Genomic DNA, 71,221 nt, shown 5'->3' with positions numbered 1-71,221 from the left:
TTTGAGAAAAATTAGAAGGAGAATGATTTTTGCAACGCTTTCCTTGCACTGAGGTGCCAGTAACTAGTAAACTATGGTGCCTATGGTCCAGCCAAAAGCCCGGTTTCTTATTCCTGAGGGAACTGCTAAGAGCCAAAGGCTGTCTCTCTGGTTAGACTTTCTTGAATATGAATTTATTTTTATTTGATGTGTATGCAGTTGAGCACGCTATCTGCAAAGAAGTATACTAATAATTTTATATATATAATATTTTTAAATATTATGCATTATCACAGTATATAATAATATGTGTTATTATATTAATAATTAGGTAATAGTTATAAGGGGACATGACTAGAAGGGTCCCAATTCAAGGATGCAATATATGAATCAGTGGTTAATTAAAGTGCTTCTGATGTAATTGGATGATATAATGGGAGAGTAGTTTAAAAATGTTTTTGTCTACTCATTGCTATCTACTTATTTACCTGGAAACCAAATGATTTACCAACCAGCAGTAACAGTGTGATTGCTTATACAGTACCCTCATGCTCAGCTGACATGTCTGTAGGCTGAATTGTTCAGTACATCCCAAATCATAGGGAAGTCAGAGGGATTAAATGAATGTTTTAAGTTCAACCTCTTGTGTGATTGCAGGCAAGGGCAAGGAAGCCAAATTGCAGTGTGAGTACTAAAGGTGTTGTGTGGGTTTTAAATGCACTCCAAAGCCATATTTTCTATTTTATGGCTATATGAGGACTAAGCTGGTGGCCCACAGGTTTTAGATGTTGATAAATTCAGCCAGCAAACAATGCTTTATATATGAAAACCCCTCTTGTGTGGTCATAGATATTAATAAGTAGATCAGAGTTTTACTTGGCGTGGCTTAAAGTTCAGGCCTAACATGTCCGTAGCTAAAACAGTGTGTAATGTGATATTAGGAGGGGGGAAAAAAAGTTTTTGAAAGAGATTAAATTTCAGTGAGATTTAAAATACTTCATCCAATGATATTAAGTGATTTAGGCACCAAAGGCTTTGGAATACTCTTCAGCGTGCTTTAACCTTGGGCGATGCATGTAGACGGTAGTGTTTGTATAAGAAAATATTGTATGGGGTTGAAATTAATCCCCCTTTAGAAGTATGGTTGTAAAGACTTACTCTGATAGTGGAAGTTCAATAATATCCAAACATGAATAACATGCAATTATGCTTCTGCTGGATTATTTGATTTGAAGGACTATCATAAAATTACAGTTCAGCACCTGTCATTACAGAGAGTGAGCTGTAATAATAAAAAGACAATAGAAGTTTTGGGTACAGCAGAAATATGGCAAATTCTGGCAGACAGTGTGATTTGTAGAAGATGGACACATCACGAGAGGCTTGTGTCCTTTGTCTGAGTAAGTGCTGCCTATCTCTACCAATCTGCTCAAATTCCTACGTGTTAAAAAAAAATAGAAGCAATTTCATTACTGCCTGTGATTCTAAGTAAATCACATACAGATGGCATTGAAATTATGATTATTCAAAATACCCGTAATGCCTCAATGGGGACCTGTGCAAGGGGTTGAACTTTAAAACCAACAGAAAATGTTGAATGTGGGGGAGAACCATGCTGCTTTTGAGTAGGAAGAGGAAGGGAACCTGCACAAAGGTTGTTGGTTCAAGGTTTCCTTATGTCTTCGCCCGCAGAGGTGATCCCCATCTCTCTCGGTATAGTCACCGTTTTTGCATAACCCAGCCCTTGTCCAGGCACAGCCATAGTGACTCCAAACTGTTAATTATATTTTTCACACCCAGTAAAATGTAGCTAAGCTTCCCTCCGTTCCCTCCAGCACTGCAGATCCGGTCTCTCATCCTTCGTGCTCCCCACACCACCTCACCCTGGTTACACAAGTCAGCCAGCAAGCCAAGAGAAACCTCTGAGCTCTCTGGCTGTAACAACAGTTGGTGGGAGCCAGGTTTTTGCTGTATCACCCCTCCGAGGGATCGGGCAGGCGGGGAAAGGGCCGGGGTTGGGGCTCACAGGAGCTGCACAGTTCCCGGAGCTGAGGGATGCCCTCTCCCCAAACCCTCCTGTCGGAGCAGGCTGCGTTGGCAGCCTTTGCAGCACGAGGCCACAGGAGCGTGCTCCAAGTAGGATCTGTCATTTGGGATCTCGGTGGTGTGGATCATGGAACGTGAAAGGGGAGTAGTGAGGGGTTTGGATGTGTGTGTAATACTTGCTCACCAGCCTGGGTCTGGTTTGTCTCTTTTTAGCTGGTTTGTATCCCCAGGTTTTCTGTCGTGCTCCAAGTCTCTATTAACAAGTGTTTGTTTATGTGTAGTACTCGCTCTAGGCCGCTATTTGTCTAGCAAAGCATAATACACAACATCTAAACAGAGAGAGTAATGTGGGCTAATTAGTTCCTGATTCAGGGAACAAAAGATAAATTCCTAACTAAGTTTCCCTAAGGCTGAATAACTCTTCCCACCTACTTTCCCTCTTCTTGGCTCCTCCCCGTGTACAATAAAATGGCCACCCATGAAGCGTGCAGCTCATTTGAAAACATAATGGGCTCAATCTGGGTTTGGAGAAGTGCTAAGAGATGATCTTCAGGCCATGCTGAGGAGAATTTTGCTGGACACTATGGTAACACCACCTCTAAATGGGAACACTCTAGTGACACAGGCCAACTTGGCCACTGTCCGCTGGGAGATGGTGCTTTGCTTGTCCTGTTTGCCGAGTCGGAGTGTTTGGGCTGGCATGTTCTCAGAGATGAGCTCGAGCCCCAGGACTCGAGTCTCCCTGGTCTCCTTAGCCTTCTGCTCTCAGCGGATGGAGAGGCTCCTTCAGTGGGTAATTCAGACTATATAAATCACCGTTCTCTGTTGACTTTCCTATCAGAGGGGCGTATGGGAAGCAGCTTCCTTAGCTGCCTCAGTGAGTATCTTCCCTTCTTCAGGATCAGTTTTTGCTACTGAAGGAGCCAAGAACAGGGAATGCAATAAATTCTAGCATGTGCTATGTGTTGGATATCAGGATATCCGTGGCTACCTGTGTCCACACTGCATAAAGAAATGCCTATAACTCTAACCTTATTTTAGCAGCAGCTGACACAAGGGCTTTTCAGAGATGGATTTTGTCTGCCTGACACGAGCCAGAGAGTAGAGGCATGGCTGATCACACCATGCTTGATGCCTTCAGTGTGGGGTCGAGTGCAGATCTCTTCTCTCTGCTCTACTCTACAGCTCCCCTGAACTCTGTGCTTGAGTATGGATTTGTATCCTCAAAGTATTTCTTTAGCACGCTGAGAGGCACCCATTGGGTAGTCTTTACTGGTGACTGTAAACCAGCTGGGTAGAACTGGACGTCCTGGGCTCTTTCTGTTTGATTCCCTACGGGGCAAATCCTGAAAGCCTTTCTTCCAGTTTCATTAAGTCCCATAACTGGGAGTTCTCTTTCCCAGATTTGCTAGTATCACTGTTGCTGGAGGGTATTCATTAGCTGAACATAGGATATTGGGGCTGGTCCAGGGATGGCTGGGTGAAATTATATGGGCTGTTTTATACTGGGGCTCAGAGAAGATAATTTGTTTTTTAAAACTTGGATTCAGTGGGAATATCACCTGTCAGCATCTGGCACTGTAAATTGCCATGTCAGTTTGTTGGCAGAAACTACGAATGGGACTAAAAGTGCCCCTGAGTTACACCACTCAAAGCTGATACTGGTTTTTTAGCACCACAGGATACACAGGCACAGCTAAAAAGCCATTCTGGAAAAAAAGTTGAAGTTAAACATTTTCTTCTTACTCATGGGAGCTGAAAACTCAAGCTTACTGTAAACAGCCTTGGAAAACATTTTATGTTTCCAGAGTTCTGAATCCAAACATTTCCATGAAGCAGTGACACAGTTTGAGAGTAACACACTTCTTTTATTTTCATTAGTATATTTTTTGTAATAGATATACAAGTTTTCTAAATTACTCTTGCTTTTAGGAACAAACATCTCCCTTCTCAGAGCAGACTTCGGTCAGAGGTGGGGAAAGGGAAATGTGTGCTTCCTTAAATAAATACCTATATATGTTTTTAACTTGCTGAGTATTTTATTTTTCAAGTAGAAGCCTGACTTTTTTTTTTTTTTTTTTTGTTAATAACCATCATTTAGTACTATGGAAAATGTACAGAGTTGTTTTGGCTGGATGGAGCAAAGCAGCGGGTTAAATTTTAGCACATTTAGCAGCACAGAGAACTCTCTTCTGTGAAAGACAGGATTGTATTATGTAACAGTCCGACTGCCAAATACTTCTGCTGGCAGCGGTCAGCCTTCTATGCACCATTGACATCAAAACCCAATGAGGTTTGATCCAAAGAAGGAATTTGAAAGGACGTCTTGTTTTTCTTCAATCTTCACAAACTGAACTTGTTTAAAAAGGGGGAGAAAAAAAAAAAAGAGATACAGAGTCTTGTTTGATAAATGAGGAAAAATAGTGTTTTTTCTCCAAAGTTTTGGATGTTTATTGGTTTAACAGCTATTGCTCAGAACAAGTAGTTTCTATTTACAGTGTTTATCATATCAGTTAACCTTGTGTGATGGATTGAGGGGGCTGGAGGTTGAGGCTGCATGTGTTTCCTCCGCAGGGGCTTTCTGACAGCTTACCTTAGTATCTCCTGTGCCTAATATTTATACATAGTCATATTGACCATTCAGTAAACATAGGCCCAAACAAGTGTCCCACTCCCTATAAAGTGCAAGCTAAATAAAATACATCAGCAAATAAGTGGGGACAAGAAACAGGAACATAAGAAGATGGCAGGCGGGGGTACTGAGCTCCATGAAGGCTGCCACAGTGCTAGAAGCAATATAGCGTGATTTTGTGCTAGAAGTAATAAGCTCTTGCTGAAAAGCAGGTCTTACTAGCTTACCTAAAAATGTAAGGGATGTGCTACTTGGTGAGAGCAAAGGTTTATCTAGACTGACATCCTCTCTGACAAGGATTGGTAATGAAGGCTGGAAGGAAGAGATGAGGGAGCAGGGCATATGTTGAGTGGTCTGTCCCCTCATAAAACGCCAGCCAGCAGGTTACCCATATCCTGAGTTGGAGATTTAATAGACTGCGACTTTGTGAATGCCTTTAATCCCATTTTGAATTATAGCATGTTGTTACAAGCTCCACAGTTTGCGTTGTGTGAAAAACTCTTTCCTTTGGTTTGTTTCAAGCCTGCTCTCAGCTTACGTGGACCTAATCCACTTTCTCCAGATCATCATGTACAGCAACGTGTGAGCGCACTAGCTCGTGCAAGTGCGGATCAGCCTTAGATCAGACATCTCCCTTCCACGTTTCTTTTGCAGTGCAGACATAGCCAGTTTTGGCATGATGCGAGAAGGTTTCAGCTTATGAGCTTGCCTCATCATTGTCATGTTTTAGGGTGATTTTGTGGCAAAGTTGGTTTTAAGTAAGGATTTAATTCAAGAATGAGGTAGACTTAGAGATGTTTATTAGAAGCAGCTTCCCATGAGGTGTAGTATAGTTTGTGCATCTGTGGAAGAAGGAGTATGAAGCTTCTCATTTGAAATAAATAGCAGAGTTGGTGGCACTAGCAAAATGGAGGCAGTAATGATCATATTGGGTAGCATATTTAATATTTTATGCAAGTACAGGGCTTACCTTGGGAACGTATGGCAGAACATATCCACTTACCTTAGCCACACCCAGAAAGTTCAATATCCTTTAGTTTATTTGCTGGTGGGGAAGGAGGTGTAACCAGGGGTTAAATGCTCCAAATGAAATCACTGAACAAGTTAGTGGCAGAGCTGAGACTTCAGTCCAGGAGCAATGTCTTTCAATTACCTATTTAGTCTCTGCCTGCATCTCTCTGGAAAAGTAATTCTGGTCACAATGTTAGAGGTGTTAACTCAAATTAAGTTTGACAGTTATGCTTGTATTTCTGCTTTCATCTTGAAAGTTTCAGAGCTCTCTTGCCTGCTCAACAAGTCCTATCAAAGCTCTTTGTAAGAAAGCTGTGGAGCCCAGGATTAGCTTTAGTTTTTTCTTGTTCAGTGCTTCAGCTGTTGCCAAAGCTCTCTGATGATGGTCACATGTAACAACAGAAACGTGCTGATAAAGTCCAAATTCAGTGTCTGTGCACGCTACCAATGGTATAGGAGTGGAATGTGAATGATAAACAACATTGCTGTGTGACGACTGCATTTTATATGTAGGTCTCAGCATCTGCTTCTCTCCCCTAGAATAGCTCCTAGTCTGCTAGGATCCTGGGCAGCTACGGGAAGCTGGTTGCTTATAAAGTAACCGGCTAGAAGAGTAAGGTTGTTTCCCCTTCTTTTTCTCTCCTCTTAGATTTTCCTTCAAAAGGCCCAGCATGTTTCAGGTCAGGATTGTGCCAATGAAAACATACCTGCATTTTAAAGTGGTATATGGTCAAAGTAGTCTGATATCACAACACCGGAGATGTCTCCTGTTAGGAAGGAGTAATTAATGCTGAAAGTTTTCTGGTCTAGCACTGTAATGTATAGAGATGCTGGGACATACACTCAGAAAGAATGAAGTAAGACCCTCAAACCTTGACCCTATTTGGATTTTCTGAAGCACACAAGCTCATGCAGCTTCCAGGGAACCGTGAGTCTCAGTATCTGTGAAGACAATGTAAATTAATGAAACTATCTTCAGACAGCATCTTGGAGGAGGGACTCTAATGATAGACCATAGACCAGTGACTGACGGGCAAGTAAATGTTGAGTTCCTTGGAAAAGGCAGGATGTACAATCACATTCATTTTGCTACCATGATTAAAATAGGGATAAACAGAGGGATTAGCAGATTATGCTTGTATATCCTGAAAATTTTGGGCTTAGTGAATATACCCTTATTTCAACAGTTCCTGCATTTGTAGGAATGAGTTGTTTTTAACAACAGATACAACTGAAAACCAAGCTGATTTTATTTATCAAAAGATTAAATCTCAAAGTTCTCTTGTCTCTTGAGAAAGCTGGCTGGGGACACAGTTCTTTAACTCATCCTCATTTTCAGGCTGTATTCACAGCAGAAGATCTTGGGGTAGGGAGGCATGCTAGTATTCATGCCCTGTTTGTGGTTTGCTTGGGTTTGTGTGTGGGTTTAGTACAGTGTCAAGGAATCCACGCTTGGACTGTGAGAATTTCACAAATAAATGTAATGGAATAGAATAATTTGGTAGTTCAGTCTTGTTTGTCTCAGTGAAAATAGAAATTGCTTAGCGGATGGGCTAAGCATGGGGGATGTAAAAACAGTGTTGTTTTAAAAGCTCGTTTTAGCACCCCAGTTTGGCGTGACTATTGATTGGGGGGGAGCTGTGTTCATGTCAATATGTAATGACAAGAGGATGAATCATGTTCTGGAATTTTTAATGCAGAAAATAAACCCACACAACTTAAGTTGGAGTGATTTATGGTATGAACAATTCCATTGGGGCACATTTGAAGAAATAAGGGTGTCCTCTTGTTTACAATACATTGGCCAAAACCAGAGAGTATGGTGTCCAGATTGTTTTTCACAAACCTGGCATACCACCCCTATTTTTGACACTGCTTGACAACTAGATGCTTCTAATTAGTTATATTAACATATAGTAAGGCAGGAAAATTGTTGGCCTTTGCTTGGTAATTAATCCAAAAATTTTGATGTCTGTAAAGCCTTTACACGAGGTTATTTCAATACATGTATTGGAGCAGAACATAAGAGAGGATATTTGCATAACACCTTGGATGCCCTCAGACTTTTCTCAAATACATATATTGATGTGGCTACACTTGGGAAGGCGAAGGAAAAGCACCAGACTTGGCAAAGCCCAGAATACAGGTTTGGCTTCCAGTATCTGCAAACCAGCTTTAGACAGTGCCCAGTTTTCAAGCCAGGCGGTGTGCCTAGGCCCCAGTATTTTGTTCTGCCCTCGTTCTGGGAACATGGCACGTTCCAGAAGCCAAGGCAAACATGGTGTTCGCTTTTGCTGGGTTATGTTTGGCTGACACTTCCTGAAGGAAAGAGCTCAGGAAAATAAAAACTTAATTTTTATTGGGCATCATAATAAGAATAATAGCAGCTCATTTGAATAGAGCAGTTGCATTTCATCCCTTTACTTCTGAAAGGCTAGTGAGAGAAACAGGTGATGCACATTGTAGTGGAGAGTAGAGATTAATTCTCCATCTGTCCAGCAGAAAGTAACAGTTTTATGCAAAATTGTTTTGGGAGCAAACTGCGTATTTACTTCTGTATCTAAAAGCCTGGCTAGGTAGTCCAGGAAAAAACATCGTTTTGTTACTTAATTGGGCCCTTCAACCATTTAAAATGGCCATTTCGTAGCACCCAACTTCCACAGGGAGCCAAATGCAAGTAGGGTTGTTTCCAGTGCCCAGGGAAGTTATGAGAATGGTGCTGTTTGGTTTTGGTTTGAGCCTCAGACAAAGCAACTGGGGGAGGTATATTGTGTGGCAGTGCGGCACCTAGATTTCATGGTGATTTGGTTATTGTAAATACTGCAGAATTAAAAGAATATAACTGCAGACAAATTCTGTTATCTGGAAATTCATGTCTTTCAACAACATAGATACAGTAGAACATCTGGAAAGAACCGTATGTCCCACTAGCAAGACCTGTCAACCTAAATCTGGGGCGCAGTGTGTCAGTCAGCCTACATCTCATCAGTTGAATTCTCAAGATCAGTTCAGCAGGTGGAATTATCTGCCCGTTCTCCCAGATGCATTCTGTGTTTGCTTTTGCAGTGCTATCTTTGTCAGTTAGATGCTGCCGCTTGTCACACCTCTCAGTTCTTTGTGCTTACTATGTGAGGAACCTTGTATACGCACAAAAAATAAAAAAAAAAAAGGAAAAAAAATCCTAATTGGTTTTTAATAATAAATTACTGTTTGGGGGATATTTATTGCTATGGTGTCTCTAGAAGTGTTTGCACAGAAAAGGGATCAGGAACTCAATCCAGTAGAAGATACTCACACCTTTGCATTGTGTAATTGTCCTTGTACTATTTAAATCCAGCATTAACAGCTCCCTAAGGGGCAAAAATTAAGTAGTTATGATTTCCCATGAGCTCATGGAGGCAATTCTGTACTGAGCATGGTGGCTTTCGTGAATCTTACTCTTGTACATACACCATCTAACATCTACCTATAAGGTCCCCAAAGGTAGACGCTACAGTGCTGGCCTTTGGTGTTGGGAAGCAAAAGGTAAAATCTTAATATGTAGCAAACATAAAAATCAGCAGGATAGAAGAACTGCATTCTGGCACTGTGTATTCTGAAAAGAATCACAAACTGATTAGGGAAGCTGTTTTATTATTATTATTATTATTATTATTATTATTATGGGGATCTGCCTTTAGCAGTACTGTGCATTTATTCTTGGAAAGGTTGCCCTGTTATGATGTTTCAGATCAGATGCACCAAAATTAAGTCACACTTCCCTCAGCCATATCTTCAGATTTTCAGTTGAAATCTCAATGTATTTGGGGGGGGGGGGGGGACGGACACACGACACGGACAGGACCCAAACCCAGCAGTGACAAATTGTTCCCTTCATGATACAGCTATGGATAAACTTTTATTGATTTATGGGTTTGCTTCCCCTTTGTCACTTGGCTGCATCTCAGAGTCATAATCGATACCTTTTAACACCAAAATGAAGCAGATTTGGTCCATATGTTTCATACTGTGTATTGCTACACTATCTGCTCTAGCTGTGCCTGTAGCCCAGTGACTCCCATGTCAATGCTACAAGAGCCAGTAAATTGCAAGCTCTTGGCAACAGCAGCAACTGTTCCCCCTGAAAATATTGCATTATATTCCCTGGCAAAAGAGAACATCTAATGGAGTACAGATGATGTGAATTAATTTTTGAATAAGCATTTAATTTGTTGGCCAAGATCTGATTGCCCTTTTTTTGTAGTATTCTCATAATGAACATAAAAAGATTACAAGATTTGTGAATGTAGTCAGTCCTCTGGAAGCTCTGGCAGCTGGCTCAGCTTTGACTTCATTTTTTTCCCTTAGTAATTAAAAACACTTCTACAAACTCAGAACCCAACCATCATTAAGGGCGTTTGTAGAGCAAGATGTAAGATTCAGAACTCTGTCACCTCACTTAGCCCCTTCTAGCCAGAGATGCTGAAGAAAAGTATCCTGCTGAGAATTTGAAAAATGTATTTCTTGCACAGGTCATTAGAATTGAACAGGTTGGCTTGTCTACAAACATATGGATTAAAAGTATTGCTGTAGCTGAGCTACAGGACACTTAAATTGATTAATTACCTTCATCTTGGGTAAACCCTGCTTTCATTAGGCTCAGCAAAGAACATGCTGCAATGGCCTATAATAAATCTTGCCCCTAAACTATTTCCAGAATGATGTACAGCATGGCAGAGAATAGATGCTGGTAATTACATGAAGCTTTGGTTAAAAATACGTGGAATATATTTGAATATTCACAAACTCATTATCAGAAGATGAGAGGAAGACCCTGTGGCTTTCCGGACAATGGAAGGGTCTTACACCAGCAGTGCATTTGCGTCATGGCAAGAGAGGAACTGGCAATAGTGGGAGCAATGAGAGAGAGGAGTAGAAAATCCAAAAGGGTTGTTTTTGAACTGGATCCCAGAAACAATGGGGTGTGGATAAGATATTGCAGGCCAGGCTTGTCTTGGATCAAAGTCTTACTGGTGAAATCAGGGGGCTGTGGGTCCTGGCCTGGATCCTACTAACACTGCATTAGGCTCCATCCTGTGACATCTGGGATCTCACGTTCCTGATGCAGTTGAATCTACAAGGCTATGTGTCTGATCTGGTCGGGTTGGAGGTAGCCCTCGTCTCACCCTGTGGGAAAGTACACACTGCACCTGATAAGGTTGGTGTTGTGGGCACCTGGGGAGGCTCTGTGAGAGAAGGGCAGTTTGCTGTCCTGCATGGCCTGAAGAATGGAGATACAGTCCAGGCCTTGGCATTTAAAAAAGCAGGTGGTGACAGGAAGATCTGCAGGCAACAGATGTGGAAGGAGAAGGAGAGTTCAGTGACAAGGAGGATGGTGCCATTGGTTCAGGTACAAAAAGAACGTGGCTGGAGATAGGGTGGTGGGCACTGGGCCACATTTGAAAGTGTGCTTCTCAAATGGCTGTGGCTTTTTTTTTTTTTTTTTCATTGTCAGTGCACATGGCAGGTTGGCATGGTTCAGAGCTACATTTCCAGCTGGGGGCTCTTGGTTGCAGAGGAAAATTAGCTTCTTGAGCACATTTCTGTAAGGCTTGTTTTAGAGGGTGGAAAAATGTGGTCTTGGGCTGAAGCCAAGCAGTGGAGCAAAGATAGCTGGGTTTAATTTCTGATCCCAATATAGGTGTTTTGCAGGAGTCATTTAACTTTCCATTTCCCTTAATGTGAAACAGAATAATAGCTTCCTCTTATCTAAAAGGATATTTTAAGGCTTAATTCCTTAGTAAAGCACTTCAGAGGTAAAAGCTGCTGGTGAGAGGTAGAAGAATTTTAAAGCAGTGTTCAGACATTCAGGAATTCTGTCTTTGACTTTTAACTCTACCCCAAAGGACATCCACATTTTGGCATCTGTACTCCCATTTTACAGTGTTTGTGTCAGAGTTATGTTTGCTGTTTTCCTGGTTAAACCCATGTGACGAGGTCAGATGGCTTCTTGTCTGATGCAGAAATGACAGACTGACTTTGACAGCAAACAGCAGTGGAGCCCAACCATGGACATCAGGTGCCTTGTTACGGATTTCCTTGCTTTGTAGCAGAGTCCTCACATATGACACAGCTATGTCTGGATTTGGGGCAGTTCAGCTGACAGGTAACTGAAAACACTGAGAAAAGGAAAACAGAGCAACTCCTTTACAGCAGTTAGGGTAACAATTTACCCATTCTCGCTGTAAATCTCTTATGTCAGAAAAATTCCCAGAGCATATGTGGTGTGATTTGCAAGGATCCTGAGCACTTGTGTTTCCTTTAGTTTTCAATGCCATTAATTTGTTTACTGATAGACTGACTTCTAGCAAGTAACTACAAGGAGGAGAAATGCAATGGGACCATGACTTTCACAGAATGACATGATCCAGGAAAATCCTAAACCTTTTGAAGACGTTGTTACTGTTAAAATTAGCATTTTTCACATTCGTCAGGGTCCCCCTTGTTCTGCAGCATTGAGGGAAGGAAAAAGTAAGGTCAGTCCAGTCTACATTGTGCACTTTGCTTTGTGTACCTTGCAATGTTATGTACACTGCGTGCAGGACTCTCACAGATGGCTATCCTCTCCCAAATATGAAAACAGCTTCAAGTACCAGTTAGGCACTGTTGTGTGTTCAGGAGTGGTCAGTGTCCTTCTGGGCAGACAACCTCTATAGATAAGAGAAGCAAACTGAGCTAGAAGGAAGCACTCTTGTTCCTGTTGTATAAATGGGAGAGAGAGGCCCCAAAATTATGTGACTTTCTTGGGATTGCGCTGGATGTATGTGGCAGAGCGGCACTATAACCTAGATCACTGGGACCTAGCATTTAAACTCAGCCACTGAATGGTACTTGTTCTCCCCTGAGACCTCAGCAGTGGTTGGTAGTTTTAAATCATTGCTCAAACAGGTTGATTAAATTCTAGCTATCAGGACCTGTTTTGCTGTTAGTAGAGCCGCTGAGTGTTTCTCTGGGATTCCTCTCCTATCTTCACCACCCCCCACCCCACCCCCGTGTTTGCTGTGTGCAATTGTGTATCCCCTAAGTTTTCCTTGAAAACTCAGATTCATTCAGTTCCATGAGGGCACGATTCACAGTGGAGCTGACACATTTCATTAAACTCAGCACATTGTGTAGAGGCTTGGCAAAGGGTCCCTGGGCTTTATTCAACCCAGACACACCGTGTGACCAGCTGTCACTGATTGTGTTGTAAAATTAGAATAAAACCATAAAACACAGTTGAAGGAAGGGAAAAAATTGTCCCTCTCTGGGGGCAACACTTTGAGCTGTGACAAAAGATTCACAGAGCACATCAGACACAGACATACACAAAAGATTGGTGCAAAACTCTGCTGGTTTCATTTTTCATGCTTGAACATTATACCATGGGTAGGTGCCACTGTATAAAGGATTTGCCTTGTTCTAACTTCAGCATGAAGTCCTGCTTTTAACTTTGCTGTCCAGAGTTCATACACCTTTTAGTGAAGCGGTGTATCCTTTTAACCAGGCTACAGGATTTAAAACAACCTGTAAAAACATTGCATCTTGCTGTGCTATATTAGAGAACGGTGTAAGGATGGAGAGTTGTGCAGCCCTTTTCCATGAAGGAACTAAAATCTGTTTGTATTCATTCGATCTACCAGAGTCTCTGTGATGTAGACATGCACACTAGTTGTTCTTGTTTTGCAGAGTTCTTGTTTCCGCGCATTGCATGAGGCAGCATGTTGTGGGATTCTTCACCATACAGATGCATCCAGGTATGTGTTTTGGGGGCTCCTCTGGCCTCAGAGCTGTTAAGTGGCCCAACCCAAAGCAGTACAAATGTATGACCTCTTCTCTTGACCTAACTGGATGGCTGTCACAGTGCATTTAATCCCTGAAATGCTGGATCAGGAGAGAGGGATCTGCACTGAATGTTTCGGTCATCTTTTTGGTGGAACATTGGGCAGGAATCAGCTGGTGTATGAAGCTTGTTAAATCTGGTTAAACGGCTAGAGAATCATTACAGAGTTAAATTCTAGGACTCTCCACTGCATTTGGGGTCTCACCTGGAGGCACTTAGGGATTGATTTATTCAGTATCTGTATTTTCTCGTAATGTCAGATGGAAATCTTGGTTGTCTGAAACAGGACTGCCCAGATTAGGAGATATGAGGGAACTGTGGCCTAAGTTCACCATTGCAGTTTGACTACCAGGTGTCATTTTTATTGTAACTGTTAGGTAATTGGATGATGCAGGTCATAACTTTTGGTAGAGAAATAAGGCACTCTTTCTATCTAGGTGCCTGTCAAGTCACTGATAGATGACTTCTGTAGATGCTAACAAAATTAGTTAATCGACAGTGATGAAATTATATCATCATCCAGTAAGTGAAGCATGCAACACCATGACTGGAATCTGTTCAGTGCCTGCTGTTTACCTTGATTCACGCCAGTTTATAAAATGGGTTAAACTATTTCCATTCCAGCATCATTTTCTCCATGTGGGAGAAAGCTTGCCTAATGAAATGCTTCCAAGTGAAAAATTCTGTTCTGAGGCTCATTAATCCCTTTCCTCTGTGATAACAAGGTGCAGTTCTATTTCTGTGCTGAATTCTGACCCCTCTGGAGCAGGGATGGTAGCAAAAATGTGTACAATGTGGAAATTAAATACATGTTAAATTCTCATTTCCTTATGTGTAAGAGCCACACGTAACCTTGGATAGAACGGCAGCTCCTTGAGGTCATTAACACGCATCTGCAATTACTTTTCTATGCAATGCTATCAGTTACATTAATCCCTTAAAATTGGGTCAGTATGCTGAAAAGGCAGAAAGGTGAGGCTGCTGAGGTGTGTCAGCACAGTGGATGAAAGGTTTAGGTTCAGGTCTGTTCTCTGTTGGACTCAAGAGTCACGTCAGGTCCCTGTTCTGTACACTGACACAGCCCTAGTACTGGAGGTGGAAAGCACCCACAAGCTTCCTGATGGCAGTGGTTTTGCTCTGCGATGGATGTATGGATGAATTTGATCTTGAAAAAGGCCAGGCAGCACAGTTTCTGTAGGTTTCCTTCATTTTGCTCTTCCTAAGCGTAGAACGAATGCTTTGAGTCTAATTTAGAGCAGAGTTTATTAGGCTAATCCTGCATGATTCACTGTGTGGGAACAGATGTGGCTTTTTGCAGTATATAGACAGAGATTCCACTTGCGGAATTATTTTGTTCATAAATGCATTAAAAAAAAAAAACAACAAAAAAAAAAACCCAAACCAACCAAAAAAACCCACCTCTAATATTGGAAAGCAGTAGGCTGGTACCTGGATCCAAAGAGAGCATCTTGAATACAAGTGTGGGGCTGCTAATATGAGGAAATCTGAATTATGTTCTTGGGGTTTTAACTGCCTTATTCGTAAAGAGGTGGCAATATTCAGCATCCAACAGGATTTAACCCAGGTAAGGATATATGGCATTGCCCCTGATTTCTACTGTGCCTCTATAAATCCTCAACAGAAGACTTTATTTCTTTTTAAGGCATTTTTTAATGGTGTTTATAAGAATAAATGTCAGGTACAGCCCTTCTGCAAGTCATGAGGCACACTGAGACACATGCACAGACACTTTTCCCTGAGGAGCTATGGAATTTCACAGCCCCCTCTTTTTTTTTTTTTTTTTTTTTTTCTTTGCTTCCCACCCCCCTATATTCCAGCTGGGGTTCTGAGGAACGAGGCTGTTTGTCAGGCAGAGTTTTTGTCTCAAGTGGAATGTGACCAGCCTTCCCAATGAAAGGCTTTCAAATGGGCTGCCTGGGGGATCTTACAGCAAACTCGCCCTCACTGCAATAGTAAAAGAGTGGCTCTGATATAGCTGGCCTGGCAAGGCATATACACAGGAGCAAAGGCCTCTTGAGGGAGGGAAGCCAGCTGGAGTGTCCTCTTGACTGAGCAAATTGTAAAGGGAGTCCTTATTCTGCTGGGAAGAAGTTGTGGGATTGGCTTTACTCCTCGCCTCTGGCAAGAGGGATGTGTCTGTGGCAGGGAGAGGATTTTGTCCCTAAACAATGTGTGATATGGCTACACTCTGTCCTCAGGGTAGTGCTTTCTTACCCTGTAAGGGGCCTAGGGGAGACAGGCTTGAGGTGAGAGCCGTCCTAAAATTGCTTTAGTGGCAACATGAGCTCAACCAGGCTCCAAATCTGAGGAGGGTGGATGTACTTCTACTTTTCCTTCTCTCCTTTGCTTTTTCTTTGCTCTCCCAGCATTTGCAGAAAAGCCCTCAGGCTTTGCGTCTTACTATCCATTTGCTGCTCTTTATTTCTCCGGACAGGTGTTTGTATCAATTCTGATATGATCAAATGAGTATTGTCACCCCCAGACCTGCTATTAGGCATTTTTAAGTGAATGAAACTGTCTGCCTGGTGTGTTACAGTATTGGATGGCATGCAGATTGAGGCATTTTGTTTGCAGCTTCTGAAGCATCTTCCCCAAATAGGCAATAGATGCATTTTTCCCTTTAAACAAACAAAAAAAATACATAAAGAAAAAAGGAAAATGCTAGTGCTGCTGTTCTCTTGGGGTTTTATATCCTGAAGGGCCCCTCACCAAATAAACTACTACCAGGCTGGGCAGGAGGGTTGGGTCTTCAGAAATGCAATGGCTTAGGCCTTTTTAATGCAAATCTATGTTTCTGGGATCTCATTTAACAGAAAGAGCTTGTATGAAAGCAACATCTTTAAGTGCATGCAGTTTTTAAAATCTACTAACTTGAAGGGTAGTTTAGCTTTGGCAATTAGCTGTTGATATGACAATTATCAATGGCTATTTTCTTCAGACTAAAAAAAATACATACTCGTACTTCTGTTAAGCAGGGATACCACAAACTCAGCCTGGTTTATGTGAACTTATTTCTAATGGACTTTAGAAATGGACTGCTTTCTGAAGTGAGAATTATCACTAGCACTAGAAAATACTTAAGATGAAGTTCTGCTCTCAGTAAATTCAAGGTTTGAATATAAAGAATAACAGATAGTATTTGACTTACCAATTGCTGTCTAGGTAATAATCCCACTGGGCAAAAATCATAGGCTCAAAAGCATTTGCACAGGCCTGCTGAGGAAGTAAGGTATCCCCAGATGTGGGAATACCCCTGTAGCTGCCTAAGGCAAGAACAGAAATCAAGGTAGGGCAAATGCATGGGAAGCCATAAGCTACATCCATCATTTAGCTTACCGTTTCTGTACCTCAGTCTTCCCAGCTGCAATCTGGGAACAAGTAGCTCTGCACTTCTCAAAACTCTTGTGAAACTTCATGGATGAGAATTTATAGAATGATTTGAGGTTCTCTGGCAGTGGGGCAGCATATTATTAGAGTCAGAACTGGGCCAGATATTGAGTTCATGCATGGACCCTGGGGACCATAGCTTGACTCAGATGCTGTAGGTAAATTTAAATCCATGCCACAGTTGCTACGTCTGCAGAGAATGGCTGTTTTCCTTTTAATCTGCTGTTCTTCAATGGGTTTCCAGCCTTTGCTAGCCTGTCTTTGTGAAATGAATTTTCCCCATTCAAAAGCAGCAGTGTTTTATTTTTGTTTTAGCTGTACTTGGGAATGCAGAGCAATTCAATCAAGAGGAAAATACACCATGAAAAGCTCTGAAAGCCCTGAGGTCAAGGATCTGAAGTTACCCACAATATTAATGACAAACCAGTGGCTGCACCATGGCAACGGGCAGAAGAATATGTGGCGTGGAAACCATAAGTAGTGTGGGGCTTTGAAAGAGCACAACCGGGAGAAAAATGGAAATTACATGATGTTCTCTCTGTTCTGTGCTAGGACAGCCATGTACAGTCTAATCCCTAATTGTTGGCAAGTCCAAGACTTTCAAGAGGGCCCCGTAAGAGACGGAGAAAGGAGTTGGAGCTGGAATTAGACTGCTGAAAAGTTTTATTTAAAGGGGGAAAGGTTTGGGTGGGAGCAAGTTAGATGAAGTTACTTGAAAAAAAAGGATGCTGATGCTATGGGTTCTCCATGCCTGGATTCTCCTCTGGGAATCCCTGCTGGGTTCAAGTGAGTCACTGAAAAACCAAACATTGGTGGTGGACTTGATTAGAAATATGAACCTCAGCTCCTTTGCCAGAGCTGGGAATTAGTGTCAATAGGTTGTGCTGTTGTCTTCAGAGGGTGTTGAGTTCCTTAATTAAAAGAAGTGAAGGGATTGTTTCCAAAAATGCCTCTAGATAGAATAGCTTGTTATTATTTACTTTTACTAAAAGGTTATGTTTCTGTGACCATCTCTGCTGGCTTGTGGTATGTGTGAGACCATAAACAGCTGAGATACGGAGAGCTGAACTGTCTAGCTCTTGCATCACATGGCAGTGCTAGGGGGCAGGGAGAGACACAGCTTTCTTCTCCCACAGGGCCTGGTGGAAGCTGCAGTTCCTAGCTTGGGAGTAAGAATTACATCAGACAAAAAAAAGGCCAAATAATCTCTCTGACAGTGGTCCTGCAGTAGTCCTGGTCCTACTGTCACCTTCATTCCTGCTAGCAGCTGAGGCACTGATGGAAGAGCTCTCTCAAACACAGGATGCTGTTTTACGTTGCAGAAACTTGCTTCTGCTGACTGAGCAGTGTGGCAGCCATGATTAGTCCACACCAATTTGTACTGGTCTAATTCAGGCTTCAACAAACATTTTTCAGGTGGCAGCAATGACTGCAGCAGTGTGTCATGGTTTAACCCCAGCTGGCAGCTAAGCCCTCAGCCCTGGTGGGATGGGGAGAGAATCAGAAGGGTGAAAGTGAGAAAACTTATGGGTTGAGATAAAGACAGTTTGATAAGTAAAGCAAAAGCTGTGCACACAGGCAAAGCAAAGCAAGGAATTCATTCACCACTTCCCATGGGCAGGCAGGTGGTCAGCCATCTCCAGGAAAGCAGGGCTCCAGCATGTGTAACAGTTACTTGGGAAAACAAATGACATTGCTCCAAACATGTGTCCCCCTCCCTCCTTCTTCTCGCAATTTCATATGCTGAGTATGACGCCATATGGTGTGGGATATCCCTTTGGTCAGTGAGGGTCAGCTGTCCCGGCTGTGTCACCTCCTAGCTTCTTGTGCACCCCCAGCCCACTCGCTGGTAGGGTGGGGTGAGAAGCAGAAAAGATCTTGACTCTGTGTTAAGTGCAGCTCAGCAGTAATGAAAATATCCCTGTGTTATCAACGCTGTTTTCAGCACAAATCCTAACTATAGCCCCATACTAGCTGCTATGAAGAAAATTAACTCTCTCCCAGCCCAAGCCAGCACACAGTGGTGAAACTGAGCTCTACAAACCAGTGATGATCCACGTTACCATCTTTTGGCTACCCCAATCTAGAGTAAGTGTGGTTTTGTCGTTGTATTGCAATGCGTGCTGAACCTCTGCCTAATCCTCAGGTGGCATATGTTAGCATCATGGCTTGTAATCAATGCTGGCAGTTGCAACTCTGCGTATTATTTTGCACAGATGCCTTTTTTGCTCTTTTCTTTGGCTGTATGAGCACTTCAGCCACATAACTACGTACAGAGCTTTGTATACATGTGTTTTTTTCTTTTTTTAAGTCAAGCTCCTGCTTTTCAGAACACGGAGATATAGATAGTGACTTAAAACCGGGTCACAGTAAACTGGATCATTGAACAGCCCGCAGTACTATGTTGCTGTAACATCTGTTGCTGTAGCATTTGTTGTGTACACTTGCAATCAGATGACCTAATTCTCTTTGTGTGAGCAGGGAGCGCACTTGGGTAGGGAGAGGGCAGAGATTTGAGGAGAGCCTTGTGCAGGAATCTGTCCATTGAATCTAGTTGGCTAGAGGAACTTGATTGCAACAACTGAATGAGAAGAGAGAAAAGAAGCATACGAGGCTTGGGAGGAAAAAAGGAGGGTAACTTCACTTGGAAAAGGAAATGAGCAATGGAGGAGGGCAGCATGACTTTGTGGAAGAACTTTAAATATGAATGAGGGAGTGGGCAGAGAGGGAAACCCATCTGAAATCAGAGGTTTTTGAAATAAATAAACCGAAGTTCCCTCAATAAAGGCAAGAACTGGAGAGGCAGTGAGCTTGTTGCAGCGAATGCTGCGAAGGATTGCTTAGCACCTAAAATATGCCTATAAGACCCTTTTAATGGTATGAAAGGCAGTAGCTCAGGAGGTGTTGAATTGGGAACAGGAGGGCTGTGCAGCTTCTGGGCACTCTGGCGAGCAGTTTCCTTTGAAGCACTCTGATCTCTTGGGAAAAGCTGGTATTAAATGACAGAAGGGAACAGAAAGTTCAGCTGGGACATGTGGCTGAGAAATGTGCTTGTAATTTCTTCAGTTGGTTGGCATTTCCTGGGTACCTTTTAATTTCTTGTTCAGTGGTTTGTTTAGTGGCTATTCAGCTGACCTTGAGTGTTTTACTTCTGAACATGTTGAGAGTTCTATCTTTCCATGCCTTCTAGTGCTTATGGTGCTATAGCTATATCCACAGAGCAAGCAGAAATGAGATGAAACTGGCTAGTTGTTAATAATATTATTTCCTGAGGGCATTCTGCTTTCCAAAATAATTTTAACTGTACCAATTTAGTTAATTTTTAACTGTCTCTTTTTGCATGGATCATTCTCTCCTTATAAGTAGTTTAAACGTCTAACATTGTTGTGAATAGATAGAAATGGAGATGAAGAGTGATGGTGAAATGTGCCTGTGTGCAGTTAGGGTGATGCAAGATTTCAATTTCTGTGGAACTGTTTTGTTGACTAGTGTCTCCAGGGAAGGGGCGTGCTCTGGGTTCCTGCTCCCTTTCTATGGTCTGGCCAGGACTGGCTGGCAGCAGAGTGTAGTGCCATGCAAGATCTGCAGGAATCTGGCACCTGCCTTAGAGCAAATGAGCAGGACAAGACCGATGGCCAAGTTTGGGGCAGAAAAGAAGCATTGTCTCTGCTGTTTACTGATGGAGGAATCTGTGTGGGTTTGGGGCTTTTGTTGCTTCCAAAAACTTTTAACAAAGGGATCTTCTGGGAGAATTTGTTCCCATGCAGGGGAGCTGGTGGCGGAGCTAGTGGAGAGGAGGAGCTGGGTCCATCCATGCAAGACTGGTCTCTGTGCCATTGAACATAATTAACGTGATGGATGTCCCTATCCTTTGGACACCCTGAAGATAGTCTTAAACTCCTTGAGAGGTATTTGGACATTACTGCAAAGCTGAGAGTTGTATAGGTAGGTGGCTACATTGAGGGCTAAATGCAATGCTGATGTGATGGAGGAAGGAAGGTGGAAATAGTGGATGCCCCGCTGTTGTAGGCAGTAGTGACTGTTCAGACAGTTGTAGCAGGCAAATTGGAGAGGAAGTTTGTGTAGCATCCTCCCTGTGCTTGTCCTCTTGTGCTGTTGCTTTCTCCAAGGGCTATTTTGCTGGTCAAACCAGATATGAAATGCTGAGCTACTCTCCCCTCAAAAATGGCCAAGATGTTGCACTTGGACTAAGGAACTACAAATCTGCCTCTCTGGCTGCTTTCTTGATTCCCCTCATTAAAGCCTTGATATTTCTCAAGGTGGCTCTGGAGCCACAGGTGCCCGTAAGTACAACTATTCACACGCAGACTACGTCAGATAACCAGAAGTGGGGGCCTGTGTGGCTCCGGGGGCTTCTCTGTGACTTCAGATCTATCTGGAAGTAAAACAGGAGGGGGCTACGCCTGCTATCGCTGCCTGCACAGCCGAGTGCCAACACACACGAGAACAGTGAGACCCCAGTGGAGCTGCTATCCTTGCCTCCGTGACATATTCCCAGGCCTGCAGAATGACACAGAGCATCTTGTGGGTTTTGGCTGTGCAAAACTTTCAGTATGCAAAGGAGGGTTTGCCACTGCTCCTCCAGCTGTTCATAAAGTGATATGTGTCAGTGTTAACCCTGCGTGTAATATCAGAAACAGCAGCTACAGATGGAAAATCACCAAAGTGCAAGTCGTACTGACATGCTCAATGCCTGACATCAGATTTGTCAGAAAAGATCCTGAGGAATCTGGGAACCATGGCACATGATGGATTATTTCTGGGTTGGCCTCTCTCCTTCATGCAGCTTATTTCTGTCAATCTCTGCTCCTCTTGACAGCTGGAGGGTTGTGGAAATGCAGCTCGTCTCTCACTGCCTTTACTATTCCTGCTCTGTTTACAGGCTGGCGTAAGTCTGAGTGTGACACACACGAATGTTGATCATATGTCCTAAGGTGACAAAGTCCTGGAGTACAGCCTGCTCTGTTCTTTCCAGCAAGGATGCAAAAAATAATCGCACATGTTTGCTGGAAGCAAAAGACATGCTGAAACTCCAGCCGTTATGTTCCTTCAGAATATGCAAGTAATTATGCACCAAGAAAAACAGCTTACCATGGCTTACGGAGAAGAGGCAGTTTTTAAAGCGCATTGCTGTCTTCTGCTCCCTGCCCGTAAAACCTGCATAGGCTGCTTCCAGCTCTTGCTAGTTCACCAAGGGGCATATTCCAAGCTCTTCCATCATGGTTTTTCCAGTGACCCTGTTTTTGCAGAATCAGATGCTAGGAGTCTGCCCAGGCGGTGTGGGGCAGGACTTGCAAATTGTGGAGCGTGGTGTCCCCTGGATGCCAAGCTCTCTGCAAGGCTTTCAGCACTGTGCAAGTGTGGAGCGAGACACAGGGAGATGATGTTCTGTGTAATCACCAGCTTAGGGCCCAGCCTGCAAATGCTAAATGCTCCCGGCTCCTCGGTGCTGCCAGTGAGATTCAGGATATTCGGTACCTGGTGCACAGAGCGGCTTGCTCAGATCTGACGAGAGGTTTTTACTCCAGGCTTGGAGGATCCTACTTTAGTGTGGGAGGGATGGATTAGGCAGCTTCGCTTCTTTCAGCCTGTTTCCAAAAGACTTAAAGAACAATACTAGCAACTCCTTGAAGTTCTTGATATTTCAGCTTTCTTGCTCTAAGGACATTTAACAGTAGGAAATAACCTGTCCAAACCTCAACCTGGAGCTCAGATTCAAAAAAAAGTAGAACCCCGGAAAAGCTGCTGGATGATTTCACATCTGTAATGGGTCAAAAACCAGGGCTGAAGCCAAGTTTGTAGTGGCATTTCCACTCCAGATCCAAGTTTTATTTTAGAGTCTTAAATGTTTATATAACCTGTGCATGCTGGTGGATAGGCTTGCGCAGGCTGTGCAGTAGTATGTTACTGAGTAGCTATTTTGTATAGTTAACACTGGTGTCAGTATTAACTTGTCAGTCCTCTTTAATAACGTTGAACTCTCATTTTATTCTGCTGAGTAATTTATTACAAGGTCTAGGGCTCAGTGAAGGAGTCAGCCTATCTTTGGGCTCATCCTATACAAGATGGTGCTTTTCTAGGAGAGATCCCAGGGAAATAATGGCACTTGTGGGAAGGGTGATTCGCCCAGACAATTGTTTGAACCCCACTCAAACAGGTAGAAAAGGAGCAAAGCAAATTGCTTTGGTGGAACTTTGGAAAAGAAGGGGAGCTCACTGCAGAGGCTGCTGTTTTCTGGTCACGTAAATTCGTTCTGTTAGTGAATCTGCTTTCATAGCGCGTGAAACCTTCTAGGTATGCAAAGGTGGCAAGATGAGCCATTAGCTCTTGCAACAGTTCCAAAAAAAGAGCGAAAGTCCTGTGCTGCTTGTTCACGGCCTTCCTGGTGTTTGCGCAGGGGAAGTCTCATGCCATTCCCCTGCCATATTGTTTCCCATGAGTATCTGCCAAAGAATGCCTGATGCAAAAAATAAACGGAGGCAAATGCCATCCGTTTCCATTACTGTATGGGGAATGACTGGCTTATGTAACATGCAGTGTGAAACCACTGCGGAGATCAAATATAAATATTGCTGTATTGTGGAGTGTACTGGGAGCATAGTTGACATTTTTGTGGCTGATGAAAATCAAAGCTTATTATCACTCCTGAGGTTTGCCCTCTCTGTGCGTGTTTGTGTGTGGGTCTGTCTATTTCAGTATATTAAAAGCTCTGGGTCAAATCCTGATATTCTATTTTTACTTGGTTGCTACTCAGGCAAAACTTTCATTGACACTAACTGGAAAGCTGCCTAAGTAAAGGGCGCTGAGGGAATCAAGAGGCTGGCTGTAATTCAGCTTGATTTTTATTTCTGAAATTCCCTTTCTCGAGATTTTTCTTTATATTATATGTACTGGCTAACACAAGTTTAAATCTGGTGCAAACTTACACTGCACCCCTGGAGTGGAATGTTGATTTTATGCAGCTGGGTTCTTTTTTGTTCTGCATTTGGGATAGGTGTTCTGTGTGTTGGGGGATCTGTACTTTGTAGGACTTTCTCCATGGAAGGGGCTGGGGGTCTGTGGGTGAAGCTAGCCAGATGGCAGCAGAGCTGTGCTGGCTTGCGCTGGTTGTAGATCTAGCATGCAGAATATTTATCTTTTTTTCTTTTTTCCCCTCATCACCTGAAGCATTTGGAGTTCGATGGCAGGGATTCAAATGAGTCCACTTCAACCTCAAAGCTTTCCCTACTTTTTTCCTTCTAACCTGTTGCTTCCAAGCTTGTTCTCTCTGAACCGCCACAGCTGTCTCACACAGAGGTGGCAGGTTGTCATAGGTCATGGAAGGCCCCATGTGAAAGACACCTGGGGAAGAACTGGCTTGTGGAATGAAATGCATATCCAGCAGATGAAGCAATCTTCTGACAGTGCATTGAGATGTCTGCTAGGTGGGAACTCTGAACTGGGGACAGTCAGAAAGGAAGATGTATTTCCTTTTATCATTAGTTTGTGGGTGTGTGGGGGTGTGTGGTTTTTTGGGTTTGTTTGTTTTTTTTAAAATTTTAGACTCACTAAAATTGTGCACTTCCTGAGAACAGGAAGAATTTTGTTGGAGAAAAAACAGACAAGTCCATCCTGGACAGATGGTACTGCAAAAAAAGGTGGCTGAGAGGTGTCACGAAAGGAAATGGAGGAGTGGGTGTGAAACGAGGATGGAGAGAGGGAGTATGTCTGATACAGGCTCAAGCGAGTCTGGGAGGAATGATGTAAACCAGTCCCTGAAGTAAGCAGGGGAGTTTGTGGTATGTGAAAATTGTGTCAACAAGAAGAAACTTGTGTGAGTGCACAGGGGCTTTGTGTTTCCTTCAGTGAGGGCTGACAGTGAGAGTTGTCAAGTTGTAGCTACTTACTGGACAGTCAAAGGCTTTGTTCTTACCATTCTCTCTACTTTCCTAGTGCTACCACTCAAACTACTTTGGCCTTTGGGAACTTGGGACCAACCCCCCCCAATTCCTTTCTTACCACCCTATGATCCAGCCTGTGTTTTAACTAACTGGGTCATTTTCTAGCTATTCCTAGAGTGTGGGTGAGACCATGCTTTGGGCCACAATAGTGGTCATGGAAAATAAGCTATGCTCTCATTAAAGCTATGTTTTGCTATTAGGAAAGAAGTGGTGGGAGAGTTGCCAAGGGCTTATTGCTGTCTCTGCAGAGAAGAGATTCCTGAACTGCACTGTGATGCTAAGTGGAACCCACAGTCCTGTTTGCTGGCGTCAGGCCTCTGAATCTCTCCAGAAAAGGGGTCTATCCACATTATGCTCCCACACCTATTAATCATGGGTACGGAGAGGTGACATCCTGCCAGCACAACCTTCAAGAGGGGGCGGTGAGTAGGTTAGGAAGTAAACAGGTTGGTTGTTCTCTGTGGTATATGAAGTTCTTTGGGGACAGTAGGAGGACTGCTATACTAAGAGATGTTCTTGATGAACATTAATAAGCATTAACTTAATGTTCTGTGAATTTGATGCACTTTCAGTGAGTTGTGTATAGTGCTCATTATCTGGCCAAACAGTTTACCCCAGGAAATATGGTAGGTCAACTGCTGTTCATTTTGATGCTAATGAAGTTTAATATAAACTTAAAATGCACACCCTGTTTAAACCTCAGCTTACATTGACAGTGTGAGTAGAACACGAATTTCCTTTTTCTCAGTTAGCTTTAATGTCAGACTTCAGGATTCTTAGCCTCTGATATGACACGTTATTCCAACTGTTGGCCCAAACAGCTGATTCAGCTGCAAAAAGATAAATTGGTCTTCAAATGCACCCCAAAACTTCTGGAGAAAGCATGCTGCCTTTCTTAGGATAACTGCAGAAGCATTAAAATTCATAAATCCCTTTTATTACAAGCCTTTTTCATGAGGTTGCTGATTGACTATTCAGGAAACCAAAAGGGCTGAGTAATTTGAAAAATTTTGCATAAGAAGAAGGCTCTCATCTTTCTCAACTTCATTCATTACTGTACTTAATATGTAATTACTTGTAGGGAAAATACCATTAGCCCTGTTACTGATGAAGATGGAACTGAATTACAACTTGTAAGTGTCTCGTTTCATGCTTCTTAGTGCCTGAGCCTCTAGAGGAGCATCTCTGAAATATCTCTGTAGAGCAGGCAAAGTATGGCTTTCCTAGAGCTGGGCTGGAGTTGTGCCACAACCTGAACAATCAGTATTTAGGATTTTGGTTCAGGTGCTCATGTTTTGCAACATTTTGCAACATGTGAAAATGTTTAGGAGACCTCCAGAAGGCTCCCAGGAATTAATGAATGCTCCAACAAGGTGTTTTTCCTGGTGTGGGGGTGGTTAGCATGACTTTCTATGTAGCTGAGAAGCTCTAGGGGCTTTCACAGGTACATGTTTCTGCTCCCTAGTTCAGGGAGAGAAAGATGGGCACTCCATGCACCAGAGAACTAAAAGTGTTTCACATGGGATGATGTGCACATCACATGGTCTCTGTTGTAATTCTTGGCCTCCTCCCTTATCTTTCCAGGGCGTATCTGTGCAGATGGTAACAGGCAGAGCTAAGCTCTGCTTCCTGATGTCCAGGCTGGCCAGATACCAAGCTGGTTCCTGGTCCAGCTGCTGTCTAGGTGCATTAGCAGGGCACAGTGCCAGAACTAATACTCTCTGCCCTGTGGCACAAGGATAGGCAAAGAGAGAGGACAAAGGAACTTACCTCTGTCCATAGACACTGTCACAACTAACCCCTTTGCAAGGCACAGAACCACTGAAGGAGAAGGGATGTCCAGGAGTGTGGGCAGCCCAGAAACATGTCCAGAACTACTTCTGCTCTGTGTTTGTACTGCAAGGTCCTGAATCATTTGGTGTGTGAAAGCACCAGAACATAAACCAGCATCCAAAGTGAGCTTCTTGGCTTCCATTTAAGTTCTGGATCATTATGAGCCAGCCACCTTACAGTAGAATTGTGAAGCTTTGTTTCTTAATATTTGCTGGCTGGGACAAGATCCCAAAAGGAAGGTGTTAGACAGGAACACCTGTGTGTGACTCCAGCTTGAAATCCAGATTTTCATGTCTCTATGAAATGTAAGGAAAGCTATGCTTTGCATTATGGGGCAATGACTGGATTAATCACACCCAAGGAATGACTTTGCTTTCTTCAAATTACCCTGTTAAAAGGCTTCCTGATATAGTATGTCAGGGAGAATCTTACTGACTGGTGCTAGAGTAAGACACTCGATATATATGCATATATTCATGATATACTTTACACATTCAGGTATAAGGAGCCCTGTAGAGCTTCAGTATCCAGCGAGTGTGAGTGCCTGTAAGCTCCCATTCCTTGTGATTTGTCATCAGAATTCATGACTGTGTCCACAGAGTTAATCATGATATATTTGACATGCCTTAATATAAACTACAGCTGCAGGGCCTCAATGTATACAGCAGGCTTCCTCCAAGTCTATCATTTAGACAGATCAATCCAACATTGCTGTAAGATCACAGCTATTCAGGAAGCTACATTAACTACAAACTGACACTTGAGCTGAATAAATTCACTTCATCAGTACTGGAAAAAATCGCCAGTTGCGTTTGGATAATGAGGTGTACTTGGTAACAGCCTTGTGACTGCCTCTCCACTATTTCATGGTCATCTTGCCTCAATTTTCTGTTCCTTCCATTCTGCAACAGAAGATGAGGCCCCTTGCTTTGTTTTGAAAACAGCTAGTGACATAATGGAGACCATCACAGGACTAAATGAAAGTATTCATAGATTACTAAATGTTAAGGCCAAAAGGGACCATTATGACCATATCCTCTGACCTGCATAACACGGGCCAGAGAATCACATCAGAAATTCCTGGAGCAAGCCCTCTGTTTGTATGGGAGCTATGAGGTATCTTTCAGAAGAAGGGTCTTAATTTAAATTAGCACAAGTGATGGGAAGTCTGATTATAGTAATTGCCATGAAGCCATGAAATCCCTCTGCCCCCAGCCAAAGTGCTCATGGCTCAGCTAGAACACGATCATTTTACACCGCATACCCTTTCAGGAGGAGAAGTTCAAAGCAGAAAACAGCAGCAGAGTTTCAGAGAAGAGATGGCTATGAATTAACTATAGGTCAAGAAATCCATGCAATCTGCCCATTGAAAGGAAGGAAAGGAGATGGATTAAGCTAGATTTTACTGAGATTCAGGAGGCTATTTCAAGTAATCTAACCAGGCTCTGATGTAAGTATAACAGCCTCCTGTTGGTCTTTAGCTGCAGACAGTGCAAGGATGTTTTGAGATTGCTCCAGTCCAGCCCACAGTCTAGTAGGTGACCCACAGGAGTGCACTGACAAGTAAATGCAAAGCATAGTTCTCTGCACTGAGCAGAAAAAGGTCTGAGGGTGTTTTGCCTTGGAGTGAGCTTGATCCTTTTTCAAACAGATGTATGGCATCTTTAAAAGCAAAGGGAAGACTAGACATCAAATGCTTCAGAGCCTGACCCTGCTAGGGGACCTGTTCTGCAAACTATTGGATGACCTCAAGTCACTGATGAGTGTGAAAGCCAAAGCTCACCAGCACATAGGAAGATCAGTTCCTTTGTAAAAAGCAGTGATGTGTGTCAGGCAAACTTCCCCTGCCTGAGCCAAGAAGGAAAGCAAGCATCTTCTCTAGGCATCTCTTACACTCTTAAGACACTCATTCTGTATTTCTCTATGCACCTAGTTTGATCCTGCAGACAAGGAGCTTCAGACTGAAAAAAAACCCAGAGCGTAAGCTCCCACAGTGCCTGTGTTCACAGCCTGGTTGCTTTCAAAGTGTTCATTCCTCTCACAGACTGCTCAGAAGCATGGCTTTTCTGATACCTCATTCACTGGGAGTGTGCCTGACCTTTAAAGGGTTCACATTCGATTACCCCTCTGTGCCACTTTCTGGTCACCAAGCAAATATCTCAAACAGCCAAGAAGGCAGTGCAGTGCAGCTGATGAGGATGTTTCCAGCCAAGTCCCTTAGCAGGAGGGAAAAAAGAGATACAAGAGTTGCTCAGAAAGCCACATGCAAAGTAAGAAGTGATCTCTTCAGCAGTATCCATTCACACCTCCCCTCCAGCTTGCCCATAGGTCATAACAACACCCCTTCTAAAAAAAGTTTTTATTACCTCTGCTGTTGTGGTTTGGGGATCTACCAATAATGGAGTCTTTAGGGCAAAATAAATACAGCTATACCTGTCAACCCCATTGACTCTTCATATGTAGCTTGCAAAGATAATGCATGAATAATTGATGGTGTGGTTCATATTGGGGTTTTTTTTATTGATTAGCTAGCCACTGACTGAACCATCCATCCAAACCTTTGAAGATTGAAACAGAACAAGGTCTTAAAAAAAAAAAGATTAGTCACGATGAGTTTGGTACAATACTCTGGGTGATGCTCTGTTTGTGTTGAGAAAGGAATGTACTCTAAATAATTAGAAGAGGTTCCACTGAATGTACTCTGAATAATTAGAAAAGATAAGGTGGGCACCTGAAGGAGATAAGAAGACCATCAAGTCAGGAAATCACTGAACAAAGAAAATTGAAAGGTCTACTCCACCTAGACCCCACCTATTGTGAATGGAATGATTAGGTGTCAAAATCAAATGAGTATGTATGTAAAGATGTTGTGTAACCTCTCACAAAAACTGTATAAAATACCTGACTTTTCACTGAAAACTTTGGGGCTAGTTTGTCTGGTGTGAATCGGCTAGCTCCCCAACATTGCACGAAATAAATACCCTTGCTGTTTAAAGACAAAATTTGTCTCTGAGCAGTTACTCTGTGCCGTTTTGGCATCAAGATGAAGTGCTGAATATTTATTGTCATCATCATAATTCTGGCTTTCTGTTCTATGGAGAAGGGCCAGCACTGTAACTCCAGCTCCAGCCACCCCAAACATGGGTGTTGATTGGAAGCTGATGCATGCTTGGGTTCCAAGTTTAACAAATACTTATCACGGAGTGAATAAAACCCCAGGTGTGACCATCTTGGGGTCAGTCTCTGGCCTCACTGGAATCAGTGGGACTTTTGCCAGTGCCTAGAGTTGAAGCCAGGAGTGCAGACTTGGGAGGTTCAAGATAAGATTGCATTTACGACTTTACCTTCCTCCTTACTTAAGCTTGGCCAGGAGGAGAAAGTGTTCCTCAGTTGGTACCCTTTCCTAAGGACCTAAGTAGAAGCAGCTAATTAAAAATGTTGTCTTCAGTGTCTTGTTCTCAGGCAGCGGGGAAAACTTCGTGATCTTGTACCCCTGTGATGTATACATCTCCTTTATTGGATGTTCTCACTACAAGTGGTTTAGCGTGTTAGCCCATCATTTCTGGAAACTTGTAATGAATTTTATTCTCTGAAGGACATTTATCCCTATAGCCAGAGACGTCCCTCAGACAGCAGACTTCCACTCTTTTGGGAGGTGCACAACAGATGAGAGTGGGAGTCCTTTATGGGCTGTGTTACTTTGAGGACCTCAGCCAGAACGGTCTCTTCTCTTGCTGGCTGTAGACAACCTTATTCTGTAGCATTGTCCTGCCTAGGGACAAGTCGGGTTTCTCTGTCTGAAGAAGAGTCTTGTATTAATAGGCGATGCTTTTTTTCTTCGTGACAACACATAGAGGTTGGAGGTAGAAAGAAAAAAGGGGCTGCTGCTTGCAATCACCCCTGCTCCTTTTGCACCTGCACTGTGGCCAAACTTGGTGTGTCTGTCAGCCACACACACTGCCAGAACACACGTGCAGCAGCTGTGTGCTTGGGAACGCGGGGAGCTCAGAGCCAGCCCTGTGCCAGCTGCAGAGCAGCTGCTGCCCAGAGGCACTTTGAGCGCAAGCTGCTGAACGCCACATCCCATTGCGGTGTGGCGATGCTCGCTGTGACCGCGGCTCTGGGTTCTGACATCCAGCGTGCTCTCTGGAGCACCGAACCACATTAATCTGCCCCTTTGCAACTTTGTACGCCGTTTCCTATGTTTTTAACTTCCGATTGATTTTGAGTTTGAGAATTAGTTTCTGCAGACATAGGGAAAGGAGAAGAAATAAACTGAAAAATGAGCATGTTAAGAAAGCATCTGTACTACTTCTGGAGAGGATGGACTGCCAGTAGGCAGAGGTAGACAAGGGAACTTTCTCCTGCTAGAGCAGGGCAGGATGATGGGCAGGTACTGGCAAGTAAAATAGCTAGGGGACAAGGAAGAGTAAGTGATCTATGTTTTACTCTGGCAAGCTCTATCGGGCCATATCAGTATATCTCATTGTGTGCTTTACTTTTTCCTTGCTCTGAAAGGATCTTTGGATTTAACATTGTGAACATGGGGAAATGAATGCTTAACACTCAGATTTCAGTGTCTGCATTGGCACGTGCAATAGATACAGTGAGCCGAGGCACTTACTGTACAAACTTTCAGGATTAAGGTTTTAATGTGGGCAAATGCTGGACATACTTTCCTTGAGCAGCTCTCCCAGTGTTCACGTGGAATGCAAACCTCCACGCACAGCTGTAGTGCTGAGATAAGTAGTTATGCCAAAATAGTAGTTTGTTAACTACATGAGAAGAAACAACAACTACGGTCCACAGGCACAAGCTCTGCTGAACCCAGAAGCCACTTAACTGTTGTGGTCACTGTAGTCTGGGGTAAAAGCCTGCCTCATTGTTGTGGTTTAACCAAAACCAGGTATGACCAGAGAGGTGGGAACTGATGCTAGGCTTTGTTTAGTGCTGAAAATTTTTCTAAGATTAGGACTGTCTGATTACTGCCCTTTAAAATTCAGTGTTTAAGGCAGATTCCTTCTGTAGTCAGCAGAGAAAGATAAGCACGTTAACTGAGTCCTGTCTGAAGAGAAATGTTTAAGATGGATTGACTGAATTGCCCTCTGACTTTCTTACCTTCATAATGTTTAGTAGGCTTGATCCAGCTTGTTTTAATTTTGACATATACAGTCAGAGGCTTTAGATATCAGTCAAGTTACACTGGGTTAACAGTGGTTACAGCTCACATTTTCCCTTTTATCTATGAAAGGCAAAGATTTATGTAGCCCAGCTGATGTGGCCGGTAAACCAGAGCAACTCAATTTGAGTGTCTGAGAATGGGAAATGCAGTTAACGGCAATTTATCAAATACCCAGGGATGTGTCTCCAAGTGTTGATAGTTTGTTACTTTTGGGAAGTAACTAGTTGATATTTATTGTAGCTAGTTAGCAAATATTGGAGTGGGAAGGGAACTTGGAAAGCCATCTCATCCATCCTCTGCTGTAACTACCTGTGTGTGAATGTTATTATGCCTTTAAAGATCTCCATTGTTGGAAGCATGCTGGCCTAATGCTCCATTATCTGTCTAGTCTGAAAGCTCTTCTGAAGCTGAAGAATAATTTCCCATGTCTTTCTGGTTGCTTGTTAGCATTTCAAGACGGATAATTGAACTAGTGTGTTAAAGGACAACAAAATAAACCAAAAATTCCCAAAGGATGCTTAAGTGGACAAGAGAGGAGAGGGAGGCTTACAGTAGTCTGCAGCCATAGTTAGATTTTGGCAGTGACAAGGCAGTGGCTGCCTGCAGTATTAAAGAGATGGTTTAGGAGGTGCTCTGTTTGTGGAAGTACAGTTGAAGCATTTACATTTATTTAAGCTGGTTTGCTTGAAAAAAACTGCAAAGGACTTTTGAAGGGCTTTCCTGGCTCAAGTTAATGAAAGATATTTGATTATATAGTGATTTAAAAAGTAAGGAGAACTTCAGCAAGATCTTTTGTGCACCTGTACAATACTCTGTCTTGTACTTTTTGTAGCCTTGTGACCTGGTTATTTCTTCAGTTAAGAGTGATAGTCCCCTGGCATTATAGATGGGAAGGAAGTTGTTTCAATGCTTATTCACAGCCAGATTTTTCTGGGAGGGTGCAAATTCTTCAAAAGCTCATTAAATTATTACCTTCATCCTGGACTGCACACTGCAAAACATTTCCCCCTGGTCTTAATGTCACTGTCTGTTCAGGCTTATTATTACGGAGCAGATCACAAGATGTAATGTACTACTAACATCGCTGTCGCAGGCTCCAGGCAGACCGTCACAAATATGGAAAGCTCAGGGCCTGCGTACCTATTATGGTTCTCATTACTCTGAACCACTCTGCTGCCAGCTCAGAGTTTCCAGGCAGTGCAGTGCAGGGCCCATTCACCAGTGTCCCTCTCTTCTGGCACAGGGGAGTACTGAACGCACGGTGCTCAGCAGATTGGTTCTTGTTGTTAGCTAGGATCTCCAAACAGGGAAACCTGTTTGTCCATCATTCCAAGGACTCTGTTTTTTTGCTTAGCACACAGATACATAAATAGATCTCACCTTAAGATACCAAAGCAGGTTTGGGTCCTATTTGTGCAGAAGCTAGCTACTAATGGAATAAAAATTCATAAATGCAATCTCTTGTGTCTGCAGCTTTTTTCACACAAGTGTTTAAGAAGAAAGCAGACCATGTTCAGTTGTTAACTGTAATTATCCTGATAGTATAAATGAGAAGACTGAGACACAGGAGACTAAAATGCTGCTCAAACTAGCAGCACATTTAGAAGTAAGTTTTGCCTTGCTTCCTCCAAGCCTTCTCTTTCAACAGCTGGACCATGTTGCCTGTGCAGCAGTGCTAATATCCTTCAGGGTCGTGTTAAAGCTTTTAGTAAACGGTGCAAATAGCTGTTTAGTATATATCACGTGCTATGACTTCTCATTATTTCTGAATCAGAAGGGCTTTGAATCTAATATAAACCACTCACTGCTGATTGAGGGAAGTAAATAGTTCTGCTTATGGCCAAAGGCAGAGAGAGGTTTGGGGAACACTGAGGGCACAGATTCCTGAAAAGCCAAGGCATATGATGGCTACTTTCAGCATGTTGGTATGAGAGTTAGAGGCAGCACATGGGTTGTATGCCCATGGGCAGGCTTGTGACCCACACTTACAAAACTGATGCATGCACTTCATGCATTCAGGAGAAACTGAGCATTTTGCATGCACAAAATGAGCGGTGGTATGCAAGCAAGAACATACTGTCTTTTCCCCTTGTCCAGGCTGTAAACAATAAAACAGGATTTCCTAGAATGATACTTGTCTCTGGTGTTGTAATGCTTGCATGTAATCAGATTTCTAAGCTACTTTGACAGAGCATCTGGGCTTGCCATGTCAGGATGAGATCTTGCATGGTGGCATATATAAACACCCTGATTTAGGGTCTGAGCCTGGAAAGATGTTCCTCATTATTAGGGAGTAGTGATGGGACAAGGAGAGGTGAGGGAATAATGGAAGGTAATACAATCTAGGGGTTACAGAGTTTAAACAAAGAAAATGTTTGTTTCTGCTTGGAGTCTTCTGATACATCTTTAGCTTTGCGTAAGTTAGAACTCCTTGTGTCTCAGTTTCCTTAAATGTACCACAAGGGGAACGCAACCCAAGTTGTAAAGGGAGATCCGTGTATACTTTTTAGCCAAGTATCCCCAAAGTCTTTCACAAATAGAAAGTCAGGTTCAAAACAAGCTCAGCTGGTCCAGGTAGAAGGAAATACACAGAAATAGTGTCCCCTGCTCCTGGAATGTACCCATGTCAGGAACTGAATGTTACAGCAGTGCTTTTTCACAGCCTGGCACAGCAGTTCACAACAGGGTACAGAGATCAGGCACTGCATACCTTTGAAGAAGCAATGGGGATGCAAATTTGAAGAATGTAGTTTACCCAGGCTGGAGCTGGGAGGTCATCTGCATAACAACCTTTATTCCTTCCACCTGCACCCATGCTTGACAGCCCTCCTCTCATAGTGTCTTGTGGTGTGCGTGGCTAGAAGACTGATTCCAGAGGTGCTGCGCTGCATTGGCAGGGCATCTCCAGAAGCAGCTGTGAGCAAAGTGTCTGCTGCATCCAGCTGTTGTCTGCACATGGGCATTGCAGCTACCATGTTGCCTGGCTGGATGTATCTGGTGATTTTCCAGCCATGGGAAATACGTAGACAAACCTACTTTGAAGTGTACATCCCCCCAAAGATCTGATGCAGTGTTCCTAATCTTTCTGTTTAGATAGGAACATGCCCTTGCATTTGGACGCAAAAAGCAGAAGTGGCCTTGCTGTAATATCATAGAAGATGGGTCCATGTGGTACCTATGGCTGCAGCATACAGCATGAAGAGCTTATTCAAACACTGGTTTTCAAAATTAAAGTAAGACTCAGCAAAACCTTGGAAGTTCTTGTCTTCCTTTCCTCCAGACTGTACAATTCTAAGTCTGGATCTTCTGAGGGGTTGAGAACAAATTAGCCCCTCTCTAAACATTAAATAATTGTGCTACCAGACCGTAGATCTGTGCATGATTACAGGAATAGACCTAGAAATACGGTAAGTGTAGTAGCTCATATTCAAAAAAGAATCCAACTGAAGTCCCCAAGCCCACTACTGCCAGGGTTAATCTGCTGGGAGTGCTTTCTACTAAATATAGAAACCAGTTTTCCATCTCACAAGCCAGTTATAAATAAATACTTTTTTTTTTTTTTTTTTAGGAGAGCCTGGCATGGCCTCAAATGAACCTGATCAGCCTCTTTTGCAGAGCTAACAGGCAGCTGCAAACCTTATCACGTGAAAAGGCTGACAAACTGCAGCTCAGCTGCAGAGCAGGGATGCAAGTTTTTCCTCGTTTCTTCCTGTAAGTGAGATGCTTTGGGCAGGGTTGAAGAGGCTAAGGATTAGCTCTGCCCAAGACTTCAGGGTTTGTCCCCTTCTCCTACCTGTGGAGGAGGATACACTGATGGGGAAAATAAACTGGAGGGAACTTGGTGCTTTGCTTGGTGTGTGTGAGAAAAAGGAGAAAAGTCATGACTGAAATAGAACAGAAAGTGCAGAAAAAGTTATCACTGGTTGTTTTCAGTGAGAAGAGTTTGTCAGATTGTGGCTTGCACAAATAAATTATACTGCGAGCAAGAGTCTGCAGGTGTGCAGGCCTATAACTAGTTGCCCAACCCAGGGAAGGAGCGTGTTGAGTGCATGGTCTTTGGTGGGGGGAAATAAAACCTCAGTATTTGCACTGTCCTGCACTGTGAAGGAGGCTGAGTCTGGATCTATAACCCACCTTTTGGGGCCTAATAACAGCAGAATCAGAACATTTATGTAACATTTATCTTCTTTCAGAATACTACTTAACAAATAATCTGCTTGAGGAAACCTGTAAATTGCTTGAGGGTCCTTGGATAGAAGGCATTACCAAGGAAGAAAATAATTCTTTGTTATTCTCATGCTACTAATATGCCTTCCCTGCTACACAGCCCACAAACAGATTCTGCTCCTAAAAGGTAATCTCTAACATTTCTGTATGTCTGTTCTGTGGCAATGGTAATATATTGCTCCCCCAGCTGACCAAGGGTTGGCTGAGTAACGAGCATAATGTTTGAGGGTGTTGTCAGAGGTGAACTGGTATGTGCCCCTATCTTGTTCAGACATGGAGTGGAGAGGAGAAAGGCCACATGCGTAAGGGTGGAAACCAGACAGTGGCTTGCGGCACCTGTGATATGGGCACAGGCAAATGGCAAAATCCTCCTTGCGCGTTCCCTCGTTGCAGCATTCTTGTAGGACACAAGCAAGGAGAGCATGCCTCCTAGCACAGGAATATACTGGGAACAAGTATATTCCTCACGCTCGCCACATCAGGAGACCTCTTCTGATTAGGGAGGCTATAGAAAGTTCGTCTCCAAGAAGGCTTCCACTTGAGTTTTTTCTCTAATCGTCTCTGTCTCAGAGGTACAAAGCATGATATTAAGTAAATCTCAAAATCCATGGTACCTCCCATGGTTTCCAAAATGTCTAAATGCTGTCTTAGGAGTTTTGTATTGGAATGTTGGGGGATTAAAATTAATTTGCATAATAACAGTGTACAGTTTGCATATATATGCATTGGGCAGGTCTTGCAACAGGGTACACAAACTACACCTGCTTGTTAGACAATGACTTGGAAAAAACCGCCCCTGAAAATCCCTGGCTAAGACCATCCTTTTTAAAAGCCTCTTTTTGATAATGAATGTGTCTGTGCTCAGCCTTCATAGTTGTGTTTAAGCCCTCTGTTTTCTGCTACGACTTGTAGGCTTGAGCCCAGCTGTCCTGGTTTCAGCTCAAGGAGAGTTAATTTTCTTCTTAGTAGCTGGTGCAGTGCTGTGTTTTGGCTATGATGTGAGAACAATGTTGATAGGACACTGATGGTTTTAGTTGTCGGTGGGTGATTTATACTAAATGAAGGACTTTTCAGTTTCTTGGGCCCTGCCAGCAAGAGGGCTGGAGGGGCACAGGGAACTGGGAGGGCTCACAGCCAGGACAGGTGACCCAAACTAGCCAAAGAGGTATTCCATACCATGGGACATCATGCTGAGTATATAAACTGGTGGAAAAAGAAAGAAGGGGGGGCGACATCCGGAATTATGGCGTTTGTCTTCCTGAGTAACCGTTATGTGTGCTGGAGCCCTGCTGTCCTGGCAATGGCTGAACACCTGCCTGCCCATGGGAAGTAGTGAAGGAATTCCTTGCTTTGCTTTGCTTGCATGCGCAGCTTTTGCTTTACCTATTAAATAGTTCTTATCTCAACTCTTGAGTTTTACATTCCTTTTTGATTCTTCTCCCCATCCCTCTGAGGGGGAGCAAGCGGCTGCATGGGGCTTGATTGCCGGCTGGGGTTAAACCATGACACCAGCTTGAGGCCATTTCTCATGGTGATCACTGGGACACCTGTCAAGCAGGAGCTGGGCTGAGACCAACAACTCATTCCAGATGCCACCAAGCAATCCTTAGCTTCTAATGACTCCTAGCCATTACTGCTCTGGATACAACTATAGTTGTTAACTCGGGAGTGAAGGGTTTTCTTCTTCCCTTGACTAACTTCCACTGCTATTTAGACCTGTCCAAATCACTTTGCATACCTGGTGGTGTTAAACAATATTGCTTGGACTTCCCAGATAATTTCTCTGGAAAGATTCAGCTTTTCTGGAAAGAGTTTGGACAGAAATGTTTGCTGCAGCTTGCAGCAGCAAACAGCTAAGAAATCAAATGCAAAGATTCATAATACAGAACAGCAAAAGGCAAGAATGATTTAGTTGCCTGAGGAAATATCCTAACAAACAAGAAAGACATTTCTAAGTGATCATTTGTAAGTCTAATAAAATCATTTCAGCACAGCTGTGCCTTAAGGAATAACTATCTAGATTTAATTCCTTTTAAGTAAGAGTCATTTATCCATGGGAAGAGGATGCTGGATGAAAGCTTTGTTCCTCTTCCTTGGGGGCAATGATATAGCTCCAAATACATTCAATGGTGCCCAACATTCTGCAAAACTTGGTGTTTTTGAAAGACTGTTTATTTCAACAGCTATGAAACCCATGCAGTAAAAGGATCACTGACTTACTTTAAGATATCATTCCCAAGCAGAACTGAGTGGCAGGTAACTGAGGTGCTCCTGTTACCTACTTTTGGAGCTGCTCCATCCCAGCAGAAAGATTTCCTACTGCTATCTCCAACATAGCACCTAAAAAAACAGAGGTGAGAATTACCAGTCGTAAGGCTGTGTCGTGTATCAAGACACTTCAGGTGTAACATATTCCCGAATGGTTCTGCAAGTTATCTTGAAGTGGTCACTACAAACTGGGAACCAGAGAAAGATGAATACTGCCAGCTTTTACCTCATGTTCTGATGTGCACTACAGGGAACTAATTTCAGTGCTTAGCATAAATACAGCCATCTTGTTTCTTATCAAAGGCGCAGTTATGCTAAATTAAGCATGCTGAGATTACTAAGAATAATCATTCATCATAATATCTTATGAATTTTCAGGGATCAGGAAGATGACTCCCTTTTTTATACTAAAAATTACATTAGCCAAACAGAGCATATTTGGTGTTGCCATTAGTAAATTTGGGAGATGGAGTAGACTGAGTAGTTACTTCTTGGTAGCTAGGAAAACTCTGATGGTTGGTTTTTTCCTCTCCCTCTTACTCAGTAGCTTTAGCTGTTGGTGACAGTGAGGAACAGACCCTGCAGGGACAGCAAAGGACAGAGATGTTATAGGAGAATGGGAAAAAGGCTGTCATGTGTCACCGTTTAAGAGAGCTAACAGTGTTGTTATCAAAATAACGGAAGAGCTTAAAGGTGACTCATGAATGAAAATAACTGGGTAATTAGCATCAGTGAACACTTATTGAAGAAAAATAGGTCCCTTCAAATTAACCTAGCATCCAGTTAGGTTGACAGATTACAGGCAGTTTTGATTGGCTTACAGAGACACTGTAATACACTGATGGTCTCCTGTTGTACATGTAACCACCCTCCATTTTAGTGACAAAAACCTACAGGCCAATGTGCCATTCTTTAGAGCTCTGGAAGGGCTAAAATGGTCACTGGATTGACAAAGTCTTCTGCTGATGCAGATAGGTTTGGCTCTCTGATTTTAGCACTACTGCCCAATATTGGGCCCCATTCAGTAACACAGTATTTGGAAAGATGTTTGTTAATTCGGGTGAGTTTTGAGGAGAGCTGCATGAGTGAGTGGAAGCTGATCTGCTTGCCTAAAGGTGAAGACTTGAGGAGAACCACAAGGAAGGAAGGTAAAGTTTGGAAACGAGCTTATATAGTCATAAAGATGTAACTATTCGGGGACTGGAAGCTGAAACCAGTTGAATTTAGCCTCATAAAGAACATCATACTGGATGAGTTCTTAACCCCTGTGGCTGATTCTCCTCCATCTCTGGCTTTTTTTGTTGATCAGGTACTTTTCAGACAGAAATGCTGCAGTTCAATCAACCAGGAGTTAATCTAAAGACATGCTATGTCCTTTGGGGGGTACAGGGCAATGGTCACTTCTGGCCTTGCAAGGTATCAACCACAGATGGGCTGAAACTACAGGGTTGCAGTCAGGGATTTGACCCATGTACTCAGGCTGGTGAAGTTTGGGGTTTGGGTTAAATATAATACAAAAATGAATGCATTATAACGTGTTTGTTCCTCTCATTTTGCCTCAGGACACTAACTCTGGGAAAACCACAAAGTGTTTGGCTTCTTCCCAGGCTCAGGAAGTAGCCCGGGTCTCAAAGACAAGATGGGACATGAAACATTTCCTGTTTTCAAGCATTCCCTGTTGGAGTACCAGCTGCATCTTTCCTGCAGTCATACAGAGCTACGCCACTAAAGCAGCATGGGCAGCAGTCTAACAGCACAGGACTTGGTGAGGAAGGACAGATTCTCTAACGCGTGTCTGTGTTTCCCTTACTGTATTGCTCATGATACCTGAGAAAGCCTAGCGATGCAAGCATGCCCAGAGGTGGAAAATATGTCCTTGGTCTCATCTGCCATCCTGCTCTGGGAGTGTTGTGAAGCTTTTCCATTTTGTGTTAGCAGCTTCTGTGGCAAGGGGGCTGTCTGTGAGAATAATAACCACGTATGCAGAGGGCCTGGGTGTGCATCCTTGGAATGAGGCAGCTGGATCCCATCTCTGGCTCACACTGGCATTTTCTGTTGTGTGGCTGTATTGGCACCATGAAATGTCAGGTCTCAAAATGGAAATGGCCCAGCATTGTTTAGGACCGATTCCAGGAAATGCCTTTTGGATAGAAGCGCTCTCCCTTGCTGCCCCTTCTCTGAGACTGTGTGAGGAGGAGTATCTAAAATAGGTCATTGTTATGCATGGAGAGAACCCTGTTCCCTAAGCTCCCTTGGTTTCCAAGTAAACGAGCTGTGGAGGTAAGTTAGCAAAAGAGGCTGATTCATTAGCAGCAAGGGAAATCTGTGCATTGGAGGGGTGCCCAGCTGCCCAAAGGGATTTACGTAGTGACATACTCCTCAAATCTTAATAGAACGAGCTGAGTGATATACACACGAGCTTGAACTGTATCACAGTCACATGCTTGCTAGGCTCATTTCTTATCTCATGGGCTTCTCTGGAGAGTATCAGTTGCTCCAGTCCCTCATAGAGTTTTAAATTTGTAAGGGAAGGAGTCACAGGGAGGTATCTTCTAATGTGAGAAAATTCTGTATCTTTTCTTTTCCAAATTAGGTCACCTTGTAAGGCAGTTCTGGATGGAGTTTGTCCCTGCAGTTATAGAGGCTGTAAATAACATAGGTGTTACAACATGTTTGACGGGATTTCATTGCGCCATCACTAGTCTATCTGAATATCATATCCCAAATTAATAACAAATTAATTTTATCTGCTGAAAGACCCCAACTGTCACCCTCCTGTCTGGAGTGAGATCATTTTGGGCAGTTAATCGCTTACAGGAGGAACAGGGCCAACACATTCTTCTGGCTTCATTACTGAGGGCAGGCTTGTGCACAGAGATGAGTGCTCCCCTTTGTCGAATCATCTGGAGTGCAGGGAGGAGAATTCAGTCTTTTTGGAGCATCTTCCGCCTCTTTGTTGGTGTGTCAAGCGGGGGTGCCAATTAGTGCCAGTGATGAGATGGGCACTTGTCCACAAGATCAGAAACGGAAACCCACAAACTGCTCTTGCACAGGATGCTGAGCAGCTGTCGGATTATAAAGATCTCTGGCCCCTCCTGACCTGGGCCAGATTTGAACCGTTGACCTACAAGTGAAAAGCTTGAAATCCTGCACAAGCCACAGGATAAATAGGACTTGGAGAGCTGCACGCCCTCATCCCGCATTCAGTTGCTGCCATCTAATGGCAGATGAGGAGTGGAAAGGCCTCATGCAATATAAATATCTTGTCTTTGGGAATCCAGCGTGTGGGAGGAACGGCGCAAATCGTTCTTCTCATCAGCCCCTAAGAGTGCTGGCAAAGCATGGTGATTTAGGCTGGCTTTATTCCTCTGCAGAGTAGTTTTACAAAGGCCCGTTGTGCTGCAAGTCAAATATGAGGTGTGCCACTACAAAAAATAGATCTTCATACTGCTTTTGCACTCCTCTGCTGGGTTATTTCTATACATGAAACCGAAGTGAAAGTCTGTGGTTGTAACGTGGCTTAACAACCGTCCTAAGGGCAATGACAACTGAGTGGTGGGTGCCTGTGACAAGGGGAGGCGATGACAGAAAGTAGGTAGGAGATGGCACTTGTAATTTCTGTGAGTACTACTGGTGCACACAAAACATCTGCATGTTCAAGAACTTTGTTACAGAAAGAGAAGGAGGTGGAGACTAGAACAAAATTAACTCAACTATCTGGAAATTATTGGGTCTGAAGGCTAACAAAATAAAACTCACTTTCCTTCAAATAAAAGAAAAAGCAAAGGAGAAGGAGAAAGAGGTGTCGTCTTCTCCTTGCCCAATTCCAGGAAGTTCCTGCTGTGGTTTTTTGTCTCTGAACTCCCAGATTTAAAAGGCAGTAAGTATTCGTCACATATCAGTTTTGTACTGCCTGTTTCTGTCTCCAAATAATTCTTTTAAGCCACACTAGCTAGCACTGCCTCACAAAGCAGAAAGGTTAGAGACTGCGTATTTGTGGATGCATCCTTGCACTGCAGTTGTTGAGTGTCCACAGACATGGCCCATGGTGAGAGTGCAGCCCAGTGAGCCATGGAGCAGTCCCTTGCAGCCTTAATACAGCCCCGGTGGTGACATGGGAGCTTGCTTGGCACAGCAGTCAAACTAAGTCTGTCACCAGGGCTAACTGAAGTTGTAAATCAAGCTTTATACTTGAGAAATATCTCCAGTAGTTCCTAGTCACAATGCTGTTTTGTAACAGTGGACTGGGAAGAAAAAAAAAAGTCCTGTCTCTGCACAGAATACTGGAAAAAGCTGTAAAATTCCCCTCTGCTTGGCTGAAGGAATAGTTGTTGGAAAGAAAGGCCAGGGTTGAAGCAACATGGAGGAGAGGAAAGGAATACCAAACTTATTTTCCTACTGGAGGAAACAGTCTTTAAAAGCATTGTGGAGAAAACCAGAAATGAGTGCAATGAGTCCTCAAACGCCCTTGTAAGTCCTGGTACTACCTGCACGTTTGTGAGAGAGCAGAGAAAAGCAGCACACGTGAATTCTAGCTCACTGCAGAGGTAAAACATTTTTGCATGAAGTTGCCCAGCGTTGTGCCAGCAAGCACTTCCCAGACCGCAGTGAGCAGCTGAGCTATCCTATCTAAAGAGGCACAGGAGCTCTGTTTGCAATCAAGGTCCAGCCGCTGTTCCCTTACGTCAAAGCCAGGATCTATCTAAATGCTGCTGCTGCACTTCCAAGAAAGCGCAGCTTTGTGCCGCTGCTGAAAGGCAGCTTTCTCAAGTACGTACCCACTGGTAATACACCAGGGATTTCAGACTGGTACATGAGGTCATGGTACATAAGGCAAACAGTTATGTTGTCTTTGCACACAGAATGAAGTCTGGCAGAAAGCTGGGAGCTCTTGTAGCTGCTGGTTAGACCCAGGTAGGAGATCCCTTGTAGAACAGTAACCGTTACCAAAGTGTCCTTGTCAGGCAAGTTCCCCAGGAGACTTTCTGCTTGCTTTGTAGGTGTTTTTCTTCGAAGCTCAGCAGTAAAGTGATAGCAGAATACATTCAACAGGTCTAAAATTGTCTTGGCAAGGCTGCTGGTTTTTTAATCCGCGTCCCTTCCCCTCTTTTTTCTCGCAGGAAAACACAGTCTTCTGACCACTCAGGGAAGCATCAGTTGCAAAGTGAAGACATAAAATAACACCAAGTGAGCTGAAATTTAAGCCTCGACATTACAGCAGTGACATTCAACAGTTAATGCGCACCCTCCGTATGAAGCAGCTGCAAGGTTTCGTTACTGTCACTTAGAAAAACCTTCAACTCCCTTTGGTGTGCCCTGCTTGGAGCCAGAGCTTGCAGGCCCAGAGACACCATTTTATCAGTAAGTGCCCTTTAGTGTAGCATGAGATCTGAGAGACTTCAGCAGGATATAAGATTGCTCTGGTACTGAGGTATGATTTAATATCCTCAATTGTTCTGGAAATTTGAACAGCATGATTCAGGAGACTTGCATGAGTACACTTACTTAAGTGCTTAATGAGATTTATGTGCTTAAATGTGATGGATGCTGTAATCACATTTCTAACATGCTGATTCAATATGGGAGGGGGAAAAAAGACACATCAAGAGGAGTTTTGCTGTGATTGTGGTGGAGGCAGGCTTTTGCACAGGAAGCTTGCAAAACGAGAGCTCTTGCAAATGCCAAAATATGAGCGAGCGGGGAGGGGGGAAGCCAAGCAAACATTGAGGAAATGTGTTTCCTCAGCTCTTCATTGCAGCCTCCTGCGTGCTCTGTCCGCGCTGGAAGTTGTCACCCATTCCGGTAACACCCGCCCGGGCTCCGGGGCGGCAGGAGGTATCCCTGGCACCCCGTACCCCGAGTTCTTTCCAGGGGGGCTGTGTCCCGAGCAGGAGCCCTCCCTCCTTGCTGGGAGTCCTCCAGCCCCCGCTGCAAGCCCTGCCCGGCCCGCTCCGAGCTGGGGTTCAGCGAGGGATATAACAGCGATACCGTAGCGGGGCTTGCAGCAGCAGCTGCCGTGGGGCAGAGAGCGGCCCGGGCGTGCGCCCTGGTACCGCCCGGCGCCGGGGCCGGCCCGCCGGCTGCCACTCACCGCGCCGCGCCGCCTCCGCGGCCGGGGGCCGGGCTCGAACCCGCGGCCGCCGCTCAGGGCGGGCTCCGAGCCGCGCCCCAGATGTGGCGGGCGCCTCCGCGTTCGCATCGTCGCGGCTGCGCCCGCGGCCCTGCGGGCAGAGCCCCGCGCAGGGCAGAGCCACGGGCGGGGCAAGAAGCCGGTAAGCGCTGCGGGGGGAACGGGGCCGGGTTTCCTCCTCCCGCGGAGGGGGACTTTGCGTTGTCCATCCCTTCTCCCTCCCCCGCAGCCCTGACTGAGGCCTCCTAGCAGTGTCCTCTGCTCCCCAGATGTTGGCCAAGAAGAGGGTTGTTCCTACCTGGGGTGGGTGGTGCAGGGACTTAGACCTTTGGGGGCCCATCCTGAAAATGAGAGCATCAGAGAGCACCGGCCAGCCGTTAACCTGGCTGAGTGATGGCAGGAGGTGATGAGGAAAGATTCGGGGCACTGCCTGGGCCAGCAGTGGGGCAGGCAGGATGAATGAGTTATATCAAGAAATGAGATGTGATGGCATGAAAAGGTGACTGGTCACAATTTTGCATGTTTATTTTTACTTATAAGATGCCGTGGGGTTGTGGCAGCTTCTCCGTAGATAGATGAGTCACATAGTGCATGCATGTCAACTAAGGTGCAGAAGGAAGAAAAAATATCCAGATTAGAAAGAAGATCAAATAATTACCTTGTTACGGAGCAGTGGTGGACAGCTAGCCATACTGTGCTAGGTACTATGCATACTACACACCTCTGCTACGCTAGGGATGCTGGTCCTTTGCTGGACTGCAGGATACTAGGACGTGGACTGCTACCATTTCGTGGTTAGGGGTCAGATCCCAAAAGGGGTTGGATTCTTCTGCGCTCCTCAGTTCTCATGACTCCCAGTGTGAGAGCTGGTAGGTCCAGAATTCAGGCTGTTTGCAGCACCTTCTGCATCCTTCCGGGCTTTCTCAGGGTGAGAACCAGGATGCTGCCCAAGTGTGAACACAGGCCTAGGAAGAGGTGTAACTGCAGAAAGGGAGAACGATTTGACACTGTACAAAGTTGAAGGTAAACTAAGTACTAGTATTTGGGTCAGCAAAGCATCTAGGGTTTTGGGAGCAGGTGGTCATTTGCCATCAGGTTAGCAGAGTGGACAAAATACTGATGGGTTTCCTGTCTCTGACCCATCTGATGCCTCTTTTTGTTATCTTATTGTTTCTGACTAGCTTTTTTTTTTTCTTTTCAGAAAGACTCTGAAAGATTGAAAGATTCAAGAAAGCCACCATGAAAGGTGAGGAAGTTCGGCATCGGAGAAGAGAGGGCAGGACTAGGAATGGAGAGCGATCCAGGCATAAAGCAAAGAGTAAGGGTAAACACAGAGAGAGCCGGCTTGGCAGCCAGGAGACAGAGGATGTCTCTCTGCATGCCCAGCAGAAGCGGTTGGCTGAGGAGAAAGCGGCCATGGCAAAGTCGTGGGAAGAGTCAGCAATCTCAATTTGCCTGCAAGTGCTCCTGCCATACCTCCTAGCTGGACTTGGCATGGTCTTGGCAGGCATGGTTTTGGATTATGTTCAGGTAAGGGAAAGAAACTGATCTGAGGTGTACCTAGCGTGGGATAAGTGGGGGAGTTTTCTTCAGAGGCAGGGAATTTGCTCTGGGGATGGCAAAATAAACAAGAATTTGCAGCAGTTTTATGTGCCAACATGTCCTTCTAAGTCAGCTATTACATGCTTTTGTGCAGATATCAGGAGACCATGTGTGGTGCTTTTCGGGCCCTTTTTCACCTCTAGAGATAAAAGACAATATGGTACTAAAGAGCATACAAAGGTTCTGAGACATTTTTGTAGGAAAGTACAGTCCTATGCAAGGGTCTCACCTTGATCCTGGGAAGAGAGTGGCTGAGCTGCAGCCTTAAGGGCTCTGGTGGCTTAGCACTTCCCTGCAGTAGATACGGCTGTATCCTGGATGTAGCCCGGGATAGTCCTGCATCCCCCGCTTCATTGTGCAAGGAGCCAGCCAGCCCATGTCAATGCTTCATCCAACCAGCCCGGCCCAGCCTGTGTACCACATCCTTTTCTAAGGCCTTGTAGCAGGATGACTCAGTCTTCCAGTCCAATTTCTGATTCTGTGACAGTCAGGACCAGACCTTTTCTCCTATAGAACAGCAATTCAGAGCTTTAAGGTAGTGGTGAGCACCTAATTTTAGACAGTTTAAAGCTGCAGTTAATTTCCGGATTATAAATTGCTATGCCTTTGTACTCTAGGTGACTCTCACTGCTGTGTGGCTTTTTATTAACCCTTATTATTTGACTAGCTAGCTGTTGTGTCAGGCTGCCCTGACCTATCTGATACAGTGACACTGAAACTACCGTGCTTGCATTGACAACTTTCACAAATCTGGAGCTGTGTTCTTTTGCTATTAGCCTTGGGCTGATCATCCTAAGTAGAAGAGCTGTAACGGCTTAAGAGTGACATAGTATCCTTAACTGACCTTAGCGTGTACTCAATAGCCAGCAGAACGTCTAGTTAGATCCAAAACCACCAAGGCAAATCCAGAACCCAGTGGCAAACTATTTCTTGTCTTCTTAGATGTCATTCTGAGAATCTTGAGCCTTGAGCATCCACTTTGATTTTTATTTTTCAGACCGTTCAGATCTGCCCATTCTTATGGATCTCTGACATTAAATGCATATTATCTCTTATTGTTATGCATTAAAGTGTGAAGTAGGCTGCAGATGGGTTTATGATGTTGAAGGAACGTTTTTCTGTCAATACTCTTCCCTTAGAGGTTTGGGGTTTTTTTTCTGGAAAGGACTGGGCTACTAATATAAGCAGAATGTGAAGCAAACCTCATACTCCTCTGAAACCACAAAAGTCTGGTTTCTGTTTTGTGCAAATAAAGAGCTCACAAAGCTTTCATGTTAGTGTTTAGAGCCTGGGAAATCAACCCACGCTACATGTCATAGGAAAAGCAGGCCTTTGGCACAGCGACTTTTCATGCATGATGGTGGACTACTTGAGTGTGTCTCATCATGGACTTACTGCTGCTAGGAACTGCCCTTCCTTTCTAGGCTAGTCCTGGCCTCTGCCCCTGCTGCTGCTGCTGCTGTTTCTGTGGGGCAACAGGAGATGCTGTGAGGCTTTGGGCCCCAGGGACTCTCAGTTTCTCCACATACACTTTCTTCTCTTTCTCCTAAAGTGAGGAAGAGAGGAGCAAGGTAAGAAAGAAAAATGCACAGCCTGATCTGAGAGAGAACTAGCAGAGTCAGGAGTGATAGTACTCCCAACAACGGGGACGTATGGTCGCTGAAAAGCATCATCCTCCCATGAGTCTAAGGTGTTGGAACAGCATCGTGTTGCTAACTCTGCCATGTTGTAAGAGCATTCGGTGGTATCCCTGTCCCTTCTTTGTGGGGTTGATAAGGTACATCTGAAATTGTGCTCTTTGGCACTTGTCTTTCTGTAGGTTTTTTGTATTGTGGCAGTGGATGGGGGCCCTAGATCAAGGTCAGGGCCCACCAAAGAGGCTTTGGCTCCTCCCGGATAATTCTACACCCATTGGCTAGTTTGCAAGCATAGGGATACAGCCTGTTTGTTGCAGAGATTGGCAGCAGTGTACGTCCCCAGGTTTTGCCACGACGGGTGTTGCAGCCATGAGGTGGTGGGTTTTTTTCCCCAACTAGTTACATTATTTTTCTTGCTGTTCAGCAATGCTCTCTTCTCAAATCTGATGCATCTCTTTGTGGACAAATATGGTATACCTCTTTGCCAGGAAAATCTGATGCATCTCTTTGCTGACAAATATGGTACGGATCTTTATCAGAGGCTCCTTAAATGCATGATAAAATGACCCAGTGTACACGTGCAGGTCACCTGAACCAATTACCTTCTCTGCGTACTGATTCATCGGTTGAAGGCTTTTTATGGTGCTTGCTTAGAAACAGGGAGAGCCAGAGCGTGATAAACTCATAAACCCTGCCAGGCTGACGCTTTAGTACAGGATGTGTTGCTGCTGTGTTTTTTTAATGGCATTTGAGTCATTCAGGCTCATTAATATTTCCTTTACATTAATGTTGCTGCCTGTCAACAATCTAGTTAGCAGATACAGTGGTATATCGGACTAGGTATGCACATTATCAGACCTTTGGAAACCTGTAGTAGTTGTCCAGAAATTGTCCTTTATTTCGTCGAAGCCTCTGTGAGTGTTTAACCAGAACTGGGCCTTCGTGCTGTCACTTCTTAGTTCCTGGGTGGTATAAAGAAGTTGGATCATGTGTGGTTATTACAGGATTTTTATTATCTTCCCTCTTCTGGCTGTTGTGGGTTTTTTTTCTAGCTAGATTAGCTGAAATGTACTCTCTTGTTAGCTTTCAGCTATCCGGACCATTGTTAGGTGGAAGAGACACATGTACACACCAAGCCAGCTAGGAGTGGAGAAAGCTTCAGGGGCTGTACCAAAATATTAACCTAGAAAACAGCAAAGGACAGAGTCTCCCATCTGTAGCTAGGGCTTGTTTTCCATGCCGCCATGCTTACAGCGAGATCTGCTCTGCCATCTCAGCCCATTAGGCTTCGTGCTTTGGTTTGTGTGAATTCACACCAAAATAAATATACTGTCCAGATAGCTGAGAGCTTCTCAGTTCCCTGTTTATCTGCAAGGCAAAAGCAGGTCTTGTTCTGTCCCACCCTGCCAATGCATTTAGCTGCAAGCTGGGGACCCTGTCACAAGGACAGAGTCCACAAGCCATTAATCTTTACGTCTCTCTGCAGAGAGTGTCAGAGAAGGGGTTGATTAGTACAAAAAGTGTAAGTAAGGCGATGCAATTTAAATGCTGAATTTGAACTGGACTGAGAAACCTGTATCTTTTGTGCCTGCCTAAATACTTGCTTTCACTCGTTTGTCTTCACTGGGGCATGGCTGGATTGAACCTGTGGTTGAATAGTGGAAAAGCTCAGTTACCAGCGTACTAAACTAATCCTATACCCTTCCATCCTAAATTGTGCTTTTAAAGCTTTTTGACCCTCTGATCCAATCAGTTTGCCCAAATTAATTATTAGAAAGGAGCCCCAACCTTCCCCGCATGCATGGCTTTGAGCTGAAGTCTTTACTGAGCAGGATACAAATTCTTTGGCTGTACATGGCCATGATGCAACTCTGGTTCTCGACCTTGTGTTAGCTGTGTGACCATGCAGACTCTGGGTGAGACCCCAGACCCCCTCTCTTGAAGACAGTATCTTTCTGGGAGTATGCAGAAGCAGTGTGTTTCACTTTAGGATGGGAAGGGAAACCAGCTCACAGCATGCCATGGAAACATTCACCCTTTCTCTCCCTTGCCTGTGGTGTACTGAGATTACAGAGCTACCTTAAATAAGCTCTGGCTATGACTCTTATCTCGGCCTTTGCAAACTAGCAGAAAGTTGAAGTGATGACAGCAGATAAGGGTGTTCGCTTTTGAAGCTTATTGGCTGGTTCTCTGGGTATATTTTTTTTTCCCCCTGAAAGCCAGTCATTCAGAGGTGTAGCTGGCACAGACCGATTGTTACATCCTGCAGAGACCTCCAGGGGACAAGAGGGGCTGGGGTCTAGAAGGGCAGATCTCTCACCGGCTGGCTTAGCTGTGTCACTTGCCTGGGGATGAGACCTGCATAATATCATCAGCTGTGAGAAATGTGGACTCATGTTCTCCTTGACCTTTCTTCACCTTGAAAGAGAGCAAAACGGATCCTGGTTAACTCCCTACCTCCTCAGACTTGGGACAATGAGAAAAGTTCAGCATTGCTTGTGGTAGGAGTGAGGGAACTGGGGCTGGTTCACAGCAGGCTTACATATTAAACCATCGTTTCAAAGGCGAGCCACACTCCGACAAGAAATGTAACCCGAGGAGAAAGGACACTAGTGCGTTTGAGCACGCTGAGGGATTCTTGCATGACCTGTCACTCTTTCAGTGCTGTAGCCTGAGCAGGTCTTACTGGTTTTTACGGAGGTGGTGGGAGCTGAATGGGGTGTGGGCTCATTTCTATTCGTCCACAGACATCTCTGCAATCTTCATTTCTCTTTTTTAATCCCCCCCCGGATATAAATTGGAGAAATAGTGTCTGTCAAGTTTGCTGCCACCTGGGCTCACCACAGCTGATTCAGTTTTGGAGGATAGCCTTGCTGCAACCCTCTGGAACGTGCTCCTAGGAGGAGAAGAAGCTAAAGCAATTTGGCATCATTGCTGTAGTTTGAGGAAAAATACTTTCTACTTTGAAGAGAGCTACCAGGAGGATCTGTGTGATGTCCTGATCTCCCCCATTTGCCCTGCTGAGCATGGGGTAACGGTGTTTGACCATGGTGGTCACCCAGTTACAATTGGAACTGTGCTTCCATGGCAAGAAGCTGAGAGGTTTCACCTGCAAGTTGACCAGGTCGGCCAGTGGATTTCTCCCAGAGACTTCATTCTCCATTGCCTCCCAGATTTTCGTGCCGTTCCTTCTGGCTGGCTTGGGCATGGTAGCTGCTGGCCTCTTGATGGATGTTGTTCAAGTAGGTACATGTGGTTAGGCACCTTTATAGTGAGGGGGGGGGGACGACTAATTCACTGACCTTGAGTATTTGTGCATTTTTGGGTTTTGTGTGCATGGTCCTAGCAGACAGTCAGCAGGATGGCTGTCGGCTTTTCCTGTGCTAGAGAGACACTATCCATCTTCTTTAGATCAGTACATGGGCTCCTTGTAAAATGGGATAGTGGCTTTCAGACAGGCTGCCTGATGCTGTCTTCGGTGCGTTACACTGGGTGCTCTCTTTACTGTATCTAGCTAAACACTTCAGTGATGACTGCTATGAAGCAACTGAGATCAGACTGCAGCATATTCCCCTATTGCATGATATTATTTATTTCCTTCTCAAAACTGCTGATAAGGAGATCTAGGTCGAGGTTGTTACTAACTACCTATTGCACTTAGAGGCAACTTTGTGCTTTCAGTTCTTTGCAAACAACCTAATGTAATCTTTGGTCTAGAAGGTATTTAGATACTGTGATGAGAGGCATGCCAGCATAAAAAGATTAGCATTGCCTACGAACTGAGTGCTTCTTGGCCAGATTCTGAGGTGGGTGTAAATTTGGAATAACTTCCATTGACTTCCAAGGAGTGCTGCTGGATTTACACCATTGTGCCCACAACCAGAATCTGTTCCATCTGTCTTTACTTTATACCAGTGGCACAAATAGAAATGCAAAATTTGATATAGTTTGGGCATCTCATGCCAGTGGATTTACAAATCAAAAGGCTGGCAGAGTTTCCCAAGGATATATCCTGCACTCTGAGCTCACTGGAGTACATTGGATTCTCTGGCATTAGTACCAGAGCAGAAGCTAAATATGGATACTTAAGTGTTTGGAAAGACAGTACCTTGCTCTTTTTTCTTGCCTTGGAAGAAACAAAGAAGGCAGAGAAATTGAATTAAAGGGAATATAAGGAATATCAAAGAAGGGTTAACTGGAGTGGCACACTGTTGTTATGCTGTGTTTGTCGTCTCCACCTTGTGCTGTGCTTAGGCACAGACCTGTCTTGCAGCATTACAGAAGTTCGCAAACTACCCAAGATGTTATGTTAATAGTTAGCAGTTATCTCAGAGAAGGATAAAAACATAGTACGTGCCCACTCCATACCCTTGGCAGGTGAATAGGTCTTTGTCTAAAAGAAATCATATGGGCTTGCTAAGAATTGGGCTCTGTTCCAAAATGTAACTGCATCCAAACTGGTGGAAAGCGCAAGCCATGTGTACCTGCATTGCATGTGTCCTTTAAATACCAGAGTGCCATCTACTTTGTGTACTTTTTCACTAGACTCTTAGAAATGGGGTCGTGCATGAAGTACAGTAATAGGAAGTGTATTTTTTTGGTGAAGGTGTTACCAACCATGTTGAAATAGAAGCCATCAGCCAGTGGGTTCAGCTCCCTGAGGAGGGAGCTAGTGCACCGAGAGTCACAACTGGCATGGAAAATTTGTTAGTGAGGTAAGCTGCCATGGTATCAACGACCCCATATTTAAAACCAAAACTAGTAGTTGGGAAAATCCAGAGATCTTAGCCTTTAAACGTTTGAATTATTCTTCTGTGCCTTTTGTCTTTGAGCTGCTTATTTTCAGCTTTTCTTCTTGCAAGTGTGAGAGCTAGAAACTCACTGTCCTGTCCAGCTAAGACCTGAGACTAAGTTTGTTTGCTTGAGGCCAGGTACCATAAGACCCTTATTAGTAATCATGAGGGTTCACACTACTGAAACTACAGGTTTTTCTAGTCCAGGAGTCTGTGATTTGTCCATTTTTCAGGGGATGGTCTGCCTGAGGAATGCTTTGCCCTATGTCACTGCAAAACATTCTCAGGAAACTGTCTGCCTTTGACATGGAGATATATGGGCAAGCTCAGGGATAGTATCTAGAGCATACATGCGAGTTTAATGGTGCTGCCCTTGTTACATACAAAATATCTTGAAATAATGTGGTTTTCTGCTGGGGGTCCAGCTGGCCTTCTCATTTGCAGGGCTGCTGTTGGAAAGAGGAAAAGGAAGTGCAAATTGCATGTCAGTGTCCTATCACGCTTTCCAGGACTTTAGCAGTTTCTGACCTGTCCTGGGATGCAACCAAGAACTGTTCATGTTACTTTAACAACAAAAAAAAATTTAAAAAAATCAACAAGAGTGATTTGTTTAGCCCAGCTGATTCCAAGGCTCAAACCTGGGTCTCTCATACTGTAATAAAAGGATGTCCAGACAGATAGCCATTTGCTGTTTTCTCCGTTTTCTCTTCTTGGCTGTGCTGATGATACAGCCTCTGTGCAGGGCTGGTAGCATGGCACAGATCCTTTCTTGCTGGACATTTCCGCCTCTGCTCCAGTGATCCTTGGCCAGCTGGTTGATCTGGATTCCGGGGTGGTTGGCATTGCTGGAGACCTTGCAGGGCCCTGCCAATGTTTGGCCAACTCTTTTACAGTAAGGTGAAGAATCAGGCTGAAGCTGGATGATCAAATTTCAAATCAGAGAATTCAGGAAAGCTTCCCTTTCATGCTCCCCTTCCACACCACTGCAGTGGGACATGGTCCAAATAAAAGTCACAGATATAAAATATCCCTGTCCTTTGTTGATAAAAGCCTATGAGATGATTAGCATTGAAAGAGATTTTGAATTGGCTTGCATTTTATAGTGCAGGATCTTTTGATCTTTCTGTTGACTTGTTCAGGGCAATGGAAAACCTCTGAGGTTTCTTAGCTGCTGCCATGGGAGGATAGATGCCCTGGAGAGGTACCAGGACACGGCTGGGACTGTGAGGACAGTGTAAGGAGGGACAGTGGGGCTAGGCTGCAGCTGGCGAGGCTGTCTCAGTACATCATAGCCCCTCTTCCTCGATGGGACGCTGTGAGCAGATCCAGCTGGCACAGGGACCAGCTGCAGTGGATCTTGGGGTAACCAAGTTCCTTCAGAGCTGAGCTTTAGGGCTGTAACTCCATTGTGGGGACGTGAAGTGGGAAACAGTTTCTTTCTGGCTTAGTGTCCCTGTGTGGGTCTGCAAAGCTGCAGGGAACGCTTCTGTTCCTTCTAGGCCACTTCTCATCACAGAGGGCAGGGATGCTTCTTAGACTTAATCCAGCTGTTTTCATTTAGGCAGCTCCATGCCTGCATAGCTCTAACCTGCCACATTCACCTGCTTCTCCAGCTGACAGTCCTGCAAGGCAGTGGCACAGGGATCATCTCTTTATTCTGTATTTCTGCAGTCTCCCAACACAATGTCTTGGCTACTGTGGTATAAATCATTACAAATCTGTCCTTAGGCTCTTGGTGAGTCACTGATGAGACTCAAATGGAGGCAATTAAGTCAGCTTTTTTTATTAGTACAGTTGTATGATTCTTTACTAATTGTTCAAAGCCTTTCAGTGTAATTATATGTAAGGCACAGTCCCAAAAAATCATACCTCATATGCTGAAACTTCTGTTATGATGGCTTGAGACCTGCAGAATTCATCATGAATGCAAGGATTGGAGCTTACATTGATACAACAAAGTCATATTTCCTGAAGGTGACATGCACAAAAAATACAAACAGTTGTGTGCTGCTGTTGCTTTTTATTTATAAGTCTTTTTACGTGCAAAATATGCAAGGTCTGAAATATGAATGTCCGCATGCCTGTGTATTTTAAATGATTGGGGTTTTGTACATTGTGACTGCGAAGTCTGTTTTTTCTCCTCTTTCTTTTGAAGGTGTCAAAGAGGTGTTTGGATCTTTATTCTTAATTAAAGAGAGAGGAGAGAGGGGGATTTGAATCTTTAAAAGAGATGTCCGCCCCTAGCTTTTCTCAGGTATTTAAGTTCCATGTTAACAGATTCAAACAAAATTGTAGTGTGTCAAATAAGGTGACTGTTGTCATGTTGTCTGTAACTTACTCAACAGTAACTTACCTTTAACATTTTGAAACGTGCCTGTTTCTAGGTCACCACTGCCAGGAAATGTGCCTTTTTATAGTGATGATAATGTTTTGCCTGTTATCTGCATCTCTGAGGGGTGTCTTGCACAATGTGCTCAAGTCTGGCGCAGCCCCACTTTCATTCATCCTGGCTCAGAAGGAAGCTGTGAGGTCTTCCCAGCAGACAGCCACACCACCGGCTACCCACAGCTTCCCATGGCACAGCCAGTGCAAAACACTGAGCCGTTACACCCTGTTTGTATTTCCCAACAAGGCTGACAGCTGAACGTGTCAACGTTTACCGGGTCTGTCCAGCCTCCTGGATTTTCGGGTTTGTAGAATCCCAGTGGTTGTGGAGAAGAAGAGCAGGGACCTGTTGTTCATTTTGTCCTCCAAGACCAGAATTTGGGACCATCACATGATAATAGCTAGTGACAAGTTAGAGTTAATGAACAAATTGATCCTTCACACGTGTGGCTAAACTAGAAATTTTTACCACAGGAGGGCACAGGGGTTGAAGGGCAGGGACTGGATGAATACCTGAAAGAGAAATCCTTTGAACACTGTTAAGTGTGCAGAAAAAGCACCAGCTCAGTACCCTGTTGCAGATAGTCATAGGCTGGAAAATATACAGGAGAATAATCCCATATACTTGTCATACTTGTAGGTTCTTGTTTTATACACCTGAATTTGACTGCTGGTAGAGATAAAGATAGGTTAGATGGACCTTTGGTCTGACTCGTTGCAGCTGCTCTTTTTTTCTTGTATTCTGGTCGTAGAAGTTGGGCTAGTTGGTTTTACTTCATGGCAAGCTGCCTTGTTCTGTGATTTTATCCTGATGTGACCCTCTCTGGCTACAGTGTGGCTTTGCTAACATCCTTGAATGCACAGGAAGTGAATGAATTATGTTTCAAGGCACTATATGGTAGATAAATTGGAGAAGACATGTTAATAAAGTTTCTTAAGTTTCAGGTAATTTCTAGTGTTGCAGCTGATTTAACAACTTTATACAGTTCAGCTTCAGAGGAGCAATGATAATCAAGATATTGGCGCAGCAGTTTGGGCCCATGGGATATCTTAATCCAAAATCCTTTTTCCAGCTGTGTTGGGAGCATGCTTGGTAACAGGAAGATTTAGGAACTGCCTCTGGAGAAGAGATACAAAAATCTCCTTCCCTCCCACAAACAGTCTTAGATGCTTAGTTAGAAGTTTGGTAAAAAAAGACAGACACAACTTTTTGTTGTTAGATCATTTCCAGATCTTAGTGTTTATTCTTACAAGTCTGGATAGCAATAGGCGTTCCTGTATCTAGTGTCAGTACAAAGGATGGAAGAGCATGCTGTATTTAATCTGGCTTGCAAACCCTAATTATTTTTCATATTGTTATTGGCTAATGCTAAAGGCACATTTTGATTTGTGGCTTTCCAAAATCTTGTGCTGCCTTCAGGAAGAAAGTTCCTTCCCTGTTAGGATAGTGCTTTGCTGTGCATGAGATCAGAAATAATACTGCGAACTAAAAATTCCTTCCTTCACTCCCAAAACGCAACCAGCCCAGGGAGTATCTGTCCCATGCGCATAGCAGACACCTTTAGAGGAGGTGGCGAGGTGGGCACCCACCCCCCTTCGAAGCAACAGCATCGGACTGGTCAGCATCACAAACTGAGGTCATTGCCTTTGTTTTCTTCCAGCACTGGGATGTGTTTCGGACAATTACAGAAGTTTTTATCCTGGTTCCTGCCTTGGTTGGCCTGAAGGGTAATCTTGAGATGACGCTGGCATCCAGGCTCTCTACTGCTGTGAGTGTTAACAAGGCAGCGGCGGTGGGGCTGGGGGTGTGTATCAGGGATGGGGATTACCAGGAGACATCAGGAGATTCTGCATTTATATAACCACACTGTGTGTATGAGACATGCCCTTTTCTGCTAAATAGAAGCTAGTGGTGTGTGAGTGGTGAAATAATGCGTGTGCCCTCATTTTATAACTGGATCTGAGAATTTCCATCTGCACTTTGAAGGTGAATTAATCCCTGGGTAGCCAGTTGCTGATATCTGGGGCCCTGTGACACATGAAGGAGAAAAAGCCAGGGCTCCACAGCTGCCAGATTCAGTACTGGATTGCTTTTCTGTGGGTACTGGGAGACCCAGAGCTTCCCAGAAGCCCTGCCTTGGAGGGAGCAAACCAAGGCTTCTTGAGACCTGCAGTAGCTTCTGCTACTCTGGATTTGATCTCGCCTATCTCCCTAAGCAGTTTTGTTTACTTTGGGCCGTTTGTATTGTATTTCTCGGGAGAAATTGGAGCTTAACAGAGAAATCTAGGGGGAATGAAAGAGGAAAAATCGTTTAATTTGTTCAGCTTTTGGTCTGTGTGGGATGGGGTGGATGTGCCTGCTCCACCTTTAGCTGGGTACCCCATAATCACTCTGCACCTCCATGTGAGCCTCTGATCGCCCTGGGACACGGGGCTGGAGCATGATAGAGATGTGTCCAGAAGGAAGTGCAGGAAAAGCTGGGAGATGCTGACCTCTGGCTTTAGCAGCCCCTTTCCCACAGGGAAACTGCCTTCAGCAGTCACCTGTGCTACAGGAACCGGTTTCAGCCTGTCTCTCTTGGCTCCTAGGCTAACACAGGACAGATGGATGATGCCCAGAAGCAATGGAAAATGGCCACCTGCAATTTAGCCCTTATCCAGGTGAGTCACTTCAGCTGGGAGAGGAAAAAGCCCCCTTTCTCTTACTATGCTGCAGCCCAACAGCACCTGTTCCCAGCAGTGCTGGATCCGGAGCTGTTGATTTGGGGCAGGTATTCTCAATAGAGCCAGGCAAAACCAAGGACTTGACCTCTAATAAAGCTCTGTGTGGGCCTGGAGCTTGTAGTTTAGCTGCAAAACACATCTAGACATCCATTCCTTTTTGGACAAACGGAAATAATGAAAAAAGCTCCTTTTGCAGGGGGAGCTGCGACACAATCCCTGTTTCACAACAGCCCCTAGATAAAGCCTGTCGTTTACTGGTGGTGTTTGGGAATCAGCCTTGGGCAGGAGGGGAGAGATGGGACAAATGTACCTCTTGTAGCTCTTTCTGCTTGTTAAAATCCAGCAACCAGCCTAGAGGTTGCACATGGCAAGGCCACAGGGCTTGCAGCAAGCGTCTGTGTGCTTTCCCTTATCTCCTTATACAGCTTTCAGCTTGCTAGGAGTGCTGTGTTGATGGGGAGCCCATTTTTGTGTTGACCAGGGCTATTCCTTTGCTGATGGACTCAGCGTCCTTTGCTGAAATGTTATCTGCCCTTTGCAGACCTCCAGAGTTTTTCTCCAAACTCTGTCAGGAATATTTTTTTATCTAGTGGAGCCTTACAGGGATGCTGCTTAAATACTTAAGCGCTCAGTATCTCTGCAAGGCTTTGCCCTCCTAGCTGTGTGGCAATGCTGTGGTTGCATGGAGCCAGGACTGCTTGGGAGCAGATGTGGGTGATGGCTCACCAGCTGTCTTTTGGCCCCCAGGTCCAGGCTACTGTGGTGGGACTTCTGGCTGCTGTTGCTGCTGTGATCCTGGGAGCCATCTCCAAGGGCTCTGTGGAGCTGAGCCAGGCTGCCGTGCTGTGTGCAAGCAGTGTGACCACGGCCTTTATAGCTGCACTTTCTCTTGGTGAGTTGTTGTGGTTCCTCAGATCAAACATTCAGCACTCGGGTGCGGAAAAAACTGTCCCTTCTGCCAGGGAGGCCCAGCCAACAACTTTTTGGTGTGGCATAGGGAGGAGGGGTGCAGGGAGCATTAGTCCTATGTCTGTGCTTTCAACCCCTCTGCATCCTGCCTTTGCTTCTCTTCTCCCAGGTTCTGTTGTTCACTGGGCTCTTGGCATCCACAGCGGCAATCAAAATGTTCCGCTTCGCCTGATACAAAAAATGCCACATGTTGTGCGTGGCTGTACACACGTGCGTGCGCACTTTCTCCATGTGTCTTGGGTGACATGTTAGTCATCTACACTGGCGCATTGCTAGGGGAGAGTGAACTAATGCCGTGCACAACGCAGGATGTTGAGAGTCTGTTAGCAGGCAACTCCAGCCCACACTCGAGGTGGACTTGGGTCACCCAGTACCCTGCAGAGGGTTGTGGCCAGCCCTGTGCCTCGCCTGCTGTGAGCTCTGAGCCAGGCACTCCTCTCCCCCGGCTATTCCCCTTGCAAGGAAACGTGAGCGGGCGAGCAGGTAGGAGCTATTCTGTCGCCTGCAGAAGATCGGTTTGTAGGTCTGCCATACGAGGGCAGCATGATACCCTGAATAGAGGGAGCTGGCAGAGCTGGATGCAGCAAGTTTTCTAAATGGAAGGGACAAGTTAGAGCAAGTACGTATCCTGAAGCTGGAGTTAGAGGGTGATTGTAGATGCCTTTGATGAAAAACATGGGATGAAGCAGTTGTTAAAAGAGAAAAACAGCAGCCCAGCTTTCATTAAACTCTTCCCTGCAATCTCCCTGCTCAGAGTAATACAGAGAGGCTTTGTTGCCATACCATCACAGGCTTTCAGCTAGCGTTAGTTTCTTCCCTGGATATGGTCACAGGCGGCCTATGTGTGGGTGTGTGTGATGGGAAGCTGCTATTTTTATGACCAGGGAGGGAAGCAGCATGAACTGTGCTGTGGGGAGGGGAGTGTGGGTGTCTGGGAGGGCTTCTGTGGAGAATGCCATGTTGTGTGAGGCTGTGTTTCAGTATAAGGGATGATGTTGTATCAGGGAAGGTGCACACATGGCATTTCTTAAGGGAGAGCTGATGCTCTTGTGCATGCTCAGCTTTGGTGAGCCTGTGTGAACAGGCACAGAGAGGTTGTGAGCTGGAGGGAGCCACCATTTCTCAGGCTTCCTTTGGTGCATCCAGTCAGCCATGGAAGGACTTTGGAGAGATGTCATGTGTCTTGTCTCAAGGCTGCCTTCGCTAGTCACATAGCGATGTAGGCTGGCCAGGCAGGGTTTATTCCGGGTGGCTCTTTTACAGGCCTGTGAGAGATCTGATGGCTGAGGGTTTCTCACATGCTCATCAGGGTTTGGGGTTTGTGCTCATTAACTTACCTGGGCAAGTAAAACTTACTTCCTCTCTAACAATGCTGAAAAGCAGTTGAATTTTGCAGGTGCAGCTCAGAGGACAGGGGAAGAGAGGTAATGTGGGCCACCTCCATAACACCTTGACTCTGGAGCTGCTCACAGCATCAGCACTACCCAGTGCAAATTAAAGCAGCCCCAAAGACTCTGGGAAATGAGGGCTCTGTCTGTTGGCCAGGCTGAAAGGCTAATTCAGGCTACTGTAAGGAAGCTTGCTGCTCCTCGGTGGCTCAAACTCAGAGAAATTTTGGTCTAATATGGAAAATATCATTGTGCTGTGGAATTCAGAGCAGGGGATGGCACCAGGAGGCTGCTGCATGCCTGCTGTGTGCTTATCTATGAGTGTGCTTCGTGCCTGGTCCTGCTTCAACGCAGCAAAGATTAGGCTGCTCAGGAGGGGAGCTTCTACATTTGAGCTGCCTGCTGGTATCTCCTTTGATCACTGGAATTTGCTTATGTGCCTCTGGGCCATTGGTGCAGTTCATAAGGGCAGAGTCCTGCCCTTCAGGATGGTGAAAGCAAGAGGACAAATTCCTGGGGATGTCCAATCCCCAGCTGCGTGGTACCGCTATGGGCAATCTACTTCTCGCTTTTCCCAGACCCTGCATCCCTCTGGGAACCAGAACAGCAGCTCTGAGGTGAAACGCAGCAGGGTGCATTCTCTGATGCCAGTTCTGTGTCTTCTCTAGGTCTGGTGATGATTGGTGTGATCATCGGAGCAAGGAAAGTTGGGATCAATCCAGACAATGTGGCCACACCCATAGCAGCAAGCCTTGGTGACTTGATAACCCTTTCCCTGCTGGCAGGAATCAGCAGTACGCTCTTCAAATACATAGGTATGGTGTTTAGCAGGGATTTGCAGCTCAGCAAGGGAGGGATGAAATCACGTGGAACTATTGCAGGGCACTTAGCCATTTCTGGGGCGTTTCAGAATAGAGGCTGTCATGCCACTTGGGGCAGAAAAATGACCAAAGAGGCTTTTTCCAGGTTCCTTTTTAGTAGCAAACGGGAAGGCAGAGCCTGAGAAACACAACTGGGATTTGTTAAAGAAGTGACCAATGTGTACTTCATAGCTTTGGAACAGAAGGCTGACACGTGACACTGACTCCATTCCTGCATCTGTTGCTAGTCAAGCGTAACTACTTTCTGTGCATGGGTAATAGCAGCTTCTTCCTTACAAAGCGATTTCAGGGTTTTGGCATTTGTAGAATATGCTTGTATGTTTTCATGTGGAGAGTTGTGGATGAACAAGATATTACCAAATGGGAGGGAAGGAGGCAGTGCTGCATTGTTTTATGCTCACAGGACTGCGAGTAGGAGTTGTGGCTATGGGGTTAGCTGTGCTACTGGCTGGCAAAGACTTGGGTACCTGTTGACGTTGAAAAGCTCAAAACTTGTTGCAGCTTGGTGATATATGCCTAGCTGTTGCTTGTTAAGTGCTAGGCTATTTACCATGAACCTAAGCTAGAACAGAAACAGGAAAATAAAAAGATCCAGCAAACCCAATACCATTTGAAACCCAAACTGTTGCTTCAGACTGTGAGTAGAAGCAGTGAGGCAGCTGTTCTCAGTTTGCGTAACTTGTTCCATATGCCAGCAAATGAGGGAGCGAAAAAGCAGGAGTTGCAGGGAAAGGCCCACAAATCAATTCTGTCCAGTCCTCCTTGAGCTTCAGAGGTGCATTTTTTTTAACAGGCTTTTTCCATGATGCCATCACACCTGTTTCTGTAAAGCTAGTTTGTCTTTCAGTTGCTGTGCCTCTGATAACATCTCCCAGGGAACACATGGCAGAACATGATAACCTCTATGGTTGTGACCAGAGAGCATTTGTGGTGTTTTCACAGTAGTTTAAATATTCTCCTGAGGTGGATATACTCAGAAAATACTCAGCATACAGACACGTAGTCATTGTGAGCATGAAGTAAAGCAGGTAGGAGGAAAGTACTGTTGATGGTGGTTGAATAAATCAGTTTCCCTCCCCAGTGTGTAGTAAGGGACAGGTGATGCTGTGACAACTTCTGGGTCCTACCAAAATGTATTCTTCAAAAATACTGGTGAGTCTGTAAAGTTTGGAGTACTGTGTGCCATCTGATGCAGCACTGCCTCCTTCTGCGGTTTACCCTTTTGCCAATGAAGATTTTCAATTTTTTAAAAATCAACCCTGGTCCTTCCCAGTCCTGCATAATAGAGATGCAAACTGTGCCAGAGGGTTTCAGCTTGCTTATGGGATGTCTGTGAGAGAATGTAGCAGAACTGGAATGTGGAGACTGAAGTCTTATTCATCCTACCAGGAGTCTTTCTGTGGGCTTTGATAAGGTTTGATAGACTCCAGTGCTCTGTCTCTACATTATTTAAGAGGGAATTAATTGTTCAAAACAGCAAAGGGTGGAGGCAGGTGATCCAGTACAGCAGCTAAATCTGTCAACCCATCTGTCCTAAATGACTCCAGGTGGTACAGTGCACTGACCAAACAGCAGCTATTTAGACCCCAGAAGTGGTTGCGTTTGTGTCCACTAAAGCCACACGTAAAGAGTCTACCTCTTTGTGTAAGAGCCCTTGATTTATGGAAGACACTGTCACATCAGTGCTATCTCATCCAGGTAGCCCGAGGCCCTGGCAATGTCATTTTGAAAAATGCACACGTTGAGCCTGCTCTGTCTCCCAGATTACCTGCAAAGTCTGCATTACAACCCACTGCCTTTGGCCCCAACACAGAGACCAGATGGAGAGCTTTGTTGAAGAAGCATTTTTATATCAAAAGGGTTGGCATCATCCCCATTGCTTGAAGGTGTTATTCATGCTTCTGAGTCATGTTTATTTTCTTTTAGTGCTGCACATCTACTTATTTTTTAATTCCTTTGCTTCTAAAGGTCACTTCAAGGTTATGCCCCTGCTGAATGGAAGAAGTACCTAATGGAAACACATGTAAGCTAGCACAAAAGAAACCCTGGATCTTAGCTGGCTTATATGTGCAAGAGCATTTGTTCCTATAGAGCAGACCAGCTGCTCAACAATTCTGCTAGCTTGCCACCAGAAGTTCCTATTACTTGTTTTAGGTGAAGGCGTGAGGTGTCTGTTGTGTGATACAGCTTGCACACAGGAGATTCCCCTTTGCCCTGCTGTTTGATTAGTACCCTGAAGCCAGAAATTTTGTAACTTTTTGTCTTGCTCGGTAGGAGATGGAATTGGAGACTTGCTCATCTTCAAATATAACTTACTTTGAATCCTGCTGATTTTCAAACACATCCTCTAGCAGTGAGTTTCAGGGATTAATTATGGATTTCTGTGATGGAGTGAGGTGGTTACGTGGGGAGTATCTTGGTTCATGTGATTTTTTCTGCTGACATAACTCAGTCTGAGTGAGAACCCTGCTACCTTTCTTCCAGACTTCGTGCAATATGATTTTAGCAACCTGTGAAGCCATGGGCATTTCATTTAGGATTTCTTTTCCTTGCTAGATATGAAATACCTTTCTCCTCTCATCTGTGCTGTCTTCATTGTCATGATCCCTCTCTGGGTTGCTATCGCCAAGCAAAGTCCTTCCCTTGCAGAAGTCCTGAAATCTGGATGGCAGCCGGTCATTGTTGCAATGAGCATCAGCAGGTAAACCGAGGAACTGCTCCTGATCCAATCCCATTCGTGTCTGCATGCTGCAGAGAGACCCCACGCTCATTTAGAAAGTCATCAGAAGTGAAACTGGAAGGGACGGCAAAAGGGTATTTGTCCAGTGCTTCTCAGCCATTGGTGGCCCTCCCGTGGGCTGTGAGATAGCAGATAAGGAGCCCCCAAATGACTGGAAAAAGCAAGTCACCGTTTTAAGTCTCACTGATACATCCATGCACCATGTGGGTGCGAGCCAGGAAGCTGAACAGGGAGATGATGACCATCACAAATAGACTTCAGCCTCATTTTTATCCAGCTGTAAAGACAGAAGACTAGTGAATGTAGAGTCCGGTAGTCCATTCCCCTTGTGCTACATCTTTCAGGCCCAGCAGAGGTCTGGGAAAGAATTTTTAAAAAGTACTAAGACCAGTACAGAAGTGTAGCAAAACTTCTGGGGAGGATGGTAAACCTTCCCTGGCTGCTATCAGTTTTGCTCAAGGGTGGACAAGGAGGTCTTCCCAGTCTTATTAGTGCCATTAACAAAAACTGTAAGGCCATGTATTGGTGACAACTGAGCTAGAAAAGGATTAAATTGTGTATAGTCCAGCCCCGGCAATGAGGAAGAAGCAGTAGCTCATCTCAGTGTGCTGTTTTCACGGTGTAGGAATTGCCCTGGGAAGAGATACTGATCCACCCTCATTGCCTGTTCTTTTTTGACAGCATTGGTGGGCTCATCTTGGACAAAACTGTAACGGACCCAAACTTCGAAGGCATGGCAGTTTTCACACCTGTGATTAATGGTAGGTTGGGGGGGTTATATGCATGCTTTTATTTATACCTACCCTTCCTCCCCAAGGGTTATGGTACGCACTGTTGCCCCTACACAGAGGTCTGTGTTCAAGTCCCTGCTCCCTTCATGAGTGGAAGTGAAGCTACTGGTCCCCATTACATCCCTACTTCATATCTGGAAGCATCTCCGGAGCAAAATAGCAGACAGGGCTGAAAAATCCTGGCAGAGCTGTGGGAAAGGTTAATGGCATCTGATAGTTGTCTCTGAGGCCTACATTGACACTTTTACTTTCATAGCATCAAGCCTACTAAGGATGTCACAATAAATCAGTTTTCCCCGTCTCTCTCCACTCAGTAATTTAAGCTGTGCAATCATCCCCTATACAGATTGTTGGTAAAGATTTATATATTAAGACGATGTGTGAGTGTGTATATATATAAAAAAAGGTTATATATATTGATTATATATAGGGATTTTTAATATATATCAACGTCTTTTCTGTGTGTATTTATATTTGTTTAAAGCCTTACAGTACTTTTATATGCACACATGCCAGGACAAACTGTTGGGGATCCTGGCATCGCTGAGGGTCCACCGGGTTTTTTTCTGCTATTGTAACGTTCTTGCAGGGCAGGCCCGTTCCAGGGGAAACCCACATTCCTAGGGCAGGCTTGGCCTTATGCCACCCTTAAAGCACGGTGTCCTCTTGCAGTGTCAGAGGGTGTCACCCAGCTGGCACCTTACTGAATCTGCATAAAGACAGCCACCTTGCTGACAAACTCTTTCCAGCATGGTTAGCCAAAGGGTCTGATTAGGAAAGTACGTCAACAGCAATTTGAGTTGAACAATGATTGACCCAGACGTCGCTCTGTGGGGGCGGGTGACCTGCTTGGCAGAGCTAGTGGCGGAGTTGCACAGTGCTCTGCGTTTTTGCACAGGTAGCTCTTCACTTTGCATGTGCAGGGGAGTCCTGCAAAGTGTGGCAGTGCACGCTTCAGAAAGCTCCCCTCTTGAGCTATGTTGAACTAGTCTTAGTATTTTTATTTTGATTCCACTCTGGCAAATCCTATGTTTAATGATGGAGCGTTTCTTTCTTCAAGGAAGGGAAGACATGAGAAGCCTGTAGGATCTGGCTCACCGTTATCTGTTCTGTGGCATTTCTACCCTGCATTTGCAGGGTGGTGAAGGTTTGCTCCATGCATCATCATCCCTCTATTTTCTGCTGGCAAACGTAGCTGCTTTTTCATGTTTCCTAGAATTAATCGGTCTGGAAGGAATTGATTTCCTTTTAATTACCTAACATATTTTGTCTCTGATTCATTCTCATATGATTCCTTCTTATCTAACAAGTGTGTTAGATGCCTTCAGCCAGACATATAATCACTGTCGGTGATGTTTGTTGTCTCTTAAACAATAATGGCTCTCTGGGTGAGTAAATCCAAGAAGTGGCCATGAGCAGCATCTGCCATTGTCGGCACTGCTTTCCCCAGGTGTTGCTCACAGACTGCATCAAACCACGTGTGATTACATCATCCTTAGAGGCCACGTGGCCTTTGCAGCCAGTGCCGGGAAGCAAAGGAAAATGTTTTCAATAAAGCAGTCAGAAGGACATGATCGCTGGAGCCTTCCTGATTTTTAAGAACTGTTCTGCCAAGTGAATAGCGCAGCATCACCATGACACGTGGGATCAAGTTTTCTCTTTCTCTCACTTTTGCTCTCAGTAAGTGTAAGTGAGTGCAGATTGGCTCATCTTGGGCTAGGTTTTAGACTCATGTTTCCTGTTGCATTGAAGGTGGTTTACAGGTTTACTGTGTTTTGCCCTCATAGGTGTTGGAGGGAATCTGGTTGCCATCCAGGCCAGCCGTATTTCCACATTCCTGCACTTCTGGAGCATGCCTGGAGTTTTGCCATACAAGATGAGGCAGAATTGGCCCAACCCATGCACCACATTCTTCTCATCAGGTAGACCTTGAACCCTAGGTGTCCATGTCTCAAGGCCTGTCATCACAGATAGCTCCTTAATCAAGCCTGGTTGGCGAAGGACTAGGTGGGTTTCAAAGGCAGGACTCCCTTTCCCCTTTACAGAGAAGATACTCAAATAGAAGAGGAAGCATCTTTGCAATGGGCAGCTTGAAAAAAAAAAAAAAGCTTGTGGTATACTTGCTCACTGGCATGCAAAGAAACTGACCTTGAGGGAGCACTAAAAAAAGTAATTGAAAAAGAATCTCAGATTTGATCCAATAGAAAGTAATTTTAACCACTGCCAGCTTAGAGCCATCAGCTGTGAACGGAGGGGTGAATACAGCATAACCTTGCTGAAAATCAGCAATTCCTCCATCTTCAGCAGTGGGGAAACCTAAGCATCAGCAAAACTGGTCTGTTGTCTTTTTTTGATTGCAGGTTTCTCTTGATTTTCCGTGGTAGGTTGGGAGTTACTGCTAAAACAAACTAAAAACTGGGAAAGTGGGTTGCAGCAAGGCAAAGCAGAAGCAGTGGGAGGCAGAGAGCAGCTGAGAGGAGTGTTTGGAAGAAGTGGAGTGGATCAGCATGGAGCACGTCTTTGGCACATAGTTTCAGTGCTAGACAAAGCTGCTGGGCTGATAACTGCAAATGCTTCAGATTGCTGCATGATCTAGAAAAGGCGTTAGCAATGTGGTTGGTGGGAGGGGACAGCCCCAAGTCTGTGCATTAAAATGTGCAGCTGTGTCCTGTCCTCCCCCCGCTGTCTGCAGACGGCCGTCATCACTGTTTCTGTCTCTGTCCTCTACAGAGGTGAATTCCAAGTCAGCCCGAGTCCTGTTCCTCCTGGTTATCCCAGGGCACCTCGTGTTCCTCTACACCATCCATCTGCTGCAGGGAGGCCACACATCTCTGTCCTTCACCTTTGTGATGTTCTATCTGGCTGCTGCTTTGCTGCAGGTAAACCCCAAACTCTCATCCAAAAGGAACCTCTCAGATACCATGAAAACAAAGCAGTCTCAAGGCTAACAGGAATTACGGTAAAATTTCCAACAGCAGCCCATATTTCCAATCATTTCCATTGCGCATCCTACCGAGCATCATGTATCTTCTATGAATCCAGCAATACTTCACTGACATTGCCAGGGTCTGGTTTCCCACATGAGCATGGCTGCTCTTAAGGGCAAGTGAGGGATCAAGCAGGAGATGAGGAACAAGTTATCATCATCTGCTGAGATGCAGTAAGTGTGCAGAGACACACTTAGCAAGGAGGTACCTCTTGCTGCAGGTGATACCTTGTTTTACCATGTTCACTCCTTGAGTCTCTAAGCCCTGAGTGTTTCTAGACTGCCACTGGTCATCCCAATAAGGGGCAAGTGAGAGGCTATGAACCCCAGCCAGCAGGTTTCCTCACTCATTTTGGAAACCAGTTTCACCTAACTAAGGTAGAGATCTAGGGATCCCCCTGGGCAGGGCCATATGGGTCGAAAGTGAAGAGAAAACCCAGGCCTGTGAAGTTCACCTTCAAAAGTAAAAGTTCTGGGTAGGCAATGGGCAGTTCATCCAATTTGCTTTTGCCTGTTCCCTTTTGCTATTTTGCCTGCTCTGTAAACTTTGTTGTCTCACTCAGAAATGCATGCGGCTGTCGCTTGAACTCACAGAGGCTCTGACTTCACTTGCCCTTTTAAATCAGTGATTCATTAATTTGCAGGGTGAGGTAGCTGACTTTTCGCTTTGCCTTACAAGCAGCCTCGTGTCTGTGGGTGAATTCCTTGCGTGTGTAAACAATCGGTTTTCTTGACCTTTGCACAACCCTAAGTCTGGCAGCACAGCCGTAGTTGTAAAGGAAAATATTTATTCTTCTCTTTATGCATTGAGGTAACTCCTCAACCAGAGCCAGACATGAAAATACGTAGAATAAATGACAGTGTTAAGAGCAGAATCCCAGCAACACCACTGACTCTGAAAGATTCCCATGGAGGCCAGCAGAGGAGAATACACTCAGCCTGGTTCTTTCTTCCCCTCCATTATACTTGAAAAAGAAAGACAGAAAAAAAGAGAGGGAGGAAGTTTGGGTCAGCTGGAGGAAGTCCAAAGAGAAAGATCAGAGGCCTAGAAAACATGACCTCAGAGGAATGATTGAATGGACTGGTGTTAGCTAGTCCGAAGAAGAGAGGCTTGAGAAAAATCTGGTTAACAGCCTTTAAACTACCAAGTTTCAGTAGGGAGGGACGGAATAACATTTTCTCTGTGGTCACTGGGGATGAAACATGAAACCATGGGTTTCAGATGGAAAAAGGCAGAAATATGTTAGACCTTAGGAAGAAGAACAGGAAAAAAAAAAAAAAAGCCATGAGACTGGTTGCTTAGTGTGTGGCATCTCCATCTTTGAGGGTTGTTTAGCATAGGTAACAAATGACTGTCAGAAAAGATGTGGGCATATTTGATCCTATATTGAGGCAGAGGAATGGTCTATATAAAACTTTTGAGTTTCCATCCATCTTTATTTTCTTTGATTCTGTTATTTAATTTGCTTCCCCCATCTCCCCTCCTCCCTCTCCCCCACCCAGCTTTCAGTTTTCACCTTTAGAAATGCCACCTCTGGCTTTGGTTCCTGTTGTGCTGCGGTCTCCCATGGAGGGACCAGAGATGCGGGGTGCAAACTCTCTCTCTCTTAATTCAATTAACTTTAAGTCTTTTAATCTTTAACCGAAGTATTTTTTTCCTCCATCTGTTTATCAGAATCAGGAATGAAATAGGCATTAAAAGAAATCACAACAAAGATTTTAAAACTGTTGAGATTAAAAAAAAAGAAATTATTTCCTTTTTTTAATGTGTCAGTGCTGCTTGGGATGACTTTGATGTAAAAACTGACTCAAACTCCAGTTGTCCACTGAGACTTTTAGGAAAAACAAAGTAGACATGATCTGAATTTCTAATGGAAAAAAAAAGGATGAAAAGAAAAAATTTGGCTACAAAACCTATCCTTTGGGGCTGCCTGCATATTCACAGCAGCCCTGTTTCTGATGGAGTGAATAGGAGCACTGCCATTCATGGCGTGGGAAGTGGGAACTGTACCTTTGGGAGATGCTTTTGGTCTGACCAGACTCCTGTTTTTCGTCACGCAGTGCTAGTGAGCAGTTCAAGCGTGGTCCCCACGCCATGGGCAGTGCCGTGCCCAAGGGCACGCGCCAGCTGCACCCATCCCAGCGCAGCTCCATTCCACACAGAAACAGCCCTTCTTTGGGGAAAGTGTTAGTTCTTGGTGATCCCTGTTAGCTCTGGTACCTTGGCCGTGGCCACATCATTCTGGCTGTGCGCTGAGGGGGGCTGTGCTTTATTACCTTCTTGCTGCCTCACAGCAGGGCCTGTCTTGCCTCTCCTCAGGTGGGAATCCTGCTCTATGTGGCTGACCTAATTGTGCGCCTGATGTGGAGGAAGGCGCTGGATCCGGATAATTTCTCCATCCCCTACCTCACTGCCCTGGGGGATCTCCTGGGCACTGGATTCCTGGCCGTCTGTTTCCGCCTGGTTTGGCTTGTCCACGGTGCAGACATGAATGTGGGGAACTGAAAGGCTATGCTCTGCCCCACATCACTCGTGCGACACGGTGCTTTCCTCTGGGACAACAGGGTACTTGGCAATGACTGCTGGGTCACCCAGCTGGATTGGGCCACCCCTGATGCCCCATCTGTCCTTCCTGTCGTGCCTTACAGCTGGGCTCACCCACCCCGAGGAATCAGCACCCACAAGTGAGCCAGCCACTCACAGCCAGTGCCTGCTGCTCACACCTGCACCTGGCAAACAAGGCATTAAAGGAGCATTTGGGTCATTTCTAACGAATAAGTGGTTTTGATCAGTTTCAGTCCCTAGCACTGACACAGCCTGCAAGGCCACTCCAAAGCCTGCTGAGGTCACCACATCTGATCCTGCAAGCGGATGCTGCAACCCCTTCGTCGGACTCTTGACTTTCCATCAAACAAAACTCTTCATTTGCCTCCCTCTACTCTCCTGTCGCATCCCTGCAGGAGAAAAGCAGCAACCATGTCTTTAAACTTGTCTCCTCTCCATCACTCAGACGCTCAGGATCTGACACAGTGAGCTTCTCGCTGGCTTGCACCCAGTAGGAGGTTGTCTGGAGATACCACCTACCTGCCCTGGCAGCATCACTGTTGTCTGACCGACAGGCTGGGTTAATTGTATTTTGGGGGTAGGAAGGTTTGTTTTTAAGGTTTATGAAACATCCAGTAGATAAAATGTTTATAGAAATACACACACAAATAAAGTGGTTAAAAAAAGGTAACACTGTGGATTTGGGGGTTGTTTTTTCTTGCCACAGCTCTGCCTGCTTCTAGCTCAGGTGGAACTTCATCTATTCAGGGTTGGACAACACAATTTTAAGACAGCTTCAGGAAAAACAGTGTTTCCTAACCAAGAGCAGCATTTTGCAGCCCACATGTTTCAGGTTAGAATTAAAGTCCATTCTCTCTCCCACAGCTGTCATCCACTCTTTAACAATTGCTCTGTGATGAGTCTAGAATCTATGTGTGTGCATAAGGATCGTGTTGGGCTGGGTGAGGATCTGGCAAATGAGCAAGGTCCTTGCTCCAGGATGGCTATCTTGTGTTAGCAGGAACATGTTTGGGAGGCTTGTGGGGCTGGAAGCAGCCAATTCTTACTAAAATCGAAGCAGTAGGGTCCTGCAGATAAGATGCCCAAGAGTCAGGAGTTGAAAACGTGGATCAAACCTTTGAAAATTGCCACCAGGCCTCTGCTTAAATAATAATCTGCCTTGTTATGTGTTGGAGGAGGAAAAGGGGGAGGTCAAGTCCCCCAGCCTGCTGGGGGAACAAG

The 71,221-nt window shown here is 44.6% G+C and overlaps 1 protein-coding gene across 9 annotated transcripts; it reads left to right on the top strand.

Moving 5' to 3' along the window:
• The first annotated feature begins 43,640 nt into the window (after window positions 1-43,640).
• Window positions 43,641-70,670, top strand: SLC41A3 (solute carrier family 41 member 3). Of its 9 annotated transcripts, none has more exons than XM_027805745.2 (11): window positions 43,641-43,839; window positions 45,740-46,068; window positions 56,617-56,724; window positions 57,545-57,616; window positions 58,427-58,571; window positions 60,705-60,851; window positions 63,474-63,618; window positions 64,339-64,418; window positions 66,236-66,370; window positions 67,179-67,327; window positions 69,755-70,670. In XM_027805745.2, exons 2-11 carry the CDS (start codon window positions 45,778-45,780, stop codon window positions 69,938-69,940), a joined length of 1,458 nt encoding a protein of 485 aa, XP_027661546.2. In that variant the 5' UTR covers window positions 43,641-43,839; window positions 45,740-45,777; the 3' UTR covers window positions 69,941-70,670. The 9 variants fall into 9 exon arrangements, 7 of the variants coding, with proteins under 7 accessions (XP_027661546.2, XP_027661555.2, XP_005432583.2 ...); XM_027805754.2 differs by lacking the exon at window positions 43,641-43,839 and adding an exon at window positions 44,149-44,243; XM_005432526.4 differs by lacking the exon at window positions 43,641-43,839 and adding an exon at window positions 44,533-44,680.
• Window positions 70,671-71,221: the final 551 nt, after the last annotated feature.

The sequence above is a fragment of the Falco cherrug genome, chromosome 4 (genome assembly GCF_023634085.1).
Source record: "Falco cherrug isolate bFalChe1 chromosome 4, bFalChe1.pri, whole genome shotgun sequence".
NCBI classification, from domain to species: Eukaryota; Metazoa; Chordata; class Aves; order Falconiformes; family Falconidae; genus Falco; species Falco cherrug.
This window is presented reverse-complemented; position numbering and strand designations above follow the sequence as displayed.

Coding starts and splice junctions, on each gene's coding strand:
- SLC41A3 (XM_027805745.2), top strand. CDS start 45,778: ATGAAAGGTGAGGAAGTTCGGCATCGGAGAAGAGAGGGCAGGACTAGG. Junction 60,852..63,473: donor TACGCTCTTCAAATACATAG/GTATGGTGTTTA, acceptor TTTCCTTGCTAG/ATATGAAATACCTTTCTCCT. Junction 66,371..67,178: donor CACCACATTCTTCTCATCAG/GTAGACCTTGAA, acceptor TGTCCTCTACAG/AGGTGAATTCCAAGTCAGCC.